Source organism: Pseudophryne corroboree, chromosome 10, assembly GCF_028390025.1.
Source record: "Pseudophryne corroboree isolate aPseCor3 chromosome 10, aPseCor3.hap2, whole genome shotgun sequence".
Taxonomy (NCBI): domain Eukaryota; kingdom Metazoa; phylum Chordata; class Amphibia; order Anura; family Myobatrachidae; genus Pseudophryne; species Pseudophryne corroboree.
In genome coordinates, this window is record NC_086453.1 from 193,961,224 (window position 1) to 194,033,312 (window position 72,089).

A 72,089-nucleotide genomic window follows, 5' to 3' on the forward strand; every position below is an offset into this window, starting at 1 on the left:
AATAAGAAATAGAGGACACGGAGTGAAGTGTTTTTCAAGAGTTAATTGGAGAAGTTGTCCCAGTGCAGTGTCACAACTCAGGCTGCCACAAGATGGAGCACTTTTCCTATCAGTGAGTGAGGATCACAAGCATTGGCAATGGAGGGACAGAGATAAAAAGACAAGATAATGCAGTCTTTCAAATGTGGAGGGTGTCAGAAAGCACTCATAAGACTCCCTGTTTGTAAGCAGCAGACAGCTAGTTAGTTGAGGACCAGTGCCACACAATATAATCACTGCCTGTAAAAGTAAATGAGTGAGTCCCCAGGGCAGGTTAGGAGTAGAGCAGCAGGGAAGCTGCATATGGCCGTCTATGAGTATGTAAAATGGCCGTCGGGCGCCTCAGCACCATCAGGGCTGCAGGCTGCGGCAGCCCTAGAGCAGACTCACCGCGCATTTAGTATGGAGGCCTCCCGGGATCGGGTGAGCGGTTTGTTTTTTTGCCAAGTACGTGGATTATAACTTTTAAGAAGAGGACCGATCTACACCGGATTCTTTGTAAGTCTAATTTTATTTACAGGTACCCCTGTATTCTACTGGACAAGAGGACCGAGTGCTTCGGGTCAACATAGGTAAGTATGGGGGTCATTCCGAGTTGTTTGCTCTGTATTTTTTTCTCGCAACGGAGCGATTAGTCGCTAATGCGCATGCGCAATGTCCGCAGTGCGACTGCGCCAAGTAAATTTGCTATGCAGTTAGGTATATTACTCACGGCATTACGAGGTTTTTTCTGCGTTCTGGTGATCGTAATGTGATTGACAGGAAGTGGGTGTTTCTGGGCGGAAACAGGCCGTTTTATGGGTGTGTGCGAAAAAACGCTACCGTTTCTGGGAAAAACGCGGGAGTGGCTGGAGAAACGGAGGAGTGTCTGGGCGAACGCTGGGTGTGTTTGTGACGTCAAACCAGGAACGACAAACACTGAACTGATCGCAGATGCCGAGTAAGTGTGGAGCTACTCAGAAACTGCTAAGAAGTGTCTATTCGCTATTTTGCTAATCTTTCGTTCGCAATTTGATAAGCTAAGATTCACTCCCAGTAGGCGGCGGCTTAGCGTGTGCAAAGCTGCTAAAAGCAGCTTGCGAGCGAACAACTCGGAATGACCCCCTATGTGTGTATGTAAGTCATACTTGCCTACCTGACCCTGTCCATGAGGGAGAAAATGCTCTGTTCCTGGACTTTCCTGGTAATGTATGATTGCCATCACCTGTGGTGAAACACCTTTCTTATCAATTACCTAGCTCACCACAGGTGATGGCAATCATACATTACCAGGAAAGTCCAGGAACAGAGCATTTTCTCCCTCATGGAGAGGGTCAGGTAGGCAAGTATGATGTAAGTGTGCATGTATGTGCATTAAACTTTTACTTTCACGGTGTCTGTGTATTGTTTTTATTTGGTTTTTTTTTGTAGTAGAACTACAGGAAGCAGCGGGACCATTTTCTCCAAGTACCAGCTTGCGGGGAGGGGGGGGCTTGCTGGGACTTGTAGTTCTTCTACAAAACACAATATTCTTTTTTTACACAAAAGGCTATCAGCCTCCCATCCACCACCCATGGATGGGGTGGGCAGCCTCGGGCTTCACCACTGGTCCTTGGGTGGCTGGAGAGGGGGGACCCCTTGATTTAAGGGGTCCCCACTCCTCCAGGGTACCCCAGCCAGGGGTGACTAGTTGGGGATTTAATGCCAGGGCCGCCGGTACCTATATAAAAGTGTCCCCCGGCTGTAGCATTATCTCCCTGACTAGTGGAGCCCAGTGCTGGTGGTAAAAATACGGGGGACCCCTACATTTTTTGTCCCCCATATTTTTGGTACCAGGACCAGGCGCAGAGCCCGGTGCTGGTTGTTTAAATATGGGGGAACCCCAGTAAGTTTTTTCCCTGTATTTTTACAACCAGGACCGGCTCAAAGAGCCCGAGGCTGGTTATGCTTATGAGGGGGGACCACACGCAATTTTTTTTTACATTTTTCACCTAAACAGACTCATTCCCACAGATAACCATGCATAGATCTCACTGATCCATGCATGATTATCCAAACTCGACTGGAAAAAGCAGGTCTATTTTTTTGCTGCTTTTTTTAAAGAATCACAAAAAAATACACCCGCAATTGAGCATTCAGAGTCAAACACCCAAATACGAATGAATAGTAAATTCCCATGTTGTATGAACAAACAGCCACGTTTGACCGATGGTCTATTCATTCGTATTTCTGAACTTTGCCGTCAAAACCATTACGTATAGGCCAAACACTGCCGAGATTTGTGGTTAGTAAATTACTGTGTTACCACTTAGAAATAAAAACAAAAAATGGACAAAATCGGGACTTTAGTAAATTTACCCCCATGTGTAAATTATGCACTATATGAATAGAATATTGAATATGTCTTTGTGGCTTTTCTGTGCGAATATTCGCGTGTGCTACCGTATATACTCATACCACGCGCCAACACGCAAGGCTCGTGAACCAGTGTACGTAGCGTGCGTGTATGCACACGCACGGCGTCTACGCACACGCACAGAGGCTACTCTGTTTGGTGTTTGCATGTTGTGTGTATGTGGTGCATGTGGTGTATGTGGTGTCTCGTGTTTGTTTGTATATATATATATATATATATAAAATCTCCATAGGTATCGGCACTCTCTACTTTAATCAATAGGTGCTCAAGTGCCAGCCACAGGTTGAAGGAACCTCTATGCAAAGCATAGCAGGGGCGGCACTCACGAGACTGTCACAGATGGTAAATCAACGGACACAGAGGCTTCCCATCTGATTAATGTTTCGGTACGTTTAATTCCTTCGTCAGGATCTCAAAATCACATACAAAACAGTGCATATTTATACTAGAGATGTGCACCGGACATTTTTCGTGATTTGTGTTTTGATTTTGGATTCGGTTCCGCAGTTGTGTTTTGAATTCGGACACGTTTTGGCAGAACCTCCCTTAAGATTTTTTGTCGGATTCGGGTGCGTTTTGGATTCGGGTGTTGTTGTTTTTTAAAAACCCTCAAAAACAGCTTAAATCATAGAATGTGGGGGTAATTTTGATCCTATATAGTATTATTAACCTCAATAACCATAATTTCCACTCATTTCCAGTCTATTCTGAACGCCTCACACCTCACAATATTATTTTTAGTCCTAAAATTTGCACCAAGGTCGCTGGATGACTAAGCTAAGCGACCCAAGTGGGCGACACAAACACCTGGCCCATCTAGGAGTGGCACTGCAGTGTCAGACAGGATGGCACTTAAAAAAATAGTCCCCAAACAGTACATGATGCCAAGAAAAAAAGAGGTGCACCAAGGTCGCTGGATGGCGGTCGCTGGATGGCTAAGCTAAGCGACACAAACACCTCAATATCACAGGAATTATTCGTTCTAATCAATGGTAATATTGGTCCAAATCACTGAAAGAAAATGACAAAATCACTGGAATTAAAGGGGGTAATTCTGAGTTGATCGCAGCAGGAACTTTGTTAGCAGTTGGGCAAAACCATGGCCCTCATTCCGAGTTGTTCGCTCGCTAGCTGCTTTTAGCAGCATTGCACACGCTAAGCCGCCGCCCTCTGGGAGTGTATCTTAGCTTAGCAGAATTGCAAATGAAAGATTCACAGAATTGCGAATAGAAACTTCTTAGCAGTTTCTGAGTAGCTCCAGACTTACTCAGCCATTGCGATCAGTTCAGTCAGTTTCGTTCCTGGTTTGACGTCACAAACACACCCAGCGTTCGCCCAGACACTCCCCCGTTTCTTCAGACACTCCCGCGTTTTTCCCACACACCCTGAAAACGGCCAGTTTCCGCCCAGAAACACCCACTTCCTGTCAATCACACTACGATCACCAGAACAATGAAAAATCCTCGTTATGCCGTGAGTAAAATACCTAACTTTTGTGTAAAATAACTAACCGCATGCGATCTGCGAACCTTGCGCGTGCGCAGTAAGCGACTAATCGCAATATAGCGAAAATCGCAATTAGCGAACAACTCGGAATGACCACCTATGTGCATTGCAGGGGAGGCAGATATAATATGTGCTGAGAGAGTTAGATTTGGGTGGGTTATTTTGTTTCTGTGCAGGGTAAATACTGGCTGCTTTATTGTTACACTGCAATTCAGATTGCAGATTGAACACACCATATCCAAATCTAACTCTCTCTGCACATGTTATATCTGCCTCCCCTGAACTGCACATGGGGGGTCATTCCGAGTTGTTCGCTCGTTGCCGATTTTCGCAACGGAGCGATTAAGGCAAAAATGCGCATGCGCATGGTTCGCAGTGCGCATGCGGTAAGTATTTTAGCACAAAACTTAGTAGATTTACTCACGTCCGAACGAAGATTTTTCATCGTTGAAGTGATCGGAGTGCGATTGACAGGAAGTGGGTGTTTCTGGGCGGAAACTGACCGTTTTCTGGCAGTGTGCGGAAAAACGCAAGCGTGCCAGGGAAAAACGCGCAAGTGTCTGGAGAAACGGGGGAGTGGCCGGCCGAACGCTGGGCGTGTGTGACGTCAATCCAGGAACGAAACGGACTGAACTGATCGCTATTTGTGAGTAAGTCTCGAGCTACTCAGAAACTGCTAAGAATTTTCTATTCGCAATTCTGCTAATCCTTCGTTCGCGATTCTGCTAAGCTAAGATACACTCCCAGGGGGCGGCGGCTTAGCGTGTGCAATGCTGCTAACAGCAGCTAGCGAGCGAACAACTCGGAATCACCCCCATGGTTTTGCCCAAGTGCTAACAAAGTTCCTGCTGCGATCAACTCAGAATTATCCCCAAAAGCCATTATCACAGGAATTATTCGTTCTAATCAATGGTATTATTGGTCCAAATCACTGGAAGAAAATGACAAAATCACTGGAATTAAAAGCCAGTATCACAGGAATTATTCGTTCTTTTCAATGGTATTATTTATTGGTCCAAATCACTGGAAGAAAATGACAAAATCACTGGAATTAAATGGCAGTAATGTCGGGAATTATATCAAATGGCAGTACCACTGGACATATACAGAAGTGTCAGACATGATGGCACTTTAAAAAATTTATTTTTTTAATATGACAGGGACAAACCCAGTGTCCTAACAATTGGCAGGGCTGATTAAACAAACAGCCAGGGGGAGACTCCTGAATCCAGTTTCTAACCCTGGGTAATAATTTTTATTACCCGGGATATAATAATAATCACTAAGGCTCCCCTGTAGTGATGTAGATGAGATCCCCCCCCCCCCCCCCCCAGTGGACCCCCACATGAGCACGCTAAGGGAGTAGAATCCAACCTCTGAACCCGTGCACCTGTAGAGGGTGCAGACTTTCTGCTCTTTCTATGGCCTAGCCTCGTGCAGAAGTAGGCCCTCCTGAATTTTCTCGACCTGGCAGCCCAAGGGGACTGCATCAGGGAAGCAGAGTTACGTCTTCTCACAGGTTGTACTGCGGAAGGATTTGTATTCAGAGTTTCCCCAAGCGGTGTCTCACCTGCGAAGGGGAGGTACCTCTTGGATTCGGTGTCTGCGTTCCATTGGCGGATCCAGAGACCTCTGCGAGCCGCTACTGCCATGGAGGATGCTCTAGAATTCATCAGCCCAATGTCCCTCATGGCTTTCACCATGAATTTAGCCGAATCCTTTATGTGACCTAGAATCAAGACAACATCATCCCTATGGATTGTATCAAGGTCTTCTATTAAATTGTCTGACCATTTTAACATAGCCCTAGCTACCCAAGTGCATGCAATAGTGGGCCTAAGGGCGGCTCCAGTAGCCGTGTAAAGGGATTTTAGAGTTGTCTCTATTTTGCGGTCAGTCGGCTCTGTTCACGAGGCCGAGCCTGGTACAGGTAATGTAATTACCCCTGATGGCCTGGACACCGAAATGTCCATTATAGGAGGAACCTCCCATCTCCTTCTATCCTCCTCAGGAAAGGGATATGTCTTAAGTACTTTATTGGGGATGTGAAAAACCTCTTCTGCGTTTAACCAGGATCTTTCAAATAGGGTATTCAACTCTTCCGAAACCGGGAATGTCACTAATGATTTTGCAGTTAGCATACAAGAATTTTCCTCTATTTGTATAGGTATTTCTAACACATCTCTAATGGCATTGATAAATTGCTGAATTTTATATTCCAATCTCTCATAGTACCCCCTCTAACTTCTGTGTCGATCCCTGTGTCGGCATCGATGTCCGTGTTGGCCTGAAAGACCTGTGTATCAGGAGCTGAGGGGGTCCTAGATGAAATGCACTGATCCATATCTAGAGCATTCTTCATAGCTTTTTTCCAGCAACTTAATAGAGTATGCCCTAATGAACTCTGAGGAATCTTATTTCCTAGGCTATCCAGCCATTCTGTCTCCATCCTAATGGGATGAAACCACTCCAGGCAATCCTGAGTACCTGGTACAGACTCCTCTGAGGAAGACACCTCCACAACCTCCAAAACATTTTGTTCTGACATGACACTGACCAGTGATACTGAGCACTGTTCAGGACACTAGAAATGACACGGAGCAGCAAGATACAGTAATGGGCTACTGTACTGTACTACTATATACTGGTCACCACAATGCAGCACTGACACTGAGCACAGATATTGAGCACTGTTCAGGATACTAGAACTGACACTGGGCAGCGAGAACAGCACTGGACTACTGTACTGTACTACTATATACTGGTCACCACAATGCAGCACTGACACTGACCAGTGATACTGAGCACTGATGAGGATACTAGAACTGACACTGGGCAGCGAGAACAGCACTGGACTACTGTACTGTACTACTATATACATGTAATATGATTACTGTACCTCTAAAGTGTAAAAATTATATGCCCGATGTATATATAATTATGTGTATATTTATGTGTAATTTATATATATTAAAAGAAGAAATGTGGTGGCGTTTAATGGATACGTATAAATGTGTATACAGATGAATTTAGAGGAGATAAATATTTGTAGTTTATTTATTAAATATATATGTTAAAGTGATGTGAGTACAGGTGTTTAACATTTAGACTGCAGTAGCGTAGCATAGGAAAGATAGAGATGGAGAGGCTAAGTGGGTTCAGAAGCAGCTGTCAGTGAGCATTCTGTCAGGCACTGACAGCTCTGACAGAAAGCTCTGGAATGTCGCGAGCGCCCCACGAGCGCTACAGTGCCGCTGATCAGGGGGGGATAGCTCGTGGCTTAAGCGGGAAGAGGGGGCACGAGCCGTGAGTCTGGAGCAGTATAAATACAGCTCCTCACCGGCAGTTGGGAGGCTGCAGATCCCTCTGTCAGCGCCCGCACCTCGATGCTCACCGCTGCTTAGAGCCGTAAACTTGCTGTAAACTGCAGCGGCGGTAGAGAGTAGGGGGAGCGGTGCCAGAACAGAGCTAGCTGGGCGGAGCGGAGGTGCCGGAGAGCGGGCAGCGGAGGCAGAAGTGACCGCTGAGCCGGTGTACCTGTCTGGGCTCCCGGTGCCAGCAGATACGGGAGAGATATCGCATCGCTGAGGCGCCGCCGCTACCTGGCGGCTGTAACATCCTGAGCGGTGGCTGGAGAATCGGAAGCAGCGGCTAGCAGAGCGGAGGTGGATGAGGTGGTCCTTGGTGAAGGGAGCCCAGAGCTGCGCGTCCGAGCAACCGAGCAGGGAAGTGTGGGCTGACACTTCCCACTGCCGCAGCCACAGCTCAGAGTCAGTGAGGGGGCCAGTCACTGTCAATCCTGAGGAGGAGTGAAGCAGCACAGACGCCTCAAGCTGTAAGTGAGACAAATGCACTGCAACATATAGTCACAGCCCATTAACGCTATAAAGTGAAGTCAGTCACATCACGCTGCAAGTGAGGCTACGTAATGCAGTATACAGCTACAGCCCACTGACTCTTTACAAAATAAAGCAGCCTCTAGTTTGCAGGATAAAGCGCTAAAAATAAGATTTTACTTACCGGTAAATCTATTTCTCGTAGTCCGTAGAGGATGCTGGGGACTCCGTAAGGACCATGGGGAATAGACGGGCTCCGCAGGAGATAGGGCACTTTAAGAAAGACTTTGGATTCTGGGTGTGCACTGGCTCCTCCCTCTATGCCCCTCCTCCAGACCTCAGTTAGGGAAACTGTGCCCAGAGGAGACGGACAGTACGAGGAAAGGATTTTAGTTAATCTAAGGGCAAGATTTATACCAGCCACACCAATAACACCGTACAACCTGTGATAACTATCCAGTTAACAGCATGAACAACAACATAGCCTAAGTTCAAACCGATGAAGCTATAACATAACCCTTATGTAAGCAATAACTATATACAAGTCTTGCAGAAGAAGTCCGCACTTGGGACGGGCGCCCAGCATCCTCTACGGACTACGAGAAATAGATTTACCAGTAAGTAAAATCTTATTTTCTCTTACGTCCTAGAGGATGCTGGGGACTCCGTAAGGACCATGGGGATTATACCAAAGCTCCCAAATGGGCGGGAGAGTGCGGATGACTCTGCAGCACCGATTGAGCAAACAGGAGGTCCTCCTCAGCCAGGGTATCAAACTTATAGAACTTTGCAAATGTGTTTGATCCCGACCAAGTAGCAGCTCGGCATAGCTGTAGTGCCGAGACCCCTCGGCAGCCGCCCAAAAAGAGACCACTTTCCTAGTGGAATGGGCCTTGACCGATTTAGGTAACGGCAATCCTGCCGTAGAATGCGCCTGCTGAATCGTGTTACAGATCCAGCGAGCAATAGTCTGCTTTGAAGCAGGGCCACCAATCTTGTTGGCTGCATACAGGACAAACAGTGCTTCTGTTTTCCTGACCCTAGCCGTTCTGGCTACATAAATTTTCAAAACCCTGACCACATAAAGGGACTCGGAATCCTCCAAGTCACGTGTAGCCACAGGCACCACAATAGGTTGGTTCATATGAAAGGATGAAACCACTTTTGGCAGGAACTGAGGACGGGACCGCAATTCCGCTCTATCCATATGGAAAACCAGATAGGGGCTTTTATGTGACAAAGCCGCTAATTCCGACACTTGCCTAGCTGAAGCCAAGGCTAATAACATGACCACTTTCCAGGTGAGATATTTCAACTCCACCGTCTTAAGTGGTTCACACCAGTGTGACTTAAGGAAACTTAACACCACGTTAAGGTCCCAAGGCGCCATATGCAGTACTCCCTTCACAAACGTTTGTACTACAGGGAGAGAAGCCAACTCCTTCTGAAAGAAAATGGACAAGGCCGAAATCTGAACCCTAATGGAGCCTAATTTTAGGCCAAAATTCACTCCAGTTTGTAGGAAGTGAAGGAAACAGCCCAGATGGAATTCTTTCGCAGGAGCATTCCTGGCCTTACACCAAGAGACATATTTTCGCCATATACGGTGATAATGTTTAGACGTCACATCCTTCCTAGCCTTTATCAGCGTAGGAATGACCTCATCCGGAATGCCTTTTTTCGCTAGGATCCGGCGTTCAACCGCCATGCCATCAAACGCAGCCGCGGTAAGTCTTGGAACAGACATGGCCCCTGTTGCAACAGGTCCTGTCTTAGAGGAAGAGGCCACGGATCTTCTGCAAGCATTTCCTGCAGATCCGGATACCAGGTCCTTGGTGGCGAATCTGGAACAATGAGGATTGTTCTCACTCCTCTTTTTCTTATTATTCTCAACACCTTGGGTATGAGAGGAAGAGGAGGAAATACATAGACTGACTGGAACACCCACGGTGTCACAAGGGCGTCTACTGCTACCGCCTGAGGGTCTCTTGACTTGGCGCAATACCTCTGTAGCTTTTTGTTGAGGCGGGACGCCATCATCTCTATCTGTGGCAATCCCCACCGACTTGCAATCTGTGCGAAGACTTCCTGATGAAGTCCCCACTCTCTAGGATGTAGGTCGTGTCTGCTGAGGAAGTCTGCTTCCCAGCTGTCCACTCCCGGAATGAACACTGCTGACAGTGCGCTTACATGATTCTCCGCCCAGCGAGGAATTCTGGTGGCTTCCGCCATCGCCACTCTGCTCCTTGTGCCGCCTTGGCGGTTTACATGAGCTACTGTGGTGACGTTGTCTGACTAGATCAGAACCGGTTGGTCGCGAAGTAAGGTCTCCGCTTGACATAGGGCGTTGTATATGGCCCTTATTTCCAAGATGTTGATGTGAAGACAAGACTCTGGACTTAACCAAAGACCTTGGATATTTCTTCCCTGTGTGACTGCTCCCCAACCTCGAAGGCTTGCGTCCGTGGTCACCAGGATCCAGTCCTGAATGCCGAACCTGCGGCCCTATAGAAGGTGAGCACTCTGCAGCCACCACAGGAGAGATAGCCTGGGTGATCAACTGATGAATCTGTAGATGTGACCCGGACCACTTGTCCAGTAGGTCCCATTTGAAAGTCCTTGCATGGAACCTTCCGAAGGGAATGTCTTTCCCCGAACTCGAGTGCAGTGATGCACTGACACCTGTCTTGGTTTCAATAGGTTCCTGACCAGAGTCATGAGTTCCTGGGCCTTCTCTATCTGAAGGTAACCCCATTTCTGGTTCGTATCCAGAATCATACCCAAGAAGGGCAGACGAGTCATAGGAACCAACTGTGACTTCGGGATATTGAGAATCCAGCCGTGTTGCTGTGACACCTTCAGCGAAAGTGACACGCTGTTCAACAACTGCCCTTTTGATCTCGCCCTTATCAGGAGATCGTGCAAGTATGGGATAACTGTGACTCCTTGCTTGCGTAGGAGCACCATCATTTCCGCTAATTACCCTGAAATTGGTAATGACAATACTGTACCGCAATTCTCCGGTACGCCTGATGGGGTGGATAAATGGGAACGTGAAGGTATGCAGCCTTTATGTCTAGCTACACCCTAAACCCCCCCCCCCCCCCCTTCCAGGCTGGCGATGATCGCTCTGAGCGATTCCACTTTAAATTTGAACCTTTTCCAGTATAGGTTCAGAGATTTTAATTTTAAAATAGGTCTGATCGAACCGTACGGTTTCGGGACTACAGCCAAGTTTGAGTAATATCCCTTTCCTTGTTGCAGGAGGGGAACCTTGAGCACCACCTGTTGGAGATACAATGTGTGAATTGTATTTGATATTATCTCCCTTTCTGGGGGAGAAGCCGGTAGGTCCGATAAGGAAAACCGGCGAGGAGGCACCTTTCGAATTCCAGCTTGTAACCCTGAGAAACAATTTTTATTGCCCCGGGATCCACCTGTGAGTGAACTCAAATGTGGCTGAAGAGTCGAAAACGCGCTCCCACTGGGACAGACTCCCTTAGCGGAGCACCAGCGTCATGCAGTGGATGTAGTAGATGCCGGGGAGGACTTCTGTTCCTGGGAACTATCTGTGCCCTGTGCCCTTACCTCTGGTAAGAAAGGACGCTCCTCGTACTTTCTTGTTTTTCTGCGACCAAAAACACGGCATTTGAGAATGTCGTGCTTTCTTAGGCTGTGAGGGAATATAAGACAAAAGATCCAAATTACCAGCTATAGCTGTGGAGACCAGGTCCGAGAACCCTTCTCAACACAATTCCTCAGCCTTGTAAGGTAAAACCTCCATATGCCCCTTTTAGTCGGCATCACCTGTCCATTGTATGTTCCACAGGACACGCCTAGCAGAAATCGACATAGCGTTGACTCTAGAACTCAGTAGACTAATGTCTTTTTGGGCATGTCTTATATACAAGACAGCATCTTTTATATATATATATATATATGTATATACACTAGGGTCCATAACATGGTATCCTTATCTAGGGTTTCAATTTCCGCTGATAAGGTATCTGTCCACGCTGCTACAGTGCTATAAACCCATGCCGACACAATCGCCGGTCTGAGTAGTGTACCAGAATGTGTGTAAATGGACTTCAAAGTACGTTTACTGCATGCTATCTGCAGGATCCCTGAGGATAGCTGTTAAGTCAGCGCTACCTTTTGGGTAAACGTGTCAAGGCCTTGTCCACCCTAGGGGAAGATTCCCATCGTATCCTGGCCCTAGCAGGGAAAGGATACTCCCTGAGAATTCTTTGTGGGAATCTGCAGTTTCTTGTCTGGAGATTCCCGCTCTTTTTCTTCATGAGAGGAGGGAAATTTACCTCAGCTTTCTTCCCCTTAAACATGTGTACCCTCGTGTCAGGGACAGATGAGTCATCAGTGATATGCAAAACATCTTTTATTACAATAATCATATATTGAATAATTTTCTGCCAGTTTTGGCTGTACTTTGCATTATCGTAGTCGACACTGGAGTCAGACTTCGTGTCGATATCAGTGTCTATTATTTTGGATAGTGAGCGTTGTGAGACTCTGATGGTCTCTGCGACATAGGGACAGACATGGGTAGATTCCCTGTCTGTTCTCTAATCTTTTGTGCAATAAATTTACCTTAGCACTTAATTTTACATATCCAAACAGGTGTCGGCGTTGTCGACGGAGACACCACACACACACACACACACACACACATTTGCTCCATCTCCTCCTTAGGAGAGCCTTTTACCTCAGACATGTCGACGCACACGTACCGACACACCACACACTCAGGGAATGCTCTTCTGAAGACAGTTCCCCCAAAGGCCCTTTGGAGAGACAGAGAGAGAGTATGCCAGCACACACCCCAGCGCTATATGACACAGGAGAAAACACAGCAATTTAATGTTTACCCAGTAGCGCTGTTATTATTATCTGCGCCGAATTATGTGCCCCCCCCCCCCCCCCTCTTCTTTAAAACCCTCTCTTCTACTGTGGTATAAGCAGGGGAGAGTCCGGGGAGCTTCCTCTCAGCGGTGCTGTGGAGAAAAACATGGCGCTGGTGAGTGCTGAGGGAGAAGCCCCGCCCCTTCGGCGGCGGGCTTCAGTCCCGCTAAAAGTGTAAAATTGGCGGGAGCTCATGCATATATACAGTGTCCAGCTGTATATATGCTATACTTTTGCCAAAAAGAGGTTTATATTGCTGCCCAGGGTGCCCCCCCCCCCCCCCTGCGCCCTGCACCCTTACAGTGACCGGAGTGTGTGAGGTGTAGTGGAGCAATGGCGCACAGCTGCAGTGCTGTGCGTTACCTCTGTGAAGCACCGAAGGCTTCTGCCGCCTGAGACGTCTTCTGTCTTTGTTTCTTCTGGCTCTGTGAGAAGAACGGCGGCGCGGCTCTGGGGTGAACGCCCAGGACGAACCTGTGTTCACTCCCTCTGGAGCTAATGGTGTCCAGTAGCCGAGGAGAGCCTAACATTTAAGTAGGTCTGCTCCTCTCTCCTCAGTCCCTCGATGCAGGGAGCCTGTTGCCAGCAGTGCTCCTTGAAAAAGAGAAAAAATCCTAACAAAAATGCTTTCTAAGCAGGAAACTCAGGAGAGCTCCCTGCAGTGCACCCATTCTCCTCTGGGCACAGTCTAAAACTGAGGTCTGGAGGAGGGGCATAGAGGGAGGAGCCAGTGCACACCCAGAATCCAAAGTCTTTCTTAAAGTGCCCTATCTCCTGCGGAGCCCGTCTATTCCCCATGGTCCTTACGGAGTCCCCAGCATCCTCTAGGACGTAAGAGAAATAGACATTCAGCTCAATAGCATCTGTCATTTTACTATAGGAATTTACAAAATATCTATAAACTGGTAATGAGACAATACCTCATCACCCTATATATATATATATATATATATATATATATATATATATATATATATATATATTTATTTGGAAACTGGATGGTCATTGCACAAGAGAATAGACAGTGGGAACAGTGTATACATATATTTATGTACTGACGAACAGTATTATACTTCAGGAAAAGAGAAGTTTGGAAAGCAAGTCCTAATCTGCTCATGCGTGACGTAGCTGCTTCATATATGGCATGTTTCTTGTTAAAGCCATAAAGGAGGGAGCTGTAATCACTTGACAATACCAAGCTAGGATCATACCAAAAGATAAAGTAAAGGTGCATAATAGACCCTTTAAATTCCTCATCTAAACATACAGAATTTGGCAAGTTTAATGTTTACATTGTGCCAGATAATCGAAACATTTCAGTAACCACAGTCAAGGCAGATACATTTACTGGGCATTAACTGCTAAGACATTTGGTACTTTAGCAGAAGGAGATACAATTGTAGCAGAGTACAGAACATCTTTTACAGAGTGAAAGTAAAAGAAACATTGACTGCAAATTTTATTTGCTTATGAGGGAAAGTTACCCTGTATAAATCAGAAAAAAGAGCAGCCCATGGGAACGGCACAGAGTGAATACAGCATTACTCAGGGAACCTATTGAAACGTAAGGAGGCGGCACACATGCTCATATATGGGTAATTGCATGTAATAACCATAACAGACTCAAGTATAATATCCATCCCTGCATTGTTAATTGATGTGATGTCCCATTGACTGTGATATTGTATAATGCGGTTAAGCTAAGGAGGTAGTCAGTGGCGGTTCTTGCCACGGGCAAGCGGTACTTTTGCCCGGGGCGCCGCCTTCCGGAGGGCGCCGGCGCCATCCGGAGGGCGCCGCACCAGGGCAAGATCCGCCACTGTGCCCCCCGTAGTGCCCTGCTGTGCCCCCCCCCCCCCCCGCTTTGAAGGGAACCAGACGCGTAGCGTCTAGTTTCCCTTCATGGAGAGGACCTTAGTTGTGCGGTGCCGATGACGTCATCGCGCACCGCACAGCAAAGGTCATCTCCATGAAGGGAAACTAGACGCTACGGTCTAGTTTCCCTTCGTCTAGAGGACCTTTGCTGTGCGATGCGCGATGACGTCATCGCGCACCGCACAGCATAGTGGCACAGACACTAGGGGTCATAATTGACCTCTAGTGTCTATGCTGTTCTATGGGAGAGACGTAATAACGTCTCTCCCATAGATCGAAGAGAACAGAAGAGAGGAGAAGAGCGGCGCCGCCGGCGGAGGGGGTCTGGATCAGGAACGGGGATGGTAAGTATACTTTTTATTTATTTTTATTTTTTCTTTCAGCGCGCTGACCACGCCCCCGATCGAAGCCACGCCCCCATATTTTGCCCGGGGCGCCACAAATCATAGAACCGGCCCTGGAGGTAGTAACAAACTTTTGGAACATTAGACAACTACTCCTTTAGCCATAGGAGATACAGTGCTACAGTGAGCAGTATGTCAAACTGAGAGGGCCTACTTTGAGAGTGCATTAGCGGAGGAATTTCTTTCTTCAGCAAACACCAGAGTGAATCACAAGTAGAGACAATACTACGTTATATCCCTTACAGGAATGCTATGTTTCACTCGGAGGAATAGTAACATTCAACCATTAGGATCCAGTGTATAGCTACATATTTAAATATCTCATCTGAGCACTACCCCCCCCCCCCCCCCCCAATAAGTTTGGTGTTTCTACAGAAACGACAAAGGAATAAGTAAAACGGGAAAAGACAGCAAAAGCAGACATCTAGAAGTAATCTACAGGAGTAAAGGGAGAATACCTTTCCCCATCTATAAGGAGAACCAGTACCCATAGGATATTGTCGTTATAACTGTACCTTGGATATTATACAATACTGTTATGTATAAATGTTGTAACTCTATGGGCCCCAACGGTAACTGTGCACATCAGACATAAGAGTACCCGGGTCACTCTAACACCTAATGGTGTTGCTTAAAGAAGGTAATTTTTGTATTGCATGCAAATAAGTTATGTATAGGTATTTTGGGGGATATAGTATATGTATGGTATTTCTTCACTGACATAAAAAAAAGTCATTATAGCATGATAGTGATGATCTTATAATAAATTAGACTGATTATACTTACCATCTGTGTCTGTGAGCTGGAGTTCGGTCCATAAATCCTGGAAGAGAAAACAGGTAAAACATTTGTGGTGTGTGGTTTAATTAGGGGAGTGCATTTACACACAGGGGTTAAGGAGGCTTACCCAGGCAAGCCTTATTAAACATTTAGTCTGGGTGGAGGCACAATCAGTTGTTAGGAAACCTATAGACCCTGGTAGTTAAGGGAGGGTTACATACTGGTCACCACAATGCAGCACTGACACTGACCAGTGATACTGAGCACTGATGAGGATACTAGAAGTGACACGGGGCAGCAAGATACAGCAATGGGCTACTGTACTGTACTACTATATACTGGTCACCACAATGCAGCACTGACACTGACCAGTGACACTGAGCACTGTTCAGGATACTAGAAGTGACACGGAGCAGCAAGATACAGCAATGGGCTACTGTACTGTACTACTATATACCGGTCACCACAATGCAGCACTGACACTGCACAGATATTGAGCGAGCACTGATGAGGATTCTGGATCTGACACGGAGCAGCAAGATACAGCAATGGGCTACTGTACTGTAGTACTATATACTGGTGGTCACCACAATGCAGCACTGACACTGAGCACAGATATTGAGCGTTTCAGGCAGAGAACGTAGCCATGTCCTCTCAGCTCAATCTACAATGCACGAGTGAAAATGGCGGCGATGCGCAGCTCTTTATATGGAATACGAATCTCGAAAGAATCCGACATCGGGATGATGACGTTTTGCCTCATCCGGGTTAACCGAGCAAGGCGGGAAGAACCGAGGCTGCCTCGGACCCGTGTAAACCTTGTGAAGTTCGGGGGGGTTCGGATCTCGACGAACCGAACCCGCTCATCTCTTATTTATACCATATCTTACCTCTACCTGCACTGAACCGCCATCGCGCCGGCCGCCGGGTAATCTGATGTCACATCCTTGCAACGCGCTCTTCCCGTGCACCCAGCTGGTCAGGCAGTAACTAGGCAACAGCACAACAGCCTAGTGCACAAAAACGAGTAACGATAAAAACAATGTAAGTATGCAGACAAACACAAAGGGTATAGCTAGAAAATATCACATGTATAATGTAGCAAAAGATGAACCAGTATTGTAAACTAGAAGCACGGCAACTAATTTAGCTTACAACAGCTCTAGACTCAGAATTGAATCCTAAAGCAACCACTACTATAGTATGCATCCAATAAACACAAAAGGTATAATCGACTAAATCCCTGCATGAAAAGAGTGACATAATATACAATAATCATACAGGAAACAGCATAATATACTGCCTACAAGGTAAAGTCGGGTGAGACCGGGGCATATTTATAAAAAGCAATTTAGCGACAATTATTCATTCAGGCCTCGGGGGGAGACTGTATCCAGAGCCGGCCCTAACCAATATGATGCCCTAGGCAAGATTTTGTCTGGTTCCCCCTAACACCACCGCTAGTTCCGCCTCTGGCCCAGCACCCCTTTCCCAGCACCATTACCCCCCACCCATAGCAGTCCTTTTTTTTTTTTCTAGACGCTGTGGACATTCAGCGCACTGCCCAAAAAGGTATGTGTTTTTGCTGGCAAGGAGCATGGCCACACAATAGTACCCCAAATTCAACTTATGCCTCACAGTAGTGCATCTTTATTCACAATTTATAATGTGATAGTGTCCCACATTACATCACACAGTAGTACCACTTTATCTTATATACGTTACTCCTCACAGTAGTGCCCCTCATTCACATAACATCATGCTAAATTGCTCCTTATTTACATTACACCACACCATATTGCTCTTTATTCTCATTACACCACACCATATTGCTGCTTATTCACATTACACCACACCACATTGCTCCTTATTCACATTACACCACACCATATTGCTCTTTATTCACATTAGACCACACAGTAGTGGCCTTTCTATACGGTATGCCACACAGTAGAGCACCTTAAACACATAATGCCACACATTGGTAATGCATTTATACACATAATACCACACAGTAATGCCCCTTACACATATGACACACATTATTAATGTCCTTATAAACATAATGCACCTTACACATTATGCCAACCCTTATTAATGCCCTTATACACATAATTTACCTTACACATATGCCACACATTGTTAATGCCCTTATACACATAATGACACACAATGCCCCTTACACATATGCCGCACATTATTAGTGCCCTTATATACATAATGACACACATAGTGCCCTTTACATATGTGTTACACATTATTAATGCCCTTATACAAATAATGACACATATAGTTCCTGGTGTGAGTCAACTGGCAGCTCTGCTAACATCGGGTACCTATTTTTTATGAAAATGCATTCTATTTGCATTGCTATGTGGCTAGGATGCACAAACAGCTTCTGCTGATTAAAATTATATCTGGCATGCCTATATACTGTGTGCGACTGTGGCTGTATCTGCATACAAAATGCTACACACAGAATATAGGCATGCCACATATCATTTTAATCAGCAGAAGCTGCTTGTGCCCCTAGGCATACCAGGTGCACTAGGCAATTGCCTAGGTTACCTATGCCTAGGGCTGGCTCTGACTGTATCTAGACGGATTGTCCACGTGCCTCTTCTTGCAAAAGGGCTTTCCCCCTATCTCCACCTCTAAGACTCATAGGCATGGAATTGATCATTTTATACCGTAAGGTAGCAAGACCATGATTACTCGATTTAAAGTGGCAGGCAACTGGTTGGTTATGGCCACCGCTCTCACCCTCCAATGCCTGGTGAATGGCAGACCTGTGTAAGGCCATACATTCCTTAAACTGTCTTGTGGTCTTCCCTACATAGAGAAGACCACAAGGACAGTGTATCAGGGACGTGCAGTCAGGGGAGGCAGGGGAGGCAGTGCCTCCCCTGTGATTAATTATTAAAATAATATAAAGAAGATACTCATGACACATATTCAGTGTCATAAGTATGTTCTTTATTTAATTCTAATAATTTTCTGTGCTTATATGTGTTTGGGAGGCACTGATAGCAGTGCCTGCCAAACAGAATGCAGACGGGACAGAGCGGGGGGCGGGGCCAAGCACTGGGCTTTAAAAGCCCATTCAAAAAAAGCGGAAAAGCGGCCCTGAAAAAAGTGCCTCGCTGACAGGGACACCACCCCCATGTCAGCGAGGCACTTGTGATTGGACAGCGGATCCAGTGCGGCGGGTCCCAGCGGTGAGTGTGTGCGGCTCTCCCAGTCCTCCTCCCGCTGACAGCCAGCAGTGTGCGGCTCTCCCCCCCGTCCTCCTGCCGCTGACAGCCAGCAGTGTGCGGCTCTCCCCCCCCCGTCCTCCTCCCGCTGATAGCCAGCAGTGTGCGGCTCTCCCCCCCGTCATCCTCCCGCTGACAGCCAGCAGTGTGCGGCTCTCCCCCCCGTCCTCCTCCCGCTGACAGCCAGCAGTGTGCGGCTCTCCACCCGTCCTCCTCCCGCTGACAGCCAGCAGTGTGCGGCTCTCCCCCCCGTCCTCCTCCCGCTGATAGCCAGCAGTGTGCGGCTCTCCCCCCCGTCCTCCTCCCGCTGACAGCCAGCAGTGTGCGGCTCTCCCCCCCCCCCCCGTCCTCTTCCCGCTGACAGCCAGCAGTGTGCGGCTCTCCCCCCGTCCTCCTGCCGCTGACAGCCAGCAGTGTGCGGCTCTCCCCCCCGTCCTCCTCTCGCTCACAGCCAGCAGCAGGTTAGTCAGAGAGTCTCTCTCTCTCGTCTCCCGTCTCTCTCTCTCCTCTCTCTCTCCTGTCTCTCTCTCCTGTCTCTCTCTCGCACGTCTCTCTCGTCTCTCTCCTGTCTCTCTCTCTCCTGTCTCTCCTGTCTCTCTCTCCTGTCTCTCTCGCGTCTCTGTCTCTCGTCTCTCTCTCTCCTGTCTCTCTCTCTCCTGTCTCTCGTCTCTCTCTCGTCTCTCTCTCTCTCGTCTCTCTCCCGTCTCTCTCTCTCCCGTCTCTCTCTCGTCTGTCTCTCTCTCTCCTCTTTTCCCCCCTCCTGTGGATTGAAGTTTAATGTTAATTTTTTTACAGGTACCGGACTTATTGGATTCTACTGGACAAGTGGACGTGACCGGCGTGGGATGTAGGTAAGTAATCTGTCTCTCATTTTTACAGGTACCCCTATTGGATTCTACTGGACAAGTGGACGTGACCCGGCGTGGGATGTAGGTAAGTAATCTGTCTCTCATTTTTACAGGTACCGGACTTATTGGATTCTACTGGACAAGTGGACGTGAACGGCGTGGGATGTAGGTAAGTAATCTGTCTCTCATTTTTACAGGTATCGGCCCTATTGGATTCTACATGGACAGGTGGACGTGACCGGCGTGGGATGTAGGTAAGTAATCTGTCTCTCATTTTTACAGGTATCGGCCCTATTGGATTCTACATGGACAAGTGGACGTGACCGGCGTGGGATGTAGGTAAGTATGTGTGAGTGTGTAAGTGTGATGTAATAAATTTTTACTGTCACGGTGTGTGTGTGTTGTGTTTTTATTTTGGTATTTTTTTGTTGTTGTAGAACTACAGGTACCAGCGGGCCCATTATTTCCCTGCATGCTGGTACTTGAGGTTCTCCAAGTACCAGCAAGCAGGGGAGGCTTGCTGGGCCCTGTAGTTCCACAACAAAAAACAATATTCTTTTTTTAACACTCTTATGGCTATCAGCCTCCCATCCACCACCCACGGATGGGGGGGACAGCCTCGGGCTTCACCCCTGGCCCTTGGGTGCTTGGAGGGGGGGACCCCTTCATCTAAGGGGTCCCCACTCCTCCAGGGAACCCCGGCCAGGGGTGACTAGTTGGGGGGGTAATGCCACGGCCGCAGGGACCTACATAAATGTGTCCCCCGGCTGTGGCATTATGTCCCTAGCTAGTGGAGCCCGGTGCTGGTTTTAAAAATACGGGGAACCCCCTACGTCTTTTGTCCCCCATATTTTTGGAACCAGGACTGGACTAAGAGCCCGGTGCTGGTTGTCTAAATACGGGGAACCCCTGTCCAATTTTTTTCCCAGTATTTAAACAACCAGGACTGACTCAAAGAGCCCGAGGCTGGTTATACTTAGGAGGGGGGACCTCACGCAATTTTTTTTACATTTTTTAACCCATTCAGCCCCTTCTCCATTAAGTTAATGGAAGCCCTGGACAACAGAATTGCATTTATGTTCTCCTCCCACTCCCTTCCCAAACACAAAAAAATTTTTCTATAAAAATTTACAATATATCTCAAGTATGATGAGCAGGCAGGCAGCGGGCATTGGCGGCATCGGACTGAGATGCAAATTAGTGGCGGAGGGCTGGGTCAGTTGATTGTGGGCAAGTTTATAAGCCATTGGCGGTGGCAGCGGGCATCGGCTCAGGAGCAGTAGCGGGCATTGGCTTGGTGGCGGTAGGGGTCATCGGCAAGATTCGGCGGGCATTATGGCTGTAGTGCCTCACCAGCCACTAACCTCACCGCACGCCACTGCAGTGTATAATATAGATAACAAAGGTGCTACTGCACGTGAGAATCTGTCCGATGCTAATCCACTCTCCTGTATGCGGATGAGGAAAAAAATTACCACTCTATATAAAACTGCACGTGGTGCACTCTGTACAAAGGTAACACCCGGGTTTCCTGGAGAGAAAGTTGGTAAGGGCAGGAGATTTGAATGATGAGATGTCATTTTTGACTAACCAATCCTTCAAATTCCTGTCCCGAGCATAACTTGGCATTAACTTGCTATTTTTGAGCATTGGAAGCTCCTTATTCGATGTCACCACTGGCCACAGGGATTTTGCTCACTTAGTGATACATGGACACAATGAGTGGAACCTTGTACAAAAGGAATGATGTAATATTTCTTAGACTCATCAGAGGATACATGTTTCAGAATATCTTCCCTGTGTATGGATAACACTCTCTCTTTGGCCTTACACAACTCATTATAGTTGTACCCTCTCACCACAAACTGATCTATCATAATATCAATTTTTTTTATGGTCTCACTCGGAGTGTCCGAGATGTGATGTATTCTAAGAAATTGGGAGAATGGCAGTCCCTTTTTTGTAGAGATTGGATGTTGACTGGAACAATAAAGAATGGTTTTGCATTCAGTAATTTTTTTGTACAGTCCTGTATGGATACTACCCTCCTTGAGATATATCTTGACATCCAGGTAATGGATACTTTCATTGCTAGTGGTGTATGTAAACTTGATGGTCTCGTGCATTATATTTACTTTTTCTATCAATGCAGTAAATCCCTCACTGGAACCTGTCCATATCAATAGGAGGTCATCTATATAGCGGATGAAGATACAAATGCCTTGTGTTCAATATCGAACATATAGCAATTCACAAATGAGTCTAGAGCTGTTGTAAGCTTAATTAGTTGCCGTGCTTCTAGTTTTCAATACTGGTTCATCTTTTGCTACATTATACATGTGATATTTTCTAGCTATACCCTTTGTGCTTGTCTGCATACTTACATTGTTTTTATTGTTACTCGTTTTTGTGCACTAGGGTGTTGTGTGGTTGCCTAGTTACTGCCCGACCAGCTGGGCGCACGGGAAGTGCGCGTTGCAAGGATGTGACGTCAGATTACCCGGCGGCCAGCGCGATGCAGGGAGAGGTAAGATATGGTATAAATTTGCACTGTTTTGTATGTGATTTTGAGATCCTGACGAAGGAATTAAATGTACCGAAACGTTAATCAGATGGGAGGCCTTTGTGTCCGTTGATTTACCGTCTATGACAGTCTCGTGAGTGCCGCCCCTGCTACACTTCGGATAGAGGTTCCTTCAACCTGTGGCTGGCACCTGAGTACCTATTGATTAAAGGAGAGAGCGCCGGTACATATATATATATATATATATATACACACATAGGATTATTCCAAATATATCCACACTCACATATAGAGGGCATCTGCTGGGGTGACCATCCAATGATAAGTGAGCCCAACGCTGTAATCACTTCCACAATAGTCATACAAATTAGGAGCACTCACCAGTCTTCAGAACCGTTCACTTTTATATGAAGCACCATTTTAATGCAGTGGAAAGCAACAGCGACGTTTCGGTCATCACCGCGACCTTTGTTAAGCTAACAATGCAATGGACAAAACAAGCATAGCTACCCCATGTACCCACCCACCAGACCAATCAATCAATTAATTAATTCAGTTAACCCTTAGTAGAGACGTACCAAAACCAAACACATATAAAAACCATATGAACACAATAGCCAAATCACCTGATCGCACCAACACCCATGGCACTTAAATTGCATCCACATTAGTTGGCAAACTAGTATATATCAGGGACGTGCAGTCAGGGGAGGCAGGGGAGGCAGTGCCTCCCCTGTGATTAATTATTAAAATAATATAAAGAAGATACTTATGACACATATTCAGTGTCATAAGTATGTTCTTTATTTAATTCTAATAATTTTCTGTGCTTATATGTGTTTGGGAGGCACTGATAGCAGTGCCTCCCAAAACAGAATGCAGACGGGACAGAGCGGGGGGCGGGGCCAAGCGCTGGGCTTTAAAAGCCCATTCAAAAAAAGCGGAAAAGCGGCCCTGAAAAAAGTGCCTCGCTGACAGGGACACCACCCCCATGTCAGCGAGGCACTTGTGATTGGACAGCGGATCCAGTGCTGGATCCGCTTGTCCAATCACCCAGACGCGGCGGGTCCCAGCGGTGAGTGTGTGCGGCTCTCTCCGTCCTCCTCCCGCTGACAGCCAGCAGTGTGCGGCTCTCCCCCATGTCCTCCTGCCGCTGACAGCCAGCAGTGTGCGGCTCTCCCCCCCGTCCTCCTCCCGCTGACAGCCAGCAGTGTGCGGCTCTCCCCCCCGTCCTCCTCCCGCTGACAGCCAGCAGTGTGCGGCTCTCCCCCCCGTCCTCCTCCCGCTGACAGCCAGCAGTGTGCGGCTCTCCCCCCGTCCTCCTCCCACTGACAGCCAGCAGTGTGCGACTCTCCCCCCCGTCCTCCTCCCGCTGACAGCCAGCAGTGTGCGGCTCTCCCCCCCGTCCTCCTCCCGCTGACAGCCAGCAGTGTGCGGCTCTCCCCCCCCCCCCCCCCCGTCCTCCTCCCGCTGACAGCCAGCAGTGTGCGGCTCTCCCCCCCGTCCTCCTGCCGCTGACAGCCAGCAGTGTGCGGCTCTCCCCCCCGTCCTCCTCTCGCTCACAGCCAGCAGCAGGTTAGTCAGAGAGTCTCTCTCTCTCGTCTCTCTCTCTCGTCTCTCTCTCTCTCTCCTGTCTCTCTCTCCTGTCTCTCTCTCGCGCGTCTCTCTCGTCTCTCTCCTGTCTCTGTCTCTCCTGTCTCTCTCTCCTGTCTCTCTCTCTCGCGTCTCTCTCTCGTCTCTCTCTCTCCTGTCTCTCTCTCTCCTGTCTCTCGTCTCTCTCTCGTCTCTCTCTCTCTCCCGTCTCTCTCCCGTCTCTCTCTCTCCCGTCTCTCTCTCTCCCGTCTCTCTCTCTCCTCTTTTCCCCGCTCCTGTGGATTGAAGTTTAATGTTCATTTTTTTACAGGTACTGGACTTATTGGATTCTACTGGACAAGTGGACGTGACCGGCGTGGGATGTAGGTAAGTAATCTGTCTCTCATTTTTACAGGTACCCCTATTGGATTCTACTGGACAAGTGGACTTGACCGGCGTGGGATGTAGGTAAGTAATCTGTCTCTCATTTTTACAGGTACCGGACTTATTGGATTCTACTGGACAAGTGGACGTGAACGGCGTGGGATGTAGGTAAGTAATCTGTCTCTCATTTTTACAGGTATCGGTCCTATTGGATTCTACATGGACAGGTGGACGTGACCGGCGTGGGATGTAGGTAAGTAATCTGTCTCTCATTTTTACAGGTATCGGCCCTATTGGATTCTACATGGACAAGTGGACGTGACCGGCGTGGGATGTAGGTAAGTATGTGTGAGTGTGTAAGTGTGATGTAATAAATTTTTACTGTCACGGTGTGTGTGTTGTGTTTTTATTTGGGTATTTTTTTTGTTGTAGAACTACAGGTACCAGCGGGCCCATTATTTCCCTGCATGCTGGTACTTGAGGTTCTCCAAGTACCAGCAAGCAGGGGAGGCTTGCTGGGCCTTGTAGTTCCACAACAAAAAACAATATTCTTTTTTTAACACTCTTATGGCTATCAGCCTCCCATCCACCACCCACGGATGGGGGGGGACAGCCTCGGGCTTCACCCCTGGCCCTTTGGTGCTTGGAGGGGGGGACCCCTTCATCTAAGGGGTCCCCACTCCTCCAGGGAACCCCGGCCAGGGGTGACTAGTTGGGGGGGTAATGCCACGGCCGCAGGGACCTACATAAATGTGTCCCCCGGCTGTGGCATTATGTCCCTAGCTAGTGGAGCCCGGTGCTGGTTTTAAAAATACGGGGAACCCCCTACGTCTTTTGTCCCCCATATTTTTGGAACCAGGACTGGACTAAGAGCCCGGTGCTGGTTGTCTAAATACGGGGAACCCCTGTCCAATTTTTTTCCCAGTATTTAAACAACCAGGACTGACTCAAAGAGCCCGAGGCTGGTTATACTTAGGAGGGGGGACCTCACGCAATTTTTTTTACATTTTTTAACCCATTCAGCCCCTTCTCCATTAAGTTAATGGAAGCCCTGGACAACAGAATTGCATTTATGTTCTCCTCCCACTCCCTTCCCAAACACAAAAAAAATTTTCTATAAAAATTTACAATATATCTCAAGTATGATGAGCAGGCAGGCAGCGGGCATTGGCGGCATCGGACTGAGATGCAAATTAGTGGCGGAGGGCTGGGTCAGTTGATTGTGGGCAAGTTTATAAGCCATTGGCGGTGGCAGCGGGCATCGGCTCAGGAGCAGTAGCGGGCATTGGCTTGGTGGCGGTAGGGGTCATCGGCAAGATTCGGCGGGCATTATGGCTGTAGTGCCTCACCAGCCACTAACCTCACCGCACGCCACTGCAGTGTATAATATAGATAACAAAGGTGCTACTGCACGTGAGAATCTGTCCGATGCTAATCCACTCTCCTGTATGCGGATGAGGAAAAAAATTACCACTCTATATAAAACTGCACGTGGTGCACTCTGTACAAAGGTAACACCCGGGTTTCCTGGAGAGAAAGTTGGTAAGGGCAGGAGATTTGAATGATGAGATGTCATTTTTGACTAACCAATCCTTCAAATTCCTGTCCCGAGCATAACTTGGCATTAACTTGCTATTTTTGAGCATTGGAAGCTCCTTATTCGATGTCACCACTGGCCACAGGGATTTTGCTCACTTAGTGATACATGGACACAATGAGTGGAACCTTGTACAAAAGGAATGATGTAATATTTCTTAGACTCATCAGAGGATACATGTTTCAGAATATCTTCCCTGTGTATGGATAACACTCTCTCTTTGGCCTTACACAACTCATTATAGTTGTACCCTCTCACCACAAACTGATCTATCATAATATCAATTTTTTTTATGGTCTCACTCGGAGTGTCCGAGATGTGATGTATTCTAAGAAATTGGGAGAATGGCAGTCCCTTTTTTGTAGAGATTGGATGTTGACTGGAACAATAAAGAATGGTTTTGCATTCAGTAATTTTTTTGTACAGTCCTGTATGGATACTACCCTCCTTGAGATATATCTTGACATCCAGGTAATGGATACTTTCATTGCTAGTGGTGTATGTAAACTTGATGGTCTCGTGCATTATATTTACTTTTTCTATCAATGCAGTAAATCCCTCACTGGAACCTGTCCATATCAATAGGAGGTCATCTATATAGCGGATGAAGATACAAATGCCTTGTGTTCAATATCGAACATATAGCAATTCACAAATGAGTCTAGAGCTGTTGTAAGCTTAATTAGTTGCCGTGCTTCTAGTTTTCAATACTGGTTCATCTTTTGCTACATTATACATGTGATATTTTCTAGCTATACCCTTTGTGCTTGTCTGCATACTTACATTGTTTTTATTGTTACTCGTTTTTGTGCACTAGGGTGTTGTGTGGTTGCCTAGTTACTGCCCGACCAGCTGGGCGCACGGGAAGTGCGCGTTGCAAGGATGTGACGTCAGATTACCCGGCGGCCAGCGCGATGCAGGGAGAGGTAAGATATGGTATAAATTTGCACTGTTTTGTATGTGATTTTGAGATCCTGACGAAGGAATTAAATGTACCGAAACGTTAATCAGATGGGAGGCCTTTGTGTCCGTTGATTTACCGTCTATGACAGTCTCGTGAGTGCCGCCCCTGCTACACTTCGGATAGAGGTTCCTTCAACCTGTGGCTGGCACCTGAGTACCTATTGATTAAAGGAGAGAGCGCCGGTACATATATATATATATATATACACACATAGGATTATTCCAAATATATCCACACTCACATATAGAGGGCATCTGCTGGGGTGACCATCCAATGATAAGTGAGCCCAACGCTGTAATCACTTCCACAATAGTCATACAAATTAGGAGCACTCACCAGTCTTCAGAACCGTTCACTTTTATATGAAGCACCATTTTAATGCAGTGGAAAGCAACAGCGACGTTTCGGTCATCACCGCGACCTTTGTTAAGCTAACAATGCAATGGACAAAACAAGCATAGCTACCCCATGTACCCACCCACCAGACCAATCAATCAATTAATTCAGTTAACCCTTAGTAGAGACGTACCAAAACCAAACACATATAAAAACCATATGAACACAATAGCCAAATCACCTGATCGCACCAACACCCATGGCACTTAAATTGCATCCACATTAGTTGGCAAACTAGTATATATCAGGGACGTGCAGTCAGGGGAGGCAGGGGAGGCAGTGCCTCCCCTGTGATTAATTATTAAAATAATATAAAGAAGATACTTATGACACATATTCAGTGTCATAAGTATGTTCTTTATTTAATTCTAATAATTTTCTGTGCTTATATGTGTTTGGGAGGCACTGATAGCAGTGCCTCCCAAAACAGAATGCAGACGGGACAGAGCGGGGGGCGGGGCTAAGCGCTGGGCTTTAAAAGCCCATTCAAAAAAAGCGGAAAAGCGGCCCTGAAAAAAGTGCCTCGCTGACAGGGACACCACCCCCATGTCAGCGAGGCACTTGTGATTGGACAGCGGATCCAGTGCTGGATCCGCTTGTCCAATCACCCAGACGCGGCGGGTCCCAGCGGTGAGTGTGTGCGGCTCTCTCCGTCCTCCTCCCGCTGACAGCCAGCAGTGTGCGGCTCTCCCCCACGTCCTCCTGCCGCTGACAGCCAGCAGTGTGCGGCTCTCCCCCCCCCGTCCTCCTCCCGCTGACAGCCAGCAGTGTGCGGCTCTCCCCCCCGTCCTCCTCCCGCTGACAGCCAGCAGTGTGCGGCTCTCCCCCCCGTCCTCCTCCCGCTGACAGCCAGCAGTGTGCGGCTCTCCCCCCGTCCTCCTCCCACTGACAGCCAGCAGTGTGCGACTCTCCCCCCCGTCCTCCTCCCGCTGACAGCCAGCAGTGTGCGGCTCTCCCCCCCGTCCTCCTCCCGCTGACAGCCAGCAGTGTGCGGCTCTCCCCCCCGTCCTCCTGCCGCTGACAGCCAGCAGTGTGCGGCTCTCCCCCCCGTCCTCCTCTCGCTCACAGCCAGCAGCAGGTTAGTCAGAGAGTCTCTCTCTCTCTCGTCTCTCTCTCTCGTCTCTCTCTCTCTCTCCTGTCTCTCTCTCCTGTCTCTCTCTCGCGCGTCTCTCTCGTCTCTCTCCTGTCTCTGTCTCTCCTGTCTCTCTCTCCTGTCTCTCTCTCTCGCGTCTCTCTCTCGTCTCTCTCTCTCCTGTCTCTCTCTCTCCTGTCTCTCGTCTCTCTCTCGTCTCTCTCTCTCTCCCGTCTCTCTCCCGTCTCTCTCTCTCCCGTCTCTCTCTCTCCCGTCTCTCTCTCTCCTCTTTTCCCCGCTCCTGTGGATTGAAGTTTAATGTTCATTTTTTTACAGGTACTGGACTTATTGGATTCTACTGGACAAGTGGACGTGACCGGCGTGGGATGTAGGTAAGTAATCTGTCTCTCATTTTTACAGGTACCCCTATTGGATTCTACTGGACAAGTGGACGTGACCGGCGTGGGATGTAGGTAAGTAATCTGTCTCTCATTTTTACAGGTACCGGACTTATTGGATTCTACTGGACAAGTGGACGTGAACGGCGTGGGATGTAGGTAAGTAATCTGTCTCTCATTTTTACAGGTATCGGCCCTATTGGATTCTACATGGACAGGTGGACGTGACCGGCGTGGGATGTAGGTAAGTAATCTGTCTCTCATTTTTACAGGTATCGGCCCTATTGGATTCTACATGGACAAGTGGACGTGACCGGCGTGGGATGTAGGTAAGTATGTGTGAGTGTGTAAGAGTGATGTAATAAATTTTTACTGTCACGGTGTGTGTGTTGTGTTTTTATTTGGGTATTTTTTTTGTTGTAGAACTACAGGTACCAGCGGGCCCATTATTTCCCTGCATGCTGGTACTTGAGGTTCTCCAAGTACCAGCAAGCAGGGGAGGCTTGCTGGGCCTTGTAGTTCCACAACAAAAAACAATATTCTTTTTTTAACACTCTTATGGCTATCAGCCTCCCATCCACCACCCACGGATGGGGGGGACAGCCTCGGGCTTCACCCCTGGCCCTTGGGTGCTTGGAGGGGGGGACCCCTTCATCTAAGGGGTCCCCACTCCTCCAGGGAACCCCGGCCAGGGGTGACTAGTTGGGGGGGTAATGCCACGGCCGCAGGGACCTACATAAATGTGTCCCCCGGCTGTGGCATTATGTCCCTAGCTAGTGGAGCCCGGTGCTGGTTTTAAAAATACGGGGAACCCCCTACGTCTTTTGTCCCCCATATTTTTGGAACCAGGACTGGACTAAGAGCCCGGTGCTGGTTGTCTAAATACGGGGAACCCCTGTCCAATTTTTTTCCCAGTATTTAAACAACCAGGACTGACTCAAAGAGCCCGAGGCTGGTTATACTTAGGAGGGGGGACCTCACGCAATTTTTTTTACATTTTTAAACCCATTCAGCCCCTTCTCCATTAAGTTAATGGAAGCCCTGGACAACAGAATTGCATTTATGTTCTCCTCCCACTCCCTTCCCAAACACAAACATTTTTTTCTATAAAAATTTACAATATATCTCAAGTATGATGAGCAGGCAGGCAGCGGGCATTGGCGGCATCGGACTAAGATGCAAATTAGTGGCGGAGGGCTGGGTCAGTTGATTGTGGGCAAGTTTATAAGCCATTGGCGGTGGCAGCGGGCATCGGCTCAGGAGCAGTAGCGGGCATTGGCTTGGTGGCGGTAGGGGTCATCGGCAAGATTCGGCGGGCATTATGGCTGTAGTGCCTCACCAGCCACTAACCTCACCGCACGCCACTGCAGTGTATAATATAGATAACAAAGGTACTACTGCACGTGAGAATCTGTCCGATGCTAATCCACTCTCCTGTATGCGGATGAGGAAAAAAATTACCACTCTATATAAAACTGCACGTGGTGCACTCTGTACAAAGGTAACACCCGGGTTTCCTGGAGAGAAAGTTGGTAAGGGCAGGAGATTTGAATGATGAGATGTCATTTTTGACTAACCAATCCTTCAAATTCCTGTCCCGAGCATAACTTGGCATTAACTTGCTATTTTTGAGCATTGGAAGCTCCTTATTCGATGTCACCACTGGCCACGGGGATTTTGCTCACTTAGTGATACATGGACACAATGAGTGGAACCTTGTACAAAAGGAATGATGTAATATTTCTTAGACTCATCAGAGGATACATGTTTCAGAATATCTTCCCTGTGTATGGATAACACTCTCTCTTTGGCCTTACACAACTCATTATAGTTGTACCCTCTCACCACAAACTGATCTATCATAATATCAATTTTTTTTATGGTCTCACTCGGAGTGTCCGAGATGTGATGTATTCTAAGAAATTGGGAGAATGGCAGTCCCTTTTTTGTAGAGATTGGATGTTGACTGGAACAATAAAGAATGGTTTTGCATTCAGTAATTTTTTAGTACAGTCCTGTATGGATACTACCCTCCTTGAGATATATCTTGACATCCAGGTAATGGATACTTTCATTGCTAGTGGTGTATGTAAACTTGATGGTCTCGTGCATTATATTTACTTTTTCTATCAATGCAGTAAATCCCTCACTGGAACCTGTCCATATCAATAGGAGGTCATCTATATAGCGGATGAAGAAACAAATGCCTTGTGTTCAATATCGAACATATAGCAATTCACAAATGAGTCTAGAGCTGTTGTAAGCTTAATTAGTTGCCGTGCTTCTAGTTTTCAATACTGGTTCATCTTTTGCTACATTATACATGTGATATTTTCTAGCTATACCCTTTGTGCTTGTCTGCATACTTACATTGTTTTTATTGTTACTCGTTTTTGTGCACTAGGGTGTTGTGTGGTTGCCTAGTTACTGCCCGACCAGCTGGGCGCACGGGAAGTGCGCGTTGCAAGGATGTGACGTCAGATTACCCGGCGGCCAGCGCGATGCAGGGAGAGGTAAGATATGGTATAAATTTGCACTGTTTTGTATGTGATTTTGAGATCCTGACGAAGGAATTAAATGTACCGAAACGTTAATCAGATGGGAGGCCTTTGTGTCCGTTGATTTACCGTCTATGACAGTCTCGTGAGTGCCGCCCCTGCTACACTTCGGATAGAGGTTCCTTCAACCTGTGGCTGGCACCTGAGTACCTATTGATTAAAGGAGAGAGCGCCGGTACATATATATATATATATATATATATATACACATAGGATTATTCCAAATATATCCACACTCACATATAGAGGGCATCTGCTGGGGTGACCATCCAATGATAAGTGAGCCCAACGCTGTAATCACTTCCACAATAGTCATACAAATTAGGAGCACTCACCAGTCTTCAGAACCGTTCACTTTTATATGAAGCACCATTTTAATGCAGTGGAAAGCAACAGCGACGTTTCGGTCATCACCGCGACCTTTGTTAAGCTAACAATGCAATGGACAAAACAAGCATAGCTACCCCATGTACCCACCCACCAGACCAATCAATCAATTAATTCAGTTAACCCTTAGTAGAGACGTACCAAAACCAAACACATATAAAAACCATATGAACACAATAGCCAAATCACCTGATCGCACCAACACCCATGGCACTTAAATTGCATCCACATTAGTTGGCAAACTAGTATATATCAGGGGCGTGCAGTCAGGGGAGGCAGGGGAGGCAGTGCCTCCCCTGTGATTAATTATTAAAATAATATAAAGAAGATACTTATGACACATATTCAGTGTCATAAGTATGTTCTTTATTTAATTCTAATAATTTTCTGTGCTTATATGTGTTTGGGAGGCACTGATAGCAGTGCCTCCCAAAACAGAATGCAGACGGGACAGAGCGGGGGGCGGGGCCAAGCGCTGGGCTTTAAAAGCCCATTCAAAAAAAGCGGAAAAGCGGCCCTGAAAAAAGTGCCTCGCTGACAGGGACACCACCCCCATGTCAGCGAGGCACTTGTGATTGGACAGCGGATCCAGTGCTGGATCCGCTTGTCCAATCACCCAGACGCGGCGGGTCCCAGCGGTGAGTGTGTGCGGCTCTCTCCGTCCTCCTCCCGCTGACAGCCAGCAGCGTGCGGCTCTCCCCCACGTCCTCCTGCCGCTGACAGCCAGCAGTGTGCGGCTCTCCCCCCCCGTCCTCCTCCCGCTGACAGCCAGCAGTGTGCGGCTCTCCCCCCCGTCCTCCTCCCGCTGACAGCCAGCAGTGTGCGGCTCTCCCCCCCGTCCTCCTCCCGCTGACAGCCAGCAGTGTGCGGCTCTCCCCCCGTCCTCCTCCCACTGACAGCCAGCAGTGTGCGACTCTCCCCCCCGTCCTCCTCCCGCTGACAGCCAGCAGTGTGCGGCTCTCCCCCCGTCCTCCTCCCGCTGACAGCCAGCAGTGTGCGGCTCTCCCCCCCCCCCCCCCCCCCCCGTCCTCCTCCCGCTGACAGCCAGCAGTGTGCGGCTCTCCCCCCCGTCCTCCTGCCGCTGACAGCCAGCAGTGTGCGGCTCCCCCCCCCGTCCTCCTCTCGCTCACAGCCAGCAGCAGGTTAGTCAGAGAGTCTCTCTCTCTCGTCTCTCTCTCTCGTCTCTCTCTCTCTCTCCTGTCTCTCTCTCGCGCGTCTCTCTCGTCTCTCTCCTGTCTCTGTCTCTCCTGTCTCTCTCTCCTGTCTCTCTCTCTCGCGTCTCTCTCTCTCGTCTCTCTCTCTCCTGTCTCTCTCTCTCCTGTCTCTCTCTCTCCTGTCTCTCGTCTCTCTCTCGTCTCTCTCTCTCTCCCGTCTCTCTCTCCCGTCTCTCTCTCTCCCGTCTCTCTCTCTTCCGTCTCTCTTTCTCCTCTTTTCCCCGCTCCTGTGGATTGAAGTTTAATGTTCATTTTTTTACAGGTACTGGACTTATTGGATTCTACTGGACAAGTGGACGTGACCGGCGTGGGATGTAGGTAAGTAATCTGTCTCTCATTTTTACTGGTACCCCTATTGGATTCTACTGGACAAGTGGACGTGACCGGCGTGGGATGTAGGTAAGTAATCTGTCTCTCATTTTTACAGGTACCGGACTTATTGGATTCTACTGGACAAGTGGACGTGAACGGCGTGGGATGTAGGTAAGTAATCTGTCTCTCATTTTTACAGGTATCGGCCCTATTGGATTCTACATGGACAGGTGGACGTGACCGGCGTGGGATGTAGGTAAGTAATCTGTCTCTCATTTTTACAGGTACCGGACTTATTGGATTCTACTGGACAAGTGGACGTGAACGGCGTGGGATGTAGGTAAGTAATCTGTCTCTCATTTTTACAGGTATCGGCCCTATTGGATTCTACATGGACAGGTGGACGTGACCGGCGTGGGATGTAGGTAAGTAATCTGTCTCTCATTTTTACAGGTATCGGCCCTATTGGATTCTACATGGACAAGTGGACGTGACCGGCGTGGGATGTAGGTAAGTATGTGTGAGTGTGTAAGTGTGATGTAATAAATTTTTACTGTCACGGTGTGTGTGTTGTGTTTTTATTTGGGTATTTTTTTTGTTGTAGAACTACAGGTACCAGCGGGCCCATTATTTCCCTGCATGCTGGTACTTGAGGTTCTCCAAGTACCAGCAAGCAGGGGAGGCTTGCTGGGCCTTGTAGTTCCACAACAAAAAAACAATATTCTTTTTATAACACTTTTATGGCTATCAGCCTCCCATCCACCACCCACGGATGGGGGGGACAGCCTCGGGCTTCACCCCTGGCCCTTGGGTGCTTGGAGGGGGGGACCCCTTCATCTAAGGGGTCCCCACTCCTCCAGGGAACCCCGGCCAGGGGTGACTAGTTGGGGGGGTAATGCCACGGCCGCAGGGACCTACATAAATGTGTCCCCCGGCTGTGGCATTATGTCCCTAGCTAGTGGAGCCCGGTGCTGGTTTTAAAAATACGGGGAACCCCCTACGTCTTTTGTCCCCCATATTTTTGGAACCAGGACTGGACTAAGAGCCCGGTGCTGGTTGTCTAAATACGGGGAACCCCTGTCCAATTTTTTTCCCAGTATTTAAACAACCAGGACTGACTCAAAGAGCCCGAGGCTGGTTATACTTTGGAGGGGGGACCTCACGCATTTTTTTTTTAATTTTTTAACCCATTCAGCCCCTTCTCCATTAAGTTAATGGAAGCCCTGGACAGCAGAATTGAATTTATGTTTCTCTATCGTCCTAAGTGGATGCTGGGGTTCCTGAAAGGACCATGGGGAATAGCGGCTCCGCAGGAGACAGGGCACAAAAGTAAAGCTTTTACAGGTCAGGTGGTGTGTACTGGCTCCTCCCCCTATGACCCTCCTCCAGACTCCAGTTAGATTTTTGTGCCCGGCCGAGAAGGGTGCAATTCTAGGTGGCTCTCATAAAGAGCTGCTTAGAGAGTTTAGCTTAGGTTTTTTATTTTACAGTGATTCCTGCTGGCAACAGGATCACTGCAACGAGGGACAGAGGGGAGAAGAAGTGAACTCACCTGCGTGCAGGATGGATTGGCTTCTTGGCTACTGGACATGAAGCTCCAGAGGGACGATCACAGGTACAGCCTGGATGGTCACCGGAGCCACGCCGCCGGCCCCCTCACAGATGCTGAAGCAAGAAGAGGTCCAGAATCGGCGGCTGAAGACTCCTGCAGTCTTCTTAAGGTAGCGCACAGCACTGCAGCTGTGCGCCATTTTCCTCTCAGCACACTTCACACGGCAGTCACTGAGGGTGCAGGGCGCTGGGGGGGGGCGCCCTGGGAGGCAAATGAAAACCTTTAAAAAGGCTAAAAATACCTCACATATAGCCCCAGAGGCTATATGGAGATATTTACCCCTGCCTAAATGTACTAAATAGCGGGAGACGAGCCCGCCGAAAAAGGGGCGGGGCCTATCTCCTCAGCACACGGCGCCATTTTCTGTCACAGCTCCGCTGGTCAGGAAGGCTCCCAGGTCTCTCCCCTGCACTGCACTACAGAAACAGGGTATAACAGAGAGGGGGGGCAGAATAAATGGCAATATATTAATATAAAAGCAGCTATAAGGGAGCACTTAATCATAAGGCTATCCCTGTCATATATAGCGCTTTTTGGTGTGTGCTGGCAGACTCTCCCTCTGTCTCCCCAAAGGGCTAGTGGGTCCTGTCTTCGTATAGAGCATTCCCTGTGTGTCTGCTGTGTGTCGGTACGTGTGTGTCGACATGTATGAGGACGTTATTGGTGTGGAGGCGGAGCAATTGCCAAATATGAGGATGTCACCTCCTAGGGGGTCGACACCAGAATGGATGCCTTTATTTGTGGAATTACGGGATAGCGTCAACTCGCTTAAGCAGTCGTTTGCCGACATGAGGCGGCCGGACACTCAATTAGTGTCTGTCCAGGCGCCTCAAACACCGTCAGGGGCTGTAAAACGTCCCTTGCCTCAGTCGGTCGACACAGACCCAGACACAGGCACTGATTCCGGTGGTGAAGGTGACGAATCAACCGTATTTTCCAGTAGGGCCACACGTTATATGATTTTGGCAATAAAGGAGATGTTACATTTAGCTGATACTACAGGTACCACTAAACAGGGTATTATGTGGGGTGTGAAAAAACTACCAGTAGTTTTTACCGAATCAGAAGAATTAAATGACGTGTGTGATGAAGCGTGGGGTGCCCCGATAAAAAACTGCTAATTTCAAAGAAGTTATTGGCTTTATACCCTTTCCCGCCAGAGGTTAGGGAGCGCTGGGAAACACCTCCTAGGGTGGACAAAGCGCTAACACGCTTATCAAAACAAGTGGCGTTACCCTCTCCTGAGACGGACGCACTTAAAGATCCATCAGATAGGAGGATGGAAAATATCCAAAAAGGTATATACACACATGCAGGTGTTATACTACGACCAGCTATTGCGACTGCCTGGATGTGCAGTGCTGGGGTAGTTTGGTCAGAGTCCCTGATCAAAAATATTGATACCCTGGACAGGGACAATATTTTACTGTCGTTAGAACAAATAAAGGATGCATTTCTTTATATGCGTGATGCACAGAGAGATATCTGCACACTGGCATCACGGGTAAGTGCTATGTCCATTTCGGCCAGAAGAGCTTTATGGACACGACAGTGGACAGGCGATGCGTAGAGGAGTTATTTGAGGTCGGTCTATCGGATTTGGTGGCCACGGCTACGGCCGGGAAATCCACCTTTCTACCTCAAGTCACTCCCCAACAGAAAAAGGCACCGACCTTTCAACCGCAGCCCTTTCGTTCCTTTAAAAATAAGAGAGCAAAGGGCTATTCATATCTGCCACGAGGCAGAGGACGAGGGAAGAGACAGCAACAGGCAGCTCCTTCCCAGGAACAGAAGCCCTCCCCGGCTTCTACAAAAGCCTCAGCATGACGCTGGGGCTTCGCAAGCGGACTCGGGGGCGGTAGGCGGTCGTCTCAAAAATTACAGCGCGCAGTGGGCTCACTCGCAGGTAAATCCCTGGATCCTGCAGATAATATCTCAGGGGTACAGGTTGAAATTAGAGACAGAGCCACCTCGCCGTTTCCTGAAGTCTGCTTTACCAACGTCCCCCTCAGAAAGGGAGACGGTTTTGGAAGCCGTTCACAAGCTGTATTCTCAGCAGGTGATAGTCAAGGTACCTCTTCTACAACAAGGGAAGGGGTATTATTCCACTCTATTTGTGGTACCGAAGCCGGATGGCTCGGTAAGGCCTATTCTAAATCTGAAGTCCTTGAACCTATACATAAAGAAGTTCAAGTTCAAGATGGAGTCACTCAGAGCAGTGATAGCGAACCTGGAAGAAGGGGACTTTATGGTATCCTTGGACATCAAGGATGCGTATCTCCACGTTCCAATTACCCCTCACACCAGGGGTACCTCAGGTTCGTTGTACAAAACTGTCACTATCAGTTTCAGACGCTGCCGTTTGGTTTGTCCACGGCACCTCGGGTCTTTACAAAGGTAATGGCCGAGATAATATTTCTTCTTCGAAGAAAAGGCGTATTAATTATCCCATACTTGGACGATCTCCTAATAAGGGCAAGGTCCAGAGAACAGCTAGAGATGGGTTTAGCACTATCTCAAGAGGTGCTAAAGCAGCACGGATGGATTCTGAATATTCCAAAATCCCAATTAATGCCGACAACTCGTCTGCTGTTCCTGGGGATGATTCTGGACACAGTTCAGAAAAAGGTTTTTCTTCCCGAAGAAAAAGCCAAGGAGTTATCTGACCTGGTCAGGAACCTCCTAAAACCAGGAAAGGTGTCTGTACATCAATGCACAAGAGTCCTGGGAAAAAATGGTAGCTTCTTACGAAGCAATCCCTTTCGGCAGATTCCATGCAAAGGGATCTGTTGGACAAATGGTCAGGGTCGCATCTTCAGATGCACCTGCGGATAACCCTGTCGCCGAGGACAAGGGTATCCTTTCTGTGGTGGTTGCAGGAGGCTCATCTATTGGAGGGCCGCAGATTCGGCATACAGGATTGGATCCTGGTGACCACGGATGCCAGCCTGAGAGGCTGGGGAGCAGTCACACAGGGAAGAAATTTCCAGGGAGTGTGGTCGAGCCTGAAAAAGTCTCTTCACATAAGCATTCTGGAACTAAGAGCAATCTACAATGCTCTAAGCCAGGCGGAACCTCTGCTTCAAGGAAGACCGGTGTTGATCCAGTCGGACAACATCACGGCAGTCGCCCATGTAAACAGACAGGGCGGCACAAGAAGCAGGAGGGCAATGGCAGAAGCTGCCAGGATCCTTCGCTGGGCGGAGAATCACGTGATAGCACTGTCAGCAGTATTCATCCCGGGCGTGGACAACTGGGAAGCAGACTTCCTCAGCAGACACGACCTTCACCCGGGAGAGTGGGGACTTCATCCAGAAGTTTTCCACATGCTATTAAACCGTTGGGTAAAACCAATGGTGGACATGATGGCGTCTCGCCTCAACAAAACACTGGACAGGTATTGCGCCAGGTCAAGAGATCCGCAGGCAATAGCTGTGGACGCGCTGGTAACACCTTGGGTGTACCAGTCGGTATATGTGTTTCCTCCTCTGCCTCTCATACCAAAGGTATTGAGGATTATACGGCAAAGAGGAGTAAGACTAGTGGCTCCGGATTGGCCAAGAAGGACTTGGTACCCGGAACTTCAAGAGATGGTCACGGACGATCCGTGGCCTCTACTTCTGAGAAGGGACCTGCTTCAGCAGGGTCCTTGTCTTTTTCAAGACTTACCGCGGCTGCGTTTGACGGCATGGCGTTGAATGCCAGATCCTAAAAGGAAAAGGCATTCCAGAAGAAGTCATTCCTACCTTGATAAAGGCAAGGAAGGAAGTCACCGCGAAGCATTATCGCCGTATTTGGCGAAAAAATGTTGCGTGGTGCGAGCAGCGGAGTGCTCCGATGGAGGAATTTCAACTGGGTCGTTTTCCTACATTTCCTGCAATCAGGATTGTCTATGGGTCTCAAATTGGGATCTATTAAGGTTCAAATTTCGGCCCTATCAATATTCTTCCACAAAGAATTGGCCTCAGTCCCTGAGGTCCAGATTTTTATCAAAGGAGTACTGCATATACAGCCTCCTGTGGTGCCTAAGGTGGCACCGTGGGATCTAAATGTAGTTTTAGATTTCCTCAAATCCAATTGGTTTGAACCACTAAAGAATGTGGATTTGAAATATCTCACATGGAAAGTGACTATGTTACTGGCCCTGGCTTCGGCCGGGAGAGTATCTGAACTGGCGGCTTTGTCTTATAAAAGCCCTTATTTAATTTTCCATTCGACATAGGGCAGAGCTGCGGACGCGTCCGCATTTTCTCCCTAAGGTGGTATCAGCGTTTCACCTGAACCAGCCTATTGTAGTGCCTGCGGCTACAGATGACTTGAAGGACTCCAAGTTGTTGGACGTTGTCAGAGCCTTAAAAATATACATTTAAAGGACGGCTGGAGTCAGAAAATCTGACTCGCTGTTTATACTGTATGCACCCAACAAGTTGGGTGCACCTGCTTCTAAGCAGTCGATTGCTCGTTGGTTTTGTAACAAAATTCAACTTGTACATTCTGTGGCAGGCCTGCCACAGCCTAAATCTGTTAAGGCCCATTCCGCAAGGAAGGTGGGCTCATCTTGGGCGGCTGCCCGAGGGGTCTCGGCATTACAACTCTGCCGAGCAGCTACGTGGTCAGGGGAGAACACGTTTGTAAATTTTTACAAATTTGATACCCTGGCAAAGGAGGACCTGGAGTTCTCTCATTCGGTGCTGCAGAGTCATCCGCACTCTCCCGCCCGTTTGGGAGCTTTGGTATAATCCCCATGGTCCTTTCAGGAACCCCAGCATCCACTTAGGACGATAGAGAAAATAAGAATTTACTTACCGATAATTCTATTTCTCGGAGTCCGTAGTGGATGCTGGGCGCCCATCCCAAGTGCGGATTATCTGCAATACTTGTACATAGTTATTGTTAACTAATTCGGGTTATTGTTTAGGAAGCCATCTTTCAGAGGCTCCTCTGTTATCATACTGTTAACTGGGTTTAGATCACAAGTTGTACGGTGTGATTGGTGTGGCTGGTATGAGTCTTACCCGGGATTCAAAATCCTCCCTTATTGTGTACGCTCGTCCGGGCACAGTACCTAACTGGAGTCTGGAGGAGGGTCATAGGGGGAGGAGCCAGTACACACCACCTGACCTGTAAAAGCTTTACTTTTGTGCCCTGTCTCCTGCGGAGCCGCTATTCCCCATGGTCCTTTCAGGAACCCCAGCATCCACTACGGACTCCGAGAAATAGAATTATCGGTAAGTAAATTCTTATTTTTCCTCCCACTCCCTTCCCAAACACAAAAAATTTTTTCTATAAAAATGTACAATATATCTCAAGTATGATGAGCAGGCAGGCAGCGGGCATTGGCGGCATCGGACTGAGATGCAAATTAGTGGCGGAGGGCTGGGTCAGTTGATTGTGGGCAAGTTTATAAGCCATTGGCGGTGGCAGCGGGCATCGGCTCAGGAGCAGTAGCGGTCATTGGCTTGGTGGCGGTAGGGGTCATCGGCAGGATTCGGCGGGCATTATGGCTGTAGTGCCTCACCAGCCACTAACCTCACCGCACGCCACTGGTATATATATATATATATATATATATATATATATATACTGTGTGATCGGGTGGCACTCAAAGGGATCCGCATCTGAGGAGCATTGTCTCTGTGTTTATTTCTGTTGAATAAGTCCCTTTGAGTGCCACCCGATCACACAGTATATCTCTGCATGCAGCAAGGAGAGGCACCGGGGCAGTTGCCATTGATAACGGAGTGCCAGTTATTGGAAAATTTATATATATATATATATTTTTATATATATATATATATATATATATATATCGTATATACTCGAGTATAAGTCGACCCGAATATAAGCCGAGGCACCTAATTTTACCACAAACACCTGGGAAAACTTATTGACTCGAGTATAAGCCTAGAGTGGGAAATGCAGCTCTAGCCGTACACAACCCTCATAGTGCCAGATATGCCCTCATACTGCCAGATATGCCCCCACAGTGCCAGATATGCCCTCATGCTTCCAGATATGCCCCACAGTGCCAGATATGCCCTCATGTTGCCAGATATGCCCCACAATGCCAGATGTGCCAGATATGCCCTCATGCTGCCAGATATGCCCCACAGTGCCAGATATGCCCTCATGCTGCCAGATATGCCTCACAATGCCAGATGTGCCAGATATGCCCCACAGTACCAGATATGCCATCATGCTTCCAGCTATGCCCCACAGTGCCAGATATGCCCTCATGCTGCCAGATATGCCCCACAGTGCCAGATGTGCCAGATATGCCCCACAGTGCCAGATATGCCCCACAGTGCCAGTTTGTTACTTACCCTCCGTCGCTCCCGCAGCGTCCCGTCGCTCCCGCGCTGTCTTCTGAAGGAGGGACACGGAGGGCACAGCGCGCGGCTCTCCTGTGTCCCTCCTGTGTCTCTGGCGGCAGCGGCGTGTGTGTGTTAAAGGAAGTGCCGGTTCGTGCATTTCCTTTAACACACACACGCCGCTGCCGCCAGAGACACACGAGGGACACAGGAGAGCCTCGTGCTGTGCCCTCCATGTCCCTCCTAAATACTCACTCGAGTATAAGCTGAAGTGGCTTTTTCAGCACAAAAAAAGGTGCTGAAAAAGTCAGCTTATATTCGAGTATATACGGTATATATATATATGGGATCAGTACACAATCCCGCTGGACGGGATCCCGGCGGTCGAAATACCGATGCCGGAATCCCGACCACACAATCCCGACAGGGGTGGCGAGCGGAACGCAGCCCCTTGCGGGCTCGCTTCGCACGCCACGCTGCGGGCATGGTGCCTTGCTACGCTCGGCACACTATTATGTTCTCCCTCTGTGGGTGTCGTGGACACCCACGGAGGGAGAATATGTCGGGATTGTGGCGGTCGGGATTCCGGCGTTGGTATTTCCAGCGGGATGTTGACCGCATCCCATATATATATATATATATATATATATATATATATATATTATAGTATATATATATATTAGTGTATATATATATATATATATTATATACTATTATATATATATATATATATGCAAACATTTATAGACCACTGCAAGAACATTTTTTTGATCACATATCCTCTTTATACCACATTCGTGCACCTAACTTGAGAGCTCTACCAAAAGATTCAAAAAAAGCGCTGACAGAGTATATTTTAAAATATATTTATGTTTTTGTTTAGCTGTTTTAACTTGCTGTAGTAAAATATATACTTTTAAATCGCTCACTGTGAACCAGGATGCATTGAGCTAGAGAACAATGAAATATTGTTTTTTTACTGTTTTTAATTATTGTTAGTGTAATTGGTTCACAGTGAGCGATTTAAAAGTATATATTTTACTACAGCAAGTTAAAACAGCTAAATAAAAACATAAATATATTTTAAAATATACTCTGTCAGCGCTTTTTTTGAATCTTTTGGTAGTGTTTGTTCTTTGAAGCGGGGGGAGTAGCCCCTTTGATATAGGAAAACTGCAGACAGTTTAGTATTCAAGACTGAGCAATTAATTGGCGCCTGGTGATACTTGGTATCTCTGTTTTTTTTTTAACTTGAGAGCTCGTTGTTATTCAGTTACAATACCCTTTATTAAATAACACATTTCAATATACTGCCTTACCCAGGATTCAAACCTATAACCTTTTAAATTCTAATCAAACACCCTACTCATTGAGCTATTTAACCCTGCATAAAACTATGGGGGTCATTCCGAGTTGTTCGCGCGTTGTTATTTTTTTTCTCTACTGAGCGATTAGTCGCAAACTGCGCATGCGCAATGTACGCAGTGCACCTGCGCCAAGTAAATTAGCACAAAAGTTTGGTATTTTACTCACGGCGTAACAAAGTTTTTTCATCGTTCTGCTGGGTGTTTCTGGGCGGAAACTGGCCGTTTTCTGGGAGTGTGCGGAAAAACGCTGGCGTTTCAGGGAAAAACGCGGGAGTGTCTGGAGAAACGGGGGAGTGGCTGGGCGTGTGTGTGACGTCAAACCAGGAACGAAACTGACTGAACTGATCGCTATTTGTGAGTAGGTCTGGAGCTACTCAGAAACTGCTAAGAAATTTCTATTCGCAATTCTGCTAATCTTTCATTTGCAATTCTGCTAAGCTAAGATACACTCCCAGAGGGCGGCGGCTTAGTGTGTGCAATGCTGCTAAAAGCAGCTAGCGAGCGAACAACTCGGAATCACCCCCTATGAACACTATATGAAGCTACTGGTACTTTGTAAAAATAAAAAATAAAAAAATCAGCATTGCACCTGAGCAGATCTACAGTAGTAGTGTGCAGCCACACATTCAATCTCTTGCAGCCACACTATATAGATCTGCTCAGCTGCAATGCTAATCATTTTTTCACAAAGAAAAAGGTAAGCTTCAAATAGTTAGAAATTCTCAAGCTTTGAATTATCTACCTTTCTATGCAAGGACAGATAGCTCAATGAATAGATTGTCTGACTGCAATGCCACTGGCAATGGGTTCAAACCCTGGGCATGTCAGCATCTTAAAAAGTAATAAAGGACAGCGCAACTGAATTACAAAGAGCTCTCAGGTTAATTTCATGAATGTTGTACAGGAATGTTGTACAATAGAAGGGGACAGGGGTGGTCAGTAGTTGCTGGGCTACGAAAAGGGGGGAATCTCCAAGATAAAGTAATTAAAACAGATAATTGACAAGTGCTGTCAACAGCACCTCCTACCCTGCAATGCTAGGTGCAGTGTCCCCTCCGCACACAACTAGTTACAGCCCTAGGGTGTGCTGCTGGTTAGGATGTACACTGTGCCTGGGTAAGCAGCACAGTAGGTCCCAGGGAAGGGGGTAAGGCTGAAGGGTTTTTGGAAGGAGGAATGATGATGTACAGCAGCTCTGCGGGGGGGGGGGGATTATGAGGATAAGGAGTGATAATGAGGAGGTGGATTGATGATGAACAGCAGATCAGGGGGAAAATTATGAAGAATACGGAGGAGGAGGAAAGAAGAAGAGTAATGATAAGGAACAATGATGATGAGGTGCTCTACTGTGTTGCATAGTGCGTATAAAGGGTTCTACTGTGTGGCATAATGCGTATAAGGGGTACTACTGTATGGCGTAATGTGTATATGGGGTATTATTGTGTGGTGTAACATGAATAACGTACACTACTGTGTGTTGTAATGTGAATAACAATCAACACTGTGCAGTATAAAGTGAATTGCTACTATTCTGTGTCCACACCCCTTCCCCACAAAGCCATGCCCTTTAGTTTTTGAATGCACTATCCCTGTTTCAAATGTGTGTGTGTGCGGAGGGGGGAAGGGGGGGGGGGGGAGGAAGGGGGTGCACCAATTCTCTTTCTTGCACAGTGCACCAAAATGTCTAGTTACGGATCAGGGTCCCTTCACAGTCAGCGACTCTGACCACATCTGATCTCTGCTTCCAGGCACCATGTCACAGAGTGCATCTGCTATTATTTCTCTTAAATTATTTCTCTGTTTGATTTTTACACCTGTACTCTTGGTTTCATCCCTTATTCATACTTACTGTAATTCATCACGTACGTGCTGAACTCAGTGGTGCCATCTAAATAAAATATTACAATAATGTGTGCTTTGTGTGATTTTTTTTCTGTTTTATTTGTGTTGTGGGCAGGATGGTGATCAAAGGAACTTTGTTACAATTTTGCACAGGGTTTTTTGGCTGTCCCACACCACTCTGTATAGTCCCAGAGCCGGTCATAGGCATAGGCAAACTAGGCAATTGCCTAGGGTATTTGATATGCCTAGGGGCATCAGCAGCTTCTGCTGATTAAAATGATATGCGGCATGCCTATATTCTGTGTGTAGCATTTCATATGCAGATACAGCCACAGTCTCATATAGTATATAGGCATGCTGCATATCATTTTAATCAGCAGAAGCTGCTTGTGCATCCTAGCCACATAGCAATGCAAATAAGATGCATTTTCATTAAAAAATGTGCCCGACGTTAGCATTGAGGCAAGATTTATGAGGACACATCTGTATCCAAGCAGAGGCAGAGGTCACAGTGTTAGTGGCAGTGTGAGTGCTGTGTGCATGTGAGTGGGTTGGCTGTGCAGTAGTGTTCAGAATATGTTTAAGAAGCATTATGTGTGTCATGTAAAAATGCATTAATAATGTGCAACATATGTGTAAGGGGCACTATGTGTGTCAGTATGTGTATAAGGGCATTAATAATGTGCAGCATATGTGTAAGTGACATTATGTCTAAAAGGGCATTAATAAAAGGTTGTCATAATGTGTAAGGCACATTATGTTTATAAGGACATTAATAATGTGTCTCATATGTGTAAGGGGCATTACTGTGTGGCATTATGTGTATAAGGTGCTCTACTATGTGGCATTGCGTATAGAAAGGGCACTACTGTGTCGTCTAATGTGAAGAAAGAGCAATAGGGTGTGGTTTAATGTGAATAAGGAGCAATTCAGTGTGATGTAATGTGAATAAGGGGCTCTACTGTGAGGAGTAATGTTTATAAGGTAAAGTGATACTACTGTGGGATGCAATATGAATTATGGACACTATCGCATGATCAAATGTGAATAAAGTTGCAGTACTGTGTGGCATAATTGGAATTGGGGTTATTATTCTATGGCCATGCCCCTTGCCAGCAAAACACACACCCCTTTTTGGGCTGTGCGCCAAATGTGCGAACTGTTCCTATTTAAAATATAGGGGTACATACACCAAAATAAGGACTGCTATGGATGAGGGTTAGTGGTGCTGGGAAAGAGGTGCAAGGTCAGAGGCGGAACCAGCGGCGGTGCTAGGGGGCACCAGCCAAAATCTTGCCTAGGGCATCATATTGGTTAGGGACGGCTCTGTATAGTCCAGCCACAAAAAATAACATGATTCAGCATTTTCTATGCCCCCATAAATACAGCAAAGGATTATAGTAGAACTTGCAGTTTTATAATAGAGACATTGTGAGCTACAGGAAGTCGAAGGGACAAATCCTTGGGCTTCCCATTACAAAAAGTACATATTAGGTAGCAATGAGCATTCATATGCTTAAGGAAAGTTACCAACTCACACTTTCAAAAGGTTACTGCCATCTAGTGTTTGTGAAGTGAAATAAAAATAATACAATAATGTGCTAGTCATCAATTTCACCATGCTAGCACTCATATAGTAAGGATATAAATAACATGTTATTCACATTACTAGATAATCAAGGACTTGCTTGGTTACACAATATTTGTTAAGAAATGCTCACTGGATAAACTGCTAAGGTGCCCATACACTGGCAGATTTGTTTGGTCTGATCTGTGTTCTTAACTTTGTTCAGCTTATAGTAGCACGTGCATGAAATAAATGTTTGGGACGATAATCTTAGAGCACACATTGGGCTGGGAATTTTCATCATCATTATTTTAAAGTGCCACAAAACTCCAGAATACCAGGTAGTTGGTACATGAAATGCTGCACAAAAAAACACAAATCCTACATACAGATGGAACCGCTCTTATCTATAGCGGCTCCATCGCACATGTGCACTCCCGACGTGACTAGGCGATCCATCCGCCTAGTCACGCCGGGAGTGCACAGAGACGCTTCCCATTCTGAATGTCTCTGTCTGGGAGCACGCGCCCGCCCGGATGGAGGCGCTCTCTATTCAAGTGAATGGGGTGTGTCTCCGTCACGGGCGCGCACGCCCGACCAGACGGAGATGCTCAAAGATGTGCCTAGTCACAGACGGAGCCACGACTGGCGTGGCTACAAATGTAGCAACAGAACAAAGCCATATGTGGCTTATGGAGGAGGTACCAGTGCCGTTTCTTGCGGCGGGCGAGCCGTGCAACCGCACGGGGCGCCCGCCGCGGCACTTCCTGAGCACTTTCAAACCCCCCTCCCCTCTCCTCCCAAGTGCCCAGCTCGGGGGGCGGGGTTTTGCGGAATGACGCGTTTGCATCATGACGTCACGACGCAATCGCGTCATTCCGCGAAACCTCGCCCCCCTAGCTGGGCACTCGGGAGGAGGGAGAAGGGGGAGCCAAGCCGGCCAGCGCTGCGCAGACGAGGGAGAGGCGGCTGAAGAACAGGAAGAACCGCTTCAAATGTAAGTCAGCCCCTCTCCCTCTCTCCCTCCCCCCCCCCCACCACCTGCCGTACTGTGTAAAATGGGGACACTTGTCTGCCGGAATGTGTAAAATGGGGACACCTGTCTGCCGGAATGTGTAAAATGGGGACGCTTGCCTGCCGTACTGTGTAAAATGGGGACACTTGTCTGCCGGAATGTGTAAAATGGGGACGCTTGCCTGCCGGAATGTGTAAAATGGGGACGCTTGCCTGCCGTACTGTGTAAAATGGGGACACTTGTCTGCCGGAATGTGTAAAATGGGGACGCTTGCCTGCCGCAATGTGTAAAATGGGGACACTTGCCTACCGTGCTGTGTAAAATGGGGACACTTGCCTACCGTGCTGTGTAAAATGGGGACACTTGCCTACCGTGCTGTGTAAAATGGGGACACTTGCCTGCTGTAATGTGTAAAATGAGGACTTTTTTTTTTTTTTTTTATCCTGTGGTGGCCGTGATGATGAGATCAGATGAGGCCACGCCCATCGTAACAAATCCACGCCCATTTTAACGAGGTCACGCCACCTTGCCGGGAGCGCACGCGCCTGTGGCGCGCGCATACTTTTCCTCTGTATATCTATGGGGGGGCGCGCATTTTTTCTTATGTGAATAGGGGGGGGGGGCGCATTTTTAAATCTCGCACTGGGAGCCAAATTGGCTAGAAACGGCCCTGGGAGGTACATACAGTACATGTAACAGAAGGTATTGAAGTCTCTGCTTGTCAGGACTTACAGCCTCGATGCAAAATCCAGAGCTAGAGGGTCAGGATGGTAGTTAGTACAGTAGTTCTATATAATATGTCACGATCCAGGTAACAGGACACACGTACTTACCTCTCCTCAGGTGTCTTTCCAGTCTGTCTCTACGTTCCAGGGGTGGCTATTGTCTGCGCTGTATGCGTGCGGTGCGCAGCACAGCAGTGCCTCAGTCACTCATGAGGTCACCCGGTACTGCTGATGCTGCGGCCGTGTAGCTTGTCCCTCCTGTCCGGGTGGATGTCATTCTCAGCAGGGCCGTTTCTAGCCAATTTGGCTCCCAGTGCGAGATTTCAAATTGTGCCCCCCCCCCCCATTGCTGTAAAAAAAAATGCGCCCCCCCTAGCTATAAAAAGAAAAAGCATGCGCGCGCCGCTCCCGACAAGGGGGCATGACCTGATTGAAATGGGCGTGGTCTCATTAAAGTGGGCGTGGCCTCATATGATATCATCATGGCCACCACAGGGGAAAAAAATAAAAATAAAAAAAGTCCCCATTTTACACAGCGCGGCAGGCAGGTGTCCCCATTTTACACAGCGCGGCAGGCAGGTGTCCCCATTTTACACAGCGCGGCAGGCAGGTGTCCCTATTTTACACAGTGCGGCAGGCAGGTGTCCCCATTTTACACAGTATGGCAGGCAGGTGTCCCCATTTTACACAGTGCTGCAGCTAGGTGTCCCCATTTTACACAGTGCAGCAGGCCGGTGTCCACATTTTACACAGTGCGGCAGGCAGGTGTCCACATTTTACACAGTGCGGTAGGCAGGTGTCCCCATTTTACACAGTGCGGCAGGCAGGTGTCCCCATTTTACAGAGTGCTGCAGGCAGGTATCCCCATTTCTAGTGATGTGCACCGGAAATTTTTCGGGTTTTGTGTTTTGGTTTTGGATTCGGTTCCGCGGCCGTGTTTTGGATTCGGACGCGTTTTGGCAAAACCTCCCTGAAAATTTTTAGTCGGATTCGGGTGTTCTTTTTTTTTAAAAACCCTCAAAAACAGCGTAAATCATAGAATTTGGGGGTCATTTTGATCCCATAGTATTATTAACCTCAATAACCATAATTTCCACTCATTTCCAGTCTATTCTGAACACCTCACACCTCACAATATTATTTTTAGTCCTAAAATTTGCACCGAGGTCGCTGGATGACTAAGCTAAGCGACCCAAGTGGCCGACACAAACACCTGGCTCATTTAGGAGTGGCACTGCAGTGTCAGACAGGATGGCACTTCCAAAAATAGTCCCCAAACAGCACATGATGCAAAGAAAAAAAGAGGTGCACCAAGGTCGCTGGATGGCTAAGCTAAGCGACCCAAGTGGCTGACACAAACACCTGGCCCATCTAGGAGTGGCACTGCAGTGTCAGACAGTATGGCACTTCAAAAAATAGTCCCCAAACAGCACATGATGCAAAGAAAAAAAGAGGTGCACCAAGGTCACTGGATGGCTAAGCTAAGCGACCCAAGTGGCCGACACAAACACCTGGCCCATCTAGGAGTGGCACTGCAGTGTCAGACAGGATGGCACTTCCAAAAATAGTCCCCAAACAGCACATGATGCAAAGAAAAAAAGAGGTGCACCAAGGTCGCTGGATGGCTAAGCTAAGCGACCCAAGTGGCTGACAAAAACACCTGGCCCATCTAGGAGTGGCACTGCAGTGTCAGACAGGATGGCACTTCAAAAAATAGTCCCCAAACAGCACATGATGCAAAGAAAAAAAGAGGTGCACCATGGTCGCTGGATGGCTAAGCTAAGCGACCCAAATGGCCGACACAAACACCTGGCCCATCTAGGAGTGGCACTGGAGTGTCAGGATGGCACTTCAAAAAATAGTCCCCAAACAGCACATGATGCAAAGAAAAAAAGAGGGGCACCAAGGTCGCTGGATGGCTAAGCTAAGCGACCCAAGTGGCCGACACAAACACCTGGCCCATCTAGGAGTGGCACTGCAGTGTCAGACAGGATGGCACTTCAAAAAATAGTCCCCAAGCATCACATGATGCAAAGATAAATTAAAGAAAAAAGAGGTGCAAGATGGAATTGTCCTTGGGCCCTCCCACCCACCCTTATGTTGTATAAACAGGACATGCACACTTTAACAAACCCATCATTTCAGCGACAGGGTCTGCAACACGACTGTGACTGAAATGACTGGTTGGTTTGGGCCCCCACCAAAAAAGAAGCAATCAATCTCTCCTTGCACAAACTGGCTCTACAGAGGCAAGATGTCCACCTCCTCCTCATTATCCGATTCCTCACCCCTTTCACTGTGAACATCTCCCTCTCTCACAGATTATTAATTCGTCCCCACTGGAATCCACCATCTCAGGTCCCTGTGTACTTTCTGGAGGCAATTGCTGGTGAATGTCTCCACGGAGAAATTGATTATAATTCATTTTGATGAACATCATCTTCTCCACATTTTCTGGAAGTAACCTCGTACATCGATTGCTGACAAGGTAAGCGGTTGCACTAAACACTCTTTCGGAGTACACACTGGAGGGAGGGCAACTTAGGTAAAATAAAGCCAGTTTGTGCAAGGGTCTCCAAATTGCCTCTTTTTCCTGCCAGTATACGTACGGACTGTCTGACGTGCCTACTTGGATGCTGTCACTCATATAATCCTCCACCATTCTTTCAATGGTGACAGAATCACATGCAGTGACAGTAGACGACATGTCAGTAATCGTTGGCAGGTCCTTCAGTCCGGACCAGATGTCAGCACTCGCTCCAGACTGCCCTGCATCACTGCCAGCGGGTGGGCTTGGAATTCTTAGCCTTTTCCTCGCAGCCCCAGTTGCGGGAGAATGTTAAGGAGGAGCTGTTGACCGGTCACGTTCCGCTTGACTTGACAAGTGTCTCACCAGCAGGTCTTTGCACCTCTGCAGACTTGTGTCTGCCGGAAAGAGAGATACAATGTAGGCTTTAAACCTAGGATCGAGCACGGTGGTCAAAATGTAGTGCTCTGATTTCAACAGCGAGTGAAGGGCTCCATCCACAATTCCCACATGCCTAGCGGAATCGCTCCATTTTAGCTCGTCCTTCAATCTCTCCAGCTGCTTCTGCAAAAGCCTCATGAGGGGAATGACCTGACTCAGGCTGGCAGTGTCTGAACTGACTTCACGTGTGGCAAGTTCAAAGGGTTGCAGAACCTTGCACAACGTTGAAATCATTCTCCACTGCGTTTGAGTCAGGTGCATCCTTTGCCTATATCGTAGGCAGATGTATAGGCTTGAATGGCCTTTTGCTGCTCCTCCATCCTCTGAAGCATATAGAGGGTTGAATTTCACCTCGTTACCACCTCTTGCTTCAGATGATGGCAGGGCAGGTTCAGGAGTGTTTGCTGGTGCTCCAGTCTTCGGCACGCGGTGGCTGAATGGCGAAAGTGGCCCGCAATTCTTCGGGCCACCGACAGCATCTCTTGCACGCCCCTGTAGTTTTTAAAAAAATTCTGCACCACCAAATTCAATGTATGTGCAAAACATGGGACGTGCTCGAATTTGCCCAGATGTAATGCACGCACAATATTGGTGGCGTTGTCCGATGTCACAAATCCCCAGGAGAGTTCAATTGGGGTAAGCCAATCTGCGATGATGATCCTCAGTTTCCGTAAGAGGTTGTCAGCTGTGTGTCTCTTATGGAAAGCGGTGATACAAAGCGTAGCCTGCCTAGGAACGAGTTGGCATTTGCGATATGCTGCTACTGGTGCCGCCGCTGCTGTTCTTGCTGCTGGAGGCAATACATCTACCCAGTGGGCTGTCACAGTCATATAGTCCTGAGTCTGCCCTGCTCCACTTGTCCACATGTCCGTGGTTAAGTGGACATTGGGTACAACTGCATTTTTTAGGACACTGGTGACTCTTTTTCTGAGGTCTGTGTACATTCTCGGTATCGCCTGCCTAGAAAAATGGAACCTAGACGGTATTTGGTACCGGGGACACAGTACCTCAATCAATTGTCTAATTCCCTGTGAATTAACGGTGGATACCGGACACACGTTTAACACCACCGCAGCTGCCAAGGCCTGAGTTATCCGCTTTGCAGCAGGATGACTGCTGTGATATTTCATCTTCCTCGCAAAGGACTGTTGGACAGTTAATTGCTTACTGGAAGTAGTACAAGTGGTCTTCCGACTTCCCCTCTGGGATGACGATCGACTCCCAGCAGCAACAACAGCAGTGCCAGCAGCAGTAAGCGTTACACTCAAGGATGCATCGGAGGAATCCCAGTCAGGAGAGGACTCGTCAGACTTGCCAGTGACATGGCATGCAGGAATATTGGCTTTCCTGTCTAAGGAGGAAATTGACACAGAGGGAGTTGGTGGTGTGGTTTGCAGGAGCTTGGTTACAAGAGGAAGGGATTTAGTTGGCAGTGGACTGCTTCCGCTGTCACCCAAAGTTTTTGAACTTGTCAATGACTTCTGATGAATGTGCTCCAGGTGACGTATAAGGGAGGATGTTCCTAGGTGGTTAACGTCCTTACCCCTACTTATTACATCTTTACAAAGGCAACACACGGCTTGACACCTGTTGTCCGCATTTCTGTTAAAATAATTTCACACTGAAGAGGTGATTTTTTTTGTAATTTGACCAGGCATGTCAATGGCCATATTCGTCCAACAGACAACAGGTGTCTCCCCGGGTGCCTGACTTAAACAAACCACCTCACCATCAGAATCCTCCTTGTCAATTTCCTCCTCAGCGCCAGCAACACCCATATCCTCATCCTGGTGTACTTCAACATTGACATCTTCAATTTGACTATCAGGAACTGGCCTGCGGGTGCTCCTTCCAGCACTTGCAGGGGGCGTGCAAATGGTGGAAGGCGCCACCTCTTCCCGTCCCGTGTTGGTAAGGTCAGGCATCGCAACCGACACAATTGGACTCTCCTTGGGGATTTGTGATTTAGAAGAATGCACAGTTCTTTGCTGTGCTTTTGCCAGCTTAAGTCTATTCATTTTTCTAGCGAGAGGATGAGTGCTTCCATCCTCATGTGAATCTGAACCACTAGCCATGAACATAGGCCAGGGCCTCAGCCGTTCCTTGCCACTCCGTGTCATAAATGGCATATTGGCAAGTTTACGCTTCTCATCAGATGCTTTTAATTTTGATTTTTGGGTCATTTTACTGAACTTTTGTTTTTTGGATTTTACATGCTCTCTACTATGGCATTGGGCATTGGCCTTGGCAGACGATGTTGATGGCATTTCATCATCTCTGCCATGACTAGTGGCAGCAGCTTCAGCATGAGGTGGAAGTGGATCTTGATCTTTCCCTATTTTACCCTCCACATTTTTGTTCTCCATTTTCTAATGTGTGGAATTATATGCCAGTAATATATCAATAGCAATGGCCTACTGTACCGTACTGCTTTATATATACTGGTGGTCAGCAAAATTCTACTGTCCTCCTACTATATACTGCGCACAACTACAATGCAGCACAGGTATGGATGGATAGTATACTTGACAACACAGAGGTAGAGCAATGGACTACTGTACCGTACTGCTATATATATACTGGTGGTCAGCAAAATTCTGCACCGTTCTCCTACTATATACTGCGCACAACTACAATGCAGCACAGGTATGGATGGATAGTATACTTGACGACACAGAGGTAGAGCAATGGACTACTGTACCATACTGCTATATATATACTGGTGGTCAGCAAAATTCTGACCTGTCCTCCTACTATATACTACAATGCAGCACAGATATGGAGCGTTTTTCAGGCAGAGAACGTAGATATTTGCAGCACACTGAGCACAGATATTTGCAGCACACTGAGCACAGATATTTGCAGCACACTGAACACAGACGCAAAACTCCGCCCCCCAAGCAGGAGTGCTCGGGAAGAGGGAGGAGAGGAGATAAGGACACACAAAGTGCCACGGCGAGCGCCCCGTGCGGTTGCATGGCTCGCCCGCCGCTAGAAACAGCACTGGTTCTCAGCTCCCCACAGCCTCCGCTACCACCGCCGTTACTTTAGGCCACAAGGATGCTTTCCCTCCAATATCCAAACATGGGTGCAGCCATGTTTGGGCAGATTACATGAGTCTCTACAGCCAATCCTCTACAGTCTGCTTCCTAGATGATTGGTTGTCAGTGCTACAGTTGTCTAACCCAGTGTTGGAGGTCTCTGCTGTCTGTAGTTCTCTCTGCTGTCCCAGGTTACTAGCTCCTGTGATTCCATCCACTTAAAGAGACCTACACCAATTCCATCCAGCTGTGCTGCCTGACTCCATCGTTGTGCCATCATCGATTCCTGTTACCATCGGTGTGCCATCATCGATTCCTGTTACCATCGGTGTGCCAACATCGATTCCTGTTACCATCGGTGTGCCATCATTAATTCTTCTTCATGTGTCTCACATCAGTTCAGCATCATCGGTAATTCACCATCAACCCTGCACCTCTAGTGTCATCTCTTTCTGGTCAGTATTGGCTCATTACCTCCATATCAGTTGTTGGCTGTCTGCATCTGTGGACTTCCATTACCAGCAACGGATCTTTCATGATTGCTACCATATTGATGCCTAATATTACCAACAGCATTAATCTGACTCCTGTGCATTGAGGACTATTACTGACTTTGTGATACCTATCTGTGTGCTTCCATTGGGGGTTAACCTATTGCTGATATTTGAGTCTACTACCATCTGTCACTGCCATTGCTCTACCTGTGTGCTTAATAATAGAATTTTGATAACCTACCAGTAAATCCTTTTCTCCTAGTCCATAGAGGATGCTGGGGACGACATCAAGACCATGGGGTATAGACAGGATCCGCAGGAGACATGGGCACTCTAAAGACTTTTTATTGGGTGTGAACAGGCTCCTCCCTTTATGCCCCTCCTCCAGACCTCAGTTGTAGGAACTGTGCCCAGGGAGACTGACATTTCGAGGAAAGGAATTACTTAACTAGTGGTGAAATATCTACCAACTCACACCCTCAACCATGCCGCACACATGGCATTCAACATAACACATGCCAACAGGCATGAACTAATTGCAGCAACATGCTGAAACCAAGATAACACAACTTGTGTAACTGTAATAACTAAACTGCAGGTAAAGTACGCACTGGGACGGGCGCCCAGCATCCTCTACGTACTAGGAGAAAAGGATTTACCGGTAGGTTATCAAAATCCTATTTTCTCATACGTCCTAGAGGATGCTGGGGACGACATCAAGACCTTGGGGTCTATACCAAAGCTCCAGTACGGGCGGGAGAGTGAGGATGACCCTGCAGCACCGATTGACCAAACTTGAGGTCCTCATCGGCCAAGGTGTCAAACTTATAAAATTTAGCAAATGTGTTTGACCCTGACCAAGTAGCTGCTCGGCAAAGTTGTAAAGCCGAGACGCCCCGGGCAGCCACCCAGGATGAGCCCACTTTCCTAGTAGAATGGGCCTTCACCGACTACCGTAGAATGAGCATGCTGAATTGTCCCTCTGATCCAGCGCGCAATAGTCTGCTTAGAAGCAGGACACCCAATCTTGTTGGGAGCATACAGGACAAACAGAGCCTCGGTTTTCCGTAACCGAGCTGCTCTTGCGACATAAATCTTCAAAGCTCTAACCACATCTAGAGACTGTGACTCAGTGAAAGTGTTAGTAGCTACTGGCACCACAATAGGTTGGTTTATGTGGAAGGACGAAACCACCTTTGGAAGAAATTGTTGACGAGTTCTTAACTCTGCCCTATCTTCATGGAAGATCAGGTAAGGGCTCTTGTGAGACAAGGCCCCCAACTCATACACCCGCCTTGCGGATGCCAAGGCCAAAAGCATCACCACTTTCCAAGTGAGAAACTTCAATTCTATCTCCTGCAGAGGTTCAAACCAATCTGATTGAAGAAACTGCAACACCACATTAAGGTCCCATGGTGCCACTGGAGGTACAAATGGAAGCTGGATGTGCAGAACCCCTTTCACAAACGTCTGAACTTCTGGAAAGGAGGCCAATTGTTTTTGAAAGAAAACTGATAAGGCCGAAATCTGGACGTTGACTGACCCCAATCTAAGGCCCTCATCCACACCAGCCTGCAGAAAATGGAGAAAACGTCCCAACTCAAACTCTTCCGTAGGAGCCTTCTTGGATTTACACCAAGACACATATTTTCTCCAAATACGGTGGTAATGTTTCAACGTTACTCCTTTCCTGACCTGAATAAGAGTGGGGATGGCTTCCTTAGGAATACCCTTTCGTGCTAGGATCCGACGCTCAACAGCCATGCCATCAAACGTAGCCGCGGTAAGTCTTGATACACACACGGCCCCGGCTGTAGTAGGTCCTCTCGAGGAGGAAGAGGCCGAGGATCTTCTATGAGCAACTCCTGAAGATCTGGATACCAAGCACTCCTTGGCCAGCCTGGGGAAATGAAGATTGCTCAAACTCTTGTTCTTCTTATTATTTTGAGAACTTTTGGAATCAGTGGAAGTGGAGGCAAAACATATACCGACCAAAACACCCACTGGGTCACCAGTGCATCCACTACTATTGCTTGAGGGTCTCACGGCCTGGAACAATATCTCTGAAGCTTCTTGTCTAGACGAGATGACATCATGTCTACTTGAGGAACTCCCCAAAGACTTGTCACCTCTGCGAAGACTTCTTGGTGGTGGCCCCACTCTCCTAGATGGAGATCGTGTCTGCTGAGGAAGTCTGCTTCCCAGTTGTCCACTTCCGGAATGAAAATTGCTGACAGAGCTCTAACATGTCTTTCTGCCTAGAGGAGAATCCTTGTCACCTCTGCCATTGCCGTTCTGCTTTTCGTTCCGCCTTGCCTGTTTATGTACGTGACTGATGTTACATTGTTCGACTGGATCTGCACAGGATCTTGAAGATGTACCGCTTGTAGAAGGCCGTTGTAAATGGTTCCAGAACGTTTATGTGAAGGCAGGCTTCCTGATTTGACCATTTTCCTTGGAAGCTTTCCCCCTGTGTGACAGCTCCCCAGCCTCGGAGACTTGCATCCGTGGTTATTAGGACCCAGTCGTGAATCCCAAACCTGCGTCCCTCTAGTAGGTGAGAACTGTGTAGCCACCACAAGAGTGAAATCCTGGCTTTGGGGGACAGGATTATTTTCCAGTGCATGTGTAGGTGGGATCCGGACTACTTGTCCAACAGGTCCCACTGGAATACTCTGGCATGAAATCAGCCAAATTGTTTGGCCTCGTAGGCCGCTACCATTTTCCCCAACAACCGAATGCATTGATGGATCGACACCCTTGTTGGTTTCAATATTTGTTTGACCATTTTCTGGATTTCCAGAGCCTTTTCCACTGGAACAAATACTCTCCGTACTTCTGTGTCCAGAATCATCCCTAAAAAGGACAATCTTGTCGTCGGTTCCAACTGCGACTTTGAAAAATTCATGATCCAACCGTGTTGTTGGAGTATTGACAGGGAGAGTGCGATGTTCTGCACCAACTGTTCCCTGGATCTTGCTTTTATCAGGAGATCATCCAGATAAGGAATTATATTGACTCCTTTTTAACGAAGGAGGACCATCATCTCCGCCATCACCTTGGTGAATACCCTCGGTGCCGTGGAGAGTCCGAACGGCAACGTCTGGAACTGGTAATGGCAATCCTGTACTGCGAATCTCAGATAAGCTTGGTGAGGAGGATAAATGGGAACATGCAGTAAGCATCCTTTATGTCTACTGACACCATGAAGTCCCCCTCCTCCAGACTGGAAATCACTACCCTTAGGGATTCCATCTTGAACTTGAACCTTTTCAGGTAGAGATTCAGATTTTTCAGGTTTAAAATCGGTCTGACCGAGCCGTTCAGCTTCGGAACTACAAAGAGGCTTGAATAAAAACCTTCTCCTTGCTGTGCCAAGGGTACCAGGACAATGACCTGATCCTGACATAATTTTTGAATTGCCGTTGTTACTGCCTCTCTTCCCGGAAGAGAAGCTGGCAAGGTCGATTTGAAAAATCGGCATGGGGGGACGTCTTGAAACTCTAGTTTGTACCCATGGGACACTATTTGTAAGACCCATTGGTCCAGAACAGATTAAATCCAGATTTGGCTGAAAAGTTTCAGATGTGCTCCCACCCGAGCGGACTCCCGCAAGGGAGCCCCAGCGTTATGCTGCAGATTTGGCAGAAGCAGGGGTGGTCGGGAGATGCTGCGGATTTCTTTCCTTTTCCCCTTCCCCTACCTGCAAAAAAAGGGGGAACCTTTAGCCTTTTTGTATTTGTTGGGCTGAAAGGACTGCATGTGAGAGTGATGTGTCTTTTTCGCCGATGTAGGAGCATAAGGCAAGAATGTCGACTTACCTGGGGTAGCCGCCGAGACTAATGCATCCTGCCCATCACCAAACAAGGCCTCACTTTTATACGGGAGAGCCTCCATATTTCTTTTGGAATCTGCATTAGCATTCCACTGGCGAATCCACAACGCCCTCCAAGCCGATACTGCCATGGTAGCGGTTCTTGATCCCAAGAGACCAATATATTTCATGGTTTCTAGTACGTACGCAGCAGCGTCTTTGATATGACCTACCGTTAGGAGTATCTCATCTCCATCTATTGTGTCAATGTCTAATGACAAGTTTTCTTTCCACTTTTCAATAGCACTACTCACCCACTCACAGACAATGGTAGGCCTGAGTAGTGTCCCATTGGCCACATCAGTAGATCACCTCACACACTTGCGGTCTGTCGGCTCCTTAAGTGAAGCCTTTCCAGGTGCAGGGAGAAACACCTTTTCTCTTTTATGACAGGGCCCTGTCTAAAATGCGGGGTGACTCCCACCTTTTTTGGAAAAAGGTAAGCTGCCTGATATCCTTTTGGGAATCAGAAATTTCTTTTCAAGTTAAATCAGACCTGAGGTGGAGGGAAAATTACATTACTTCTTTACTAAAGTAAACCCTCTCCTTGTGGTAAAAGAGGGGGCTTCGTAACTTCTAACACCTCCTTTATAGCTAAAACATGTTTTGAATGCTTTTTTGCTAACTTAGGACCTATTCCCATGGAATCACTAGTGTCGACACAGGAATCAGAGTCCGTGTCGGTATCAGTTTGTACTACTTGTGCAAATTTGTATGTGACCCAGAAAGGTCCATGTGGATGAAAGGCAGAACTATTAAAAATCACATCTTCAACAGATTATTTTCATTTTCTGTATGAGATTCAGTCCAACCTCTTACTGATATGATTCACACTATCATGTAACCTTTCACCCAGTCAGGCTCTTGGTGTCATATTACACCTCTGTGTCCCTAACATGTCTCCACAGAGTTCCCTTCCACAGACATGTCACACACATGCAGAACCACACCACAGACACTCCGGGATTTATAGGGGACAGACCCACAGTAAAATCTGTCAGAGGGACACAGATAGGATTTTGCCAGTTCACAACCCAGTGCCAGTAACACAATGTCTGTGAACACAAAATGCCTACTGACATTCAGCACTTTTATAATGTTAATCACACAATTATATAGCACCAAATTCACTATGGCCCCCCCTGTTTTGCACCCTGATACTTGTTCAGTAGTGGAGGAGGACCAGTGTTGTCACTGCAGCCTGAGGAGAGAGAGAAAATGGTGCTGAGCAGTGTGCTGGCTGACTGAGGAGGAAGCTCCACTCTTCAATGGTGTGTTTCGCCTCAGCTTTTATGAGGTAATTTTTTATACTGGCAGGAGTAGGACTGTGCCTCAGCAACTTATGCCCCTTATTTATGCCAGTTTCCATAGGTTTCATGCTGCCCAGGGCGCCCCCTCCCCCCGCGCACCCTGCACCCTGCAGTGCCTGTGTATGTGTGGGCAACATGGCACGCTGCGCTCCCGCCAGCCACGCGGTACCTTTAGCCGTCACTTTCTTGATTGATGATCTGTCTTCTTCTACTCACCTGTCTTCTGACTTCTGGCTCTGTGAGGGGGGTGACGGCATGCTGTGGGAGTGAGCATCTAGGCATGGCTAGCATTTAGTTCCCTTCAGGAGCTAATGGTGTCCTGTCAGCCAGAAGCAGAGCCATGAAACTCTTTAGGAAGTTTGTTCCTACTTCTGCCCCCTCAGTCCCACGAAGCAGGGAGTCTGATGCCAGCAGATCTCCCTGAAAATAAAAAACCTAATATAAGTCTTTAAGAGAAACTCAGTAGAGCTCCTCAGAGTGCATCCAGTCGACCTTGGCACATTTCTATAACTGAGGTCTGGAGGAGGGGCATAGAGGGAGAAGCCAGTTCACACCCAATGAAAAGTCTTTAGAGTGCCCATGTCTCCTGACGATCCCATCTATACCCCATGGTCTTGATGTCATCCCCAGCATCCTCTAGGACGTAGGAGAAAAAAGATTTACCTTTTACACAATACTCTGTTATACAGGTCATGCCTTCGGGCGCATACTCCAAAGGTATCTTACATGTCTAGGAACCCTATCCAGCCATCCAGGTTCAACTAGACATCTGTCCCTATAGGCATAGAGGGGTTGGACACCGCACTGGATTTCTATTTGTGGAGGGTTTTGCATATGCCTTTGCAGAGACCAACAATATGTAACACATAAATGATCCCTATAATGGGTATCTATTGTGTATATTATGTATATGTTGGTGGTGCTCCCAGAGTCAGTAATACAAGTCGTTGTTTTGGAAGGAAAAAGAAAGACTCTGTGTTGGGGCACACTTTGGACATATTAAATATGTTCAAACTTAACGTTTATTATAGTTAATCATAAGAAAAAGGGATCGACATAGACTTTAGTATAAAAACAAACACCTATAGGATGCTTAAATTAAATTATGTAAATATTAGGGTTAAAATGCCCTCTATTGACACTAATCATATTCCATAGTGGACAGTGTCAATTTGAGATTTACGCCTATCGTGAAAAATATTTCAAAACAGATATATATATATATGATATCTAAGTGTATCAGGAGTACATTTACTACTGTAATAAAATTAAATGAGTATCGTCTAAACACCTTGATAATTGCTCCCTTGGTACTGTGGGTAATCAGATGAGCAAGGTTTAATTTTTAGGTATTTGAATATGTGTCATTAGATTTCTATTCCTAACAAGAGGATAGAGGTAAAGCCAATGTTTGCTCCACCACTTCTGCTGTTTGCTGGGAAATAGTGCTACTGCACCTGATATTCCAAGATAGTCACCTAACCTTGGTGGTCATTCCGAGTTGATCGCTCGTTGCCTTTTTTTGCAGAATTGCGATCAGGCTAAAAATTGGCAGTTCTGCGCATGCGTATGGGCCGCATGGCTAAGTAATTTCAAACAAATCTGCAATTTTACACACGGCCGAGCAACGCTTTTCAGATGCTCTGCTGATCGTTGAGTGATCGACAGGAAGTGGGTGCTTCTGGGTGGTAACTGAGCATTTTCCGGGTGTGTGCTAAAAAACGCAGGCGTGCCAGGCAAAAACGCAGTAGTGGCTGGAGAAACGGGGGAGTGGCTGGCGTCAAACCAGGAACTAAACTGACTACAGTGATCGCAAGATAGGAGTAGGTCTGGTGCTACTCAGAAACGGCATGAAATTTTTTAGTAGCAATTCTGCTACTCTTTCGTTTGCACTTCTGCTAAGCTAAGATACACTCCCAGAGGGCGGCAGTTTAGCGTTTGCACTGCTGCTAAAAGCATGAATGAGGGCCCTTGTACTGATAAGGCCTATCACTGCTTTACCAAAAAAGAAAGGTGAAAAGATTTTGTCGTGCGCAGGAAGCAGCCCGTCACAGGTTAACTCCTAGAGGTGTCCTTAAACCCCTCACCAACAGTGCAAACATAAACAAGAAATTGAGATAACCACTTAACTAGCGCTTCAGTATGTTCACAGGCTCACTTATTCTTCCCAATTCATGTCCGTCATTTTGCATATAAAACAAGGGAGTAGGGAAAAGACTATAGTGTAATACAATTTTTAATAATACAGAAAAAATACAAACAACATTAAAATTCAGCGATCTGTATAAAAGGCATATCTGACAGGTAGGCTTCTCAATCAGAAGTAGATACAATGGAGGTTTTACCAGATTTGATGGAACTGTGGTTTAGACAGTTCAAAACAGCATATGGGTATGGTGGGGATCCCAAAAAGCGTCACTCATAATTGTCCCAGCTGCAGTTCAAGTACCGGTTCTCCTTCAGTGTACTGGAATTGAGATGCCTCCTTCACCAACGCGTTTCTTCCCCTACTGGGGTCTTTGTCAAGGTGTCAATATGCCTTACTTCTATTCCTGCTGTTATTTAAACTCACTACATCCAATGAAGTAGCACCGTGCACGGCTGTTCTGCATCTAGACATGATTCTCCTACAAGTCCCAGCATCCTCCAGCCGCACCAGGCGCTCCCGCTACGTCATTTCCGGTCGTAATGTATTACGATTTCCTACACGTACCAGCATCTTTTGTCTTTACATCAAACTCCCGACCCGTCACTTCCGGCCAGCGGGCAATCAGATCTATTTCCTACAAGTCCCATCCTCCTTTGCCCGCATCTCGGGCTCCCGATATGTCACTTCCAGTGGGCGAATAATCATAATAATAAACAGTGCCTACGTAGCATCTCCAGCCCATAAACTAACGTTGTTTACATAGATAGTTGGAAACGAATTAAAACAGATGTATAATTCTCAGTGGAAGACATAACGCTGGAATTTTTATGCGTATACGTCATTTCCGGGGACATTCCAGGACAGGCAGACTCATTACCATGGAAACAGAATCTAAAAAGTATTTATAACATGTATTAAGATATATTTAAATACATTAAAAAGATATGCTCAATACTTTAAAGATATAATCACATTTCTCATTAGAAAACAGTAAAAGAGACTCTAATTTAAAAACCATTTGATTTCAAAGTCGGCATTTAAGCCGCCCGGTTTTAAAGTGCCTAGTTCATATATAGATTGCATTTCTACTCTTGCCAGCTGGCTTGCTAAATCTTTTTTTCTCCAATGGTTTTTCACATGTTTTATTCCACAGAAACGTTTGATCCCTGTTATACTGCAATTATGGTGAACCCTTCTTAATATTTCGTAGGTGCTCACTAATCCTAATTTTGAGGGGTCTCGAAGTTCGCCCTATATACCATAAATTGCACGTACACTCAATTGCATAAATGACATTAGCAGTGTTACAGGTTATAAAATCTGTTATTTTACAATTAATGCCATTAATTGCTATCTCTGTTAATTTGCTGCTGTTACTTGGGGTGTTTTTGCACCCCATGCATAATCCGCATCGGAAGAAACCCTTCGATTTTATAGTACTCATTGGTTTCTTAGTAGGTAATGCACTTTTTACAAGATTAGTTTTCAAATTAGGGGCCCTTCTAAAAATACACTTGGGTCTTTCTGGTAATAGTGCACCAATAACAGGGTCTTTTTTTAGAATCCCCCAATGTTTATTGAGAGATTTCTCTAAAGTTCTATACTGACTGTTAAATGAAGTGATAAAGGCCCAGTCACAATATGACCCTGTTTCTCTTCCCTCTTTCTCTTTGGGTTGCAAGAGATCTTTACGATCAATTTTTGCGATTTTCGTTTGTGCAGTTTCTATCTTCCCCATAGGATACCCCGAAACTTAAAAAATTTTCTTCATCTCCTTCGATTGAGATTCATAAAGTGCAGAATTTGTGCAGTTGCGTTTCAAGCGCGTAAACTGGCTATCTGGAATGGAATTTAACCAATTAGAGTGGTGACTGCTGGTGGCATCGATGTAGGCACCCGAGTCAGTTGGCTTGATAAAATTTTTTGTTTCAATCTTATTGTTTTCGATAAAAATAGTTATATCTAAAAAATTAATCGTCTTCTTACTACTTTCAAATGTTAAAAAAATATTATCTGTATTGCAGTTAAGATAATTAAAAAATTGTTCCAAAGACTCCTCACTTCCCTTCCAAATAAAAAAGATGTCGTCTATGTATCTCTTCCATGACACCAGGTTCGCCCCATGGGGACAATGGTTCCAGATGGTTGCATCTTCCCATTGTCCCATAAAAATATTCGCATAACTTGGGGCAAACCTGGTGCCCATAGCGGTCCCAACATCTTGAAGGTAAAAAGAACCATCAAAGGAAAAATAGTTATTCTCCAGAATGAAGGGCACCCCTTTCTTGATAAACTCTTGCAGATGTCCATTTAAATCGCTATCCTGTAAGGCTTTGGCCACCGCTTCCAGGCCCTTTTGGTGCTCGATAATCGTATAGAGCGAGCGTACATCTGCCCCTACCATAATGTATTCGTCTTCCCATTGAATACTCTCTAATGTGTTCAGGAGGTCTCGAGTATCCTTCAGATGCGAGGGGTATTTGGTTACTAAGGGTTGCATATAATAATCCAGGAATTCCGATAGATTCGAGGTAATCGAGCCGATACCCGAAACTATCGGTCTTCCTGGAGGGTTCTCCGAATCCTTGTGGATCTTAGGTAGAACATTGAGAACTGGGATAACTGGTTCTTCAATCAGCAGAAACTTCTGTTCTTTCTCTGTTAAGGTCCCAGATGAAAAAAATTCTCCCACAATATTTTTAAGTTTACGTGAAATCTTCTCTGTGGGGTCCGATTTCAACTTGTGGTAAGTGTGCCCATCATTTAATTGTCGGAGGACTTCCTTATTGTAATTGTCCCTTGTCATCAGGACAATTCCCCCCCCTTTATCTGATGGTTTTATGATGAGGTTTTCACACTCTTTTAGTCTTTTTAAGGCTTGGCGTTCTTTAAACGTAAGGTTGTGTTTCGTTAATTTATTCTCCATCTCCTTAATATCGTCTGCAACCAGTTTTGAAAACGTCTCCAGGAAATTCCCTTTTAGAAAGGTGGGATCAAAAGTGGACTTAAGTTTGAATGGGGTTTCCTCCACTTTTTCTGAACTACTCATTTCCTTATTCAAGAAGAATTTTCTTAAGGTGAGCTTCCTTATGAATTTTTGCAGATCTATAAAAGTGCTAAATTTATTTAAAGGTATAGATGGTGCAAATTTTAGTCCTTTTTCTAAAAGTGATATCTCCTCTCTCGCTAATAGATGGTCTGTCAAGTTGAAGATTTTAATTTTCCCTTTATTGTCCTCCTCATTTGTCTGTGTTGTTAATAAATCTAACTGCTCCTTTCTTTTGGGCTGTTTCCTAATTTTTTTTCTTTTTTAATTTCTTTTTTGCCAATTTATTTGAAAAATAAATTGGCAAAAAAGAAATTAAAAAAGAAAAAAAATTAGGAAACAGCCCAAAAGAAAGGAGCAGTTAGATTTATTAACAACACAGACAAATGAGGAGGACAATAAAGGGAAAATTAAAATCTTCAACTTGACAGACCATCTATTAGCGAGAGAGGAGATATCACTTTTAGAAAAAGGACTAAAATTTGCACCATCTATACCTTTAAATAAATTTAGCACTTTTATAGATCTGCAAAAATTCATAAGGAAGCTCACCTTAAGAAAATTCTTCTTGAATAAGGAAATGAGTAGTTCAGAAAAAGTGGAGGAAACCCCATTCAAACTTAAGTCCACTTTTAATCCCACCTTTCTAAAAGGGAATTTCCTGGAGACGTTTTCAAAACTGGTTGCAGACGATATTAAGGAGATGGAGAATAAATTAACGAAACACAACCTTACGTTTAAAGAACGCCAAGCCTTAAAAAGACTAAAAGAGTGTGAAAACCTCATCATAAAACCATCAGATAAAGGGGGGGGGGGAATTGTCCTGATGACAAGGGACAATTACAATAAGGAAGTCCTCCGACAATTAAATGATGGGCACACTTACCACAAGTTGAAATCGGACCCCACAGAGAAGATTTCACGTAAACTTGAAAATATTGTGGGAGAATTTTTTTCATCTGGGACCTTAACAGAGAAAGAACAGAAGTTTCTGCTGATTGAAGAACCAGTTATCCCAGTTCTCTATGTTCTACCTAAGATCCACAAGGATTCGGAGAACCCTCCAGGAAGACCGATAGTTTTGGGTATCGGCTCGATTACCTCGAATCTATCGGAATTCCTGGATTATTATCTGCAACCCTTAGTAACCAAATACCCCTCGCATCTGAAGGATACTCAAGACCTCCTGAACACATTAGAGAGTATTCAATGGGAAGACGAATACATTATGGTAGGGGCAGATGTACGCTCGCTCTATACGATTATCGAGCACCAAAAGGGCCTGGAAGCGGTGGCCAAAGCCTTACAGGATAGCGATTTAAATGGACATCTGCAAGAGTTTATCAAGAAAGGGGTGCCCTTCATTCTGGAGAATAACTATTTTTCCTTTGATGGTTCTTTTTACCTTCAAGATGTTGGGACCGCTATAGGCACCAGGTTCGCCCCAAGTTATGCGAATATTTTTATGGGACAATGGGAAGATGCAACCATCTGGAACCATTGTCCCCATGGGGCGAACCTGGTGTCATGGAAGAGATACATAGACGACATCTTTTTTATTTGGAAGGGAAGTGAGGAGTCTTTGGAACAATTTTTTAATTATCTTAACTGCAATACAGATAATATTTTTTTAACATTTGAAAGTAGTAAGAAGACAATTAATTTTTTAGATATAACTATTTTTATCGAAAACAAGATTGAAACAAAAATTTTTATCAAGCCAACTGACTCGGGTGCCTACATCGATGCCACCAGCTGTCACCACTCTAATTGGTTAAATTCCATTCCAGATAGCCAGTTTACGCGCTTGAAATGCATCTGCACAAATTCTGCACTTTATGAATCTCAATCGAAGGAGATGAAGAAAAAATTTTAAGTTTCGGGGTATCCTATGGGGAAGATAGAAACTGCACAAACGAAAATCGCAAAAATTGATCGTAAAGATCTCTTGCAACCCAAAGAGAAAGAGGGAAGAGAAACAGGGTCATATTGTGACTGGGCCTTTATCACTTCATTTAACAGTCAGTATAGAACTTTAGAGAAATCCCTCAATAAACATTGGGGGATTCTAAAAAAAGACCCTGTTATTGGTGCACTATTACCAGAAAGACCCAAGTGTATTTTTAGAAGGGCCCCTAATTTGAAAACTAATCTTGTAAAAAGTGCATTACCTACTAAGAAACCGATGAGTACTATAAAATCGAAGGGTTTCTTCCGATGCGGATTATGCATGGGGTGCAAAAACACCCCAAGTAACAGCAGCAAATTAACAGAGATAGCAATTAATGGCATTAATTGTAAAATAACAGATTTTATAACCTGTAACACTGCTAATGTCATTTATGCAATTGAGTGTACGTGCAATTTATGGTATATAGGGCGAACTTCGAGACCCCTCAAAATTAGGATTAGTGAGCACCTACGAAATATTAAGAAGGCACTTACGACCCATGCGCTTTCTGAACATTTTAGGGTTCACCATAATTGCAGTATAACAGGGATCAAACGTTTCTGTGGAATAAAACATGTGAAAAACCATTGGAGAAAAAAAGATTTAGCAAGCCAGCTGGCAAGAGTAGAAATGCAATCTATATATGAACTAGGCACTTTAAAACCGGGCGGCTTAAATGCCGACTTTGAAATCAAATGGTTTTTAAATTAGAGTCTCTTTTACTGTTTTCTAATGAGAAATGTGATTATATCTTTAAAGTATTGAGCATATCTTTTTAATGTATTTAAATATATCTTAATACATGTTATAAATACTTTTTAGATTCTGTTTCCATGGTAATGAGTCTGCCTGTCCTGGAATGTCCCCGGAAATGACGTATACGCATAAAAATTCCAGCGTTATGTCTTCCACTGAGAATTATACATCTGTTTTAATTCGTTTCCAACTATCTATGTAAACAACGTTAGTTTATGGGCTGGAGATGCTACGTAGGCACTGTTTATTATTATGATTATTCGCCCACTGGAAGTGACATATCGGGAGCCCGAGATGCGGGCAAAGGAGGATGGGACTTGTAGGAAATAGATCTGATTGCCCGCTGGCCGGAAGTGACGGGTCGGGAGTTTGATGTAAAGACAAAAGATGCTGGGACGTGTAGGCAATCGTAATACATTACGACCGGAAATGACGTAGCGGGAGCGCCTGGTGCGGCTGGAGGATGCTGGGACTTGTAGGAGAATCATGTCTAGATGCAGAACAGCCGTGCACGGTGCTACCCCATTGGATGTAGTGAGTTTAAATAACAGCAGGAATAGAAGTAAGGCATATTGACACCTTGACAAAGACCCCAGTAGGGGAAGAAACGCGTTGGTGAAGGAGGCATCTCAATTCCAGTACACTGAAGGAGAACCGGTACTTGAACTGCAGCTGGGACAATTATGAGTGACGCTTTTTGGGATCCCCACCATACCCATATGCTGTTTTGAACTGTCTAAACCACAGTTCCATCAAATCTGGTAAAACCTCCATTGTATCTACTTCTGATTGAGAAGCCTACCTGTCAGATATGCCTTTTATACAGATCGCTGAATTTTAATGTTGTTTGTATTTTTTCTGTATTATTAAAAATTGTATTACACTATATTCTTTTCCCTACTCCCTTGTTTTATATGCAAAATGACGGACATGAATTGGGAAGAATAAGTGAGCCTGTGAACATACTGAAGCGCTAGTTAAGTGGTTATCTCAATTTCTTGTTTATGTTTGCACTGTTGGTGAGGGGTTTAAGGACACCTCTAGGAGTTAACCTGTGACGGGCTGCTTCCTGCGCACGACAAAATCTTTTCACCTTTCTTTTTTGGTATATTGTACGGTCCTTATTAAGGATTTGATTGTGCTGCATTATGTTCAAAATAAGAGAAAATAGAAAATCTAAATTTGAATATGTTTTTAGAGAAGAGGGGGACTCTATAGTCCTAGTTGATGAAAACTTGGAAAGCCTTATGAAAAAATTAGAAGTGATCCTACTAAAAGAAAACAACATCTGGTGGGAGATGGTGACTCTGGAGAAGTACCTCTCCCACCAGATTATACCAAAAGGACTTTGTATTAATAAAGCAGCCTCATTCTCATCGGCAAATGAGGAGTTCAAGTTAGAATGGGAAAGAATTTTAATTTCATGTTCAACTTCCCTAATAAAATTAATTATACATGACAGAAAACAAGAACTAGAACGTTTAGAGGGGGAAATCTTGAACTACAAATCATTGATTCATCCCTTCGTGGATTTACAAGAATATAAAGATCTAGAGAAACGTATAGAACTCTCTCTTAAAAAGAATGAGAAGATACTTATCGAACGTAAAGTACGTAAGTTTAATAGGGACAGGAAAAGGGATAATGCAGAGCAAGAAGATTCAGATCAGGAATCGATAGAGGAAGAAGGAACATCAGAACAACCAATACCCCCCACTCCTCCATCCCCTAAAAATAGGAATAAAGGAATTTTATCCCAAAGGAAAAATCGAGAAAGAAAACAGGAAAGGGATAAGAAAGATAGATTTAAGGAAGACTATACAGATCCTGCATTATTACCGCTCACAAGGAGATACAAAGAGTATACACAACATGAAGAAAAAGAAAGGAGGACAGTGAACTACCAGAATGAGGATAGGGACAATCAGGGTAGAAGGTGGAAATCAGTACCCCCCAGAAATAGATATCAAAGACGAACCCCTGAGCCCTTTAGCCCGAATGTGAGGCTACACAATAAATATAAAGAACTGGAGAACGAGAGTGATCCCCCCTCCCCCTCTTTTTTATCCAGGCGGAGGAAGCAATATCCCAGAAGATAAGATATAGAGGTTGCAGAGGGGGAAAGAAAAATAAATTGGCAAAAAAGAAATTAAAAAAGAAAAAAATTAGGAAACAGCCCAAAAGAAAGGAGCAGTTAGATTTATTAACAACACAGACAAATGAGGAGGACAATAAAGGGAAAATTAAAATCTTCAACTTGACAGACCATCTATTAGCGAGAGAGGAGATATCACTTTTAGAAAAAGGACTAAAATTTGCACCATCTATACCTTTAAATAAATTTAGCACTTTTATAGATCTGCAAAAATTCATAAGGAAGCTCACCTTAAGAAAATTCTTCTTGAATAAGGAAATGAGTAGTTCAGAAAAAGTGGAGGAAACCCCATTCAAACTTAAGTCCACTTTTAATCCCACCTTTCTAAAAGGGAATTTCCTGGAGACGTTTTCAAAACTGGTTGCAGACGATATTAAGGAGATGGAGAATAAATTAACGAAACACAACCTTACGTTTAAAGAACGCCAAGCCTTAAAAAGACTAAAAGAGTGTGAAAACCTCATCATAAAACCATCAGATAAAGGGGGGGAATTGTCCTGATGACAAGGGACAATTACAATAAGGAAGTCCTCCGACAATTAAATGATGGGCACACTTACCACAAGTTGAAATCGGACCCCACAGAGAAGATTTCACGTAAACTTGAAAATATTGTGGGAGAATTTTTTTCATCTGGGACCTTAACAGAGAAAGAACAGAAGTTTCTGCTGATTGAAGAACCAGTTATCCCAGTTCTCTATGTTCTACCTAAGATCCACAAGGATTCGGAGAACCCTCCAGGAAGACCGATAGTTTCGGGTATCGGCTCGATTACCTCGAATCTATCGGAATTCCTGGATTATTATCTGCAACCCTTAGTAACCAAATACCCCTCGCATCTGAAGGATACTCGAGACCTCCTGAACACATTAGAGAGTATTCAATGGGAAGACGAATACATTATGGTAGGGGCAGATGTACGCTCGCTCTATACGATTATCGAGCACCAAAAGGGCCTGGAAGCGGTGGCCAAAGCCTTACAGGATAGCGATTTAAATGGACATCTGCAAGAGTTTATCAAGAAAGGGGTGTCCTTCATTCTGGAGAATAACTATTTTTCCTTTGATGGTTCTTTTTACCTTCAAGATGTTGGGACCGCTATGGGCACCAGGTTCGCCCCAAGTTATGCGAATATTTTTATGGGACAATGGGAAGATGCAACCATCTGGAACCATTGTCCCCATGGGGCGAACCTGGTGTCATGGAAGAGATACATAGACGACATCTTTTTTATTTGGAAGGGAAGTGAGGAGTCTTTGGAACAATTTTTCAATTATCTTAACTGCAATACAGATAATATTTTTTTAACATTTGAAAGTAGTAAGAAGATGATTACTTTTTTAGATATAACTATTTTTATCGAAAACAATAAGATTGAAACAAAAAATTTTATCAAGCCAACTGACTCGGGTGCCTACATCGATGCCACCAGCTGTCACCACTCTAATTGGTTAAATTCCATTCCAGATAGCCAGTTTACGCGCTTGAAACGCAACTGCACAAATTCTGCACTTTATGAATCTCAATCGAAGGAGATGAAGAAAAAAATTGAAGTTTCGGGGTATCCTATGAGGAAGATAGAAACTGCACAAACGAAAATCGCAAAAATTGATCGTAAAGATCTCTTGCAACCCAAAGAGAAAGAGGGAAGAGAAACAGGGTCATATTGTGACTGGGCCTTTATCACTTCATTTAACAGTCAGTATAGAACTTTAGAGAAATCCCTCAATAAACATTGGGGGATTCTAAAAAAAGACCCTGTTATTGGTGCACTATTACCAGAAAGACCCAAGTGTATTTTTAGAAGGGCCCCTAATTTGAAAACTAATCTTGTAAAAAGTGCATTACCTACTAAGAAACCGATGAGTACTATAAAATCGAAGGGTTTCTTCCGATGCGGATTATGCATGGGGTGCAAAAACACCCCAAGTAACAGCAGCAAATTAACAGAGATAGCAATTAATGGCATTAATTGTAAAATAACAGATTTTATAACCTGTAACACTGCTAATGTCATTTATGCAATTGAGTGTACGTGCAATTTATGGTATATAGGGCGAACTTCGAGACCCCCCAAAATTAGGATTAGTGAGCACCTACGAAATATTAAGAAGGCACTTACGACCCATGCGCTTTCTGAACATTTTAGGGTTCACCATAATTGCAGTATAACAGGGATCAAACGTTTCTGTGGAATAAAACATGTGAAAAACCATTGGAGAAAAAAAGATTTAGCAAGCCAGCTGGCAAGAGTAGAAATGCAATCTATATATGAACTAGGCACTTTAAAACCGGGCGGCTTAAATGCCGACTTTGAAATCAAATGGTTTTTAAATAAGAGTCTCTTTTACTGTTTTCTAATGAGAAATGTGATTATATCTTTAAAGTATTGAGCATATCTTTTTAATGTATTTAAATATATCTTAATACATGTTATAAATACTTTTTAGATTCTGTTTCCATGGTAATGAGTCTGCCTGTCCTGGAATGTCCCCGGAAATGACGTATACGCATAAAAATTCCAGCGTTATGTCTTCCACTGAGAATTATACATCTGTTTTAATTCGTTTCCAACTATCTATGTAAACAACGTTAGTTTATGGGCTGGAGATGCTACGTAGGCACTGTTTATTATTATGATTATTCGCCCACCGGAAGTGACATATCGGGA